Below are 72,089 nucleotides of genomic sequence, written 5' to 3' on the forward strand. Positions count from 1 at the left end.
ATTTTTTTCTCCCAACAAACCCATAAAAGAGAAAACTCAGACCAGAACCTAATTAAATCTCTTGACAGTTACTGGGAGTTATGACAGGGAACTCAAATTTATGGCTAGAGAACCCCCCACTCTGATGAACATACATGGTTAGTCTTCCCTCCACACTGGCAGTGTTGTGAGAATATTTTTCAAGTGAAACTGGAGTTGTTGATCCCCTCACTCAGGAGTAGCAGGAGCCCCATTCTGTCTACTCTAATCAGTGGCAACAGTGAAAAAACCTTCACGCACAAAATCTGGACATCTGGAGAATGTACAAATAGAAGTTTCCCACCTAATGATGATAAACTGCACTGTTAGGTTAATAATCAGCTTGCAAACCCTACTATTATATGAGGTAATAGAGGTTCAATAGATATGTTCTTTAAAAATCTTACATAAATCACTCTTCTATAATCACATCTCATTCTAAATGAACCAAAGCACTGTTTAAAGAAACGCTATGGTGAAATTTTTCATATACCCCCCCCCAAATCACTCTGGTATCTGTTATGGAACTTTTCTATAGTGGGTATTCCTAAAGCAGGGTATCCTTGGGGTTCTTCCCCTACAGAGCAGCATCTCTATAGGGTTGCATCCATGTCACAATGACAACAATAATGTTAAAACGCTTTACATCACTCTTTATTTCAAAAGTGCTTTACTAACAGAGACTAATCTTTACAACATTCAAGGGAGGTAGATAAGTATTACACCACTTTCACAGATGGAGAAACCGAGGCAGAGATTAGTAAGTTGTGTTAAAGGGCATAACATATGGCACAATTAAGAAAAGAATTTGTTGCAGTCATGAATCACCGGTGACCTTTCCCGTGACATCTGAGTTCCACCAACACAGAAGTAGCGGATGCCGCAAGGAAGCAGATGGTCGATATTATGGCTAGTGTAAGGCTACACACTTCACCTTATTGATACCACACGTTCAATATGCTGGGTGTTGGCAAGTGTCTCCCTCACACACATTCTCAGGTGACTCCAACTCTAAAACAGGGTCAGCGGAGACTGTCATGGGTGCAGAAGGAGGGGCTGCAGAAACAGGGCTGGGAAGGCAGAAGATAGAAAAGGGCAAAGAAGAACAAGAGGAGCAGCTGGGAAGCAGCCCAGCGGAAAGGAAAGTCGCAGCAGAAAAGAAGTGCTATGCCATCTGAACAGCTCGGACATCTAGAGATGCTATTAAGGGAGTAATTCTTTCCAATGACATTACAGAGTCACTCTTCATGGCTTTGCCAAATATAATTATCAGGTCCTTCTGACATTCCCAGGAGGCAGAACCATTCCTCTCCCCTGGTCCAGACCAAGTGCTGATGTAATTGACCTGACACTGCAGAAGCTGTTGACAACTCAAATACACTGCCCCACCATGCCTCTTTCCTTCTGTTGGCTCTTGTCTTAAAAAAAAATAAAAATAAAAACAATGTATTTTAAGATTCTCCCTGAAAAGTTCCTACAATATTTCCTAATTTTTAATGCATAATGTAGGATTCTATGTTTGATTATTGTAAAGTGGCTGTAACAGGCATACGTGGGAATTAGCCTCTCAATCAGTGCATCTTTACACAACAAGGGACACTTAAAAAATACCCTGAAATTTGTGGGTGCCAACTAGGAGAGAACTGAAGCCCAAGATAAAAGAAATCAGTTGACCCTTGAACAACACAGGTTTGAACTGTGCAGGTTCACTCATACTCAAATTGTTTTCAATAGCTGGGTACCATAATACGACACCATCTGCGGTTGGTTGAATCCCCAGATGCAGAATTGCAGATACAGAGAGCTGACTGTAAAGTTACAGGCGGATTTTCCACAGCTGGGTGTGTTGGTGCCCTTAGCCCCCCAGTTGTTAAGGGTCAATGACAGTCTTTCCTGACCTTTCAAGTGTGAAGCCTTTATAAGAGATGGTGACTGATAACACCACTAGCTGCAGTGGAGGTACTGATGGCAGAGACAGCACCAAATGAGTCGGGTGATGAGGACCCAGTGGGGAGGGGTTAAAATGTCAGCTGAACAGGTGCAAGGGGCAGCACGGGCAGCTGAAGTGGCAGAAGTCAGTGCAAAGAGGTGACAGCCAAATAGGAGATGATAGGAGGAGCTGGTGTTCCAGGCTGAGTGGCAGCAACCGCACTAGTTTGTGCCCAGGCTTCTCCTAGGACATTGCCAGCCAGATGCATCTTTCCTTTGTTTCAATCAACATCATTCTTTCAGGCATCGACTTCAAAACCTTAGTCATCTGCTTCAACAAAAGAAATCTGCTGCCAAGCCTGAGTGATTCCACTCCCGCCCTTCACATTGGTCTCCCTCGTTTTGCACTACAGCCTCCTCTAGGTCCTCCTATCATCTCATCCTAACTACAGCCAAGCCCTCCTACCTTGTCTTCTGGACTCGTCTTCTCTAAACTCAGTTCCATCTTCTAATCTTCCTCCTGGAGCACCGTTTTGATCATGTTACTGCCAAATTTGGAAATTGCCCCACATCCTCCCAATTACATGTCTCACTGCACGAATCTTCAACAGGATCTTACATCTAGTGAATTTGCTCTCCTTTCTGAATCTCCACCTACCAAAATACCAGCTCTAAAAATTTAGCTCAAATGCTACCTCCTCCAGGCGGCCTTCCTTCAAGCTTCTTCACTCTCTGCTGAGCTACAAATGCTCTAGATGTGCACTGATCAAATACATGACAGCTGTGTACAAGCTCTCCTACCGGGCTATGTCCATGATTTTGCAGGGCAGGGGATGTATTAGTATTCATCTATCAATTCTCTACAGCACCTGCCAAGAGATGTTTATTGCATTTCCACCTCAGGTAAAGAACTACTCAAAAGTGGAATGCATTGGGATATACCTGTTCATAAGTGGAGGCCTTACGAGTAAGCTGTAGATGTCATCTGGCTCTCAGGATAAAGCAATTCCATGACAGAGCTTTTGAGGGATGGGGTGGGAGCAGGCAGGTGGGGCTATTTAAGTCAAGAGACCTAGCACTGAGGTTCTGTTTTGCCATTCACTAGTTTCAGCCTGGTGCAAGTGTTTCTTCTGAGCATCATTTCCTCACTCCTGCTGGATTTCACAGGACTAAGGACCAAATGATACACATTTGTGAACTCGACACCAGTGGGTCTCAGTCTCAATTGGGCATCATCATCCTTTGCAAAGCTTCCCAAAATATAGAAGACCAGGCCTCAAACCAGGTAAACTGAATCTCCTGGGAATGGAACCCGTGGAGACAAATTTTTTTATAAAACACTGCTTCTAATGCAACTCAAGATTGAAAACTGTTATAAACTCTTAAATACCATTAACAGTAGAACACGTGCTTTAGCCTGCTGGTTTAATTATCCTTTATTTGTTCAGTTAGGAATTAGTTCAATCCTTTTACAATTCCATTATAAGTGTGAGCTCTTTTTGTGTTGTTCCACATTGTTATTTGTGTGATTAGGTGGCAAATTCTGAGAGAATAATAATATATGGCACAGTGCTGTATACAAAAATGTACCTAACCCAATGGTGGTGCTTTTTTTTTTTTTTTTAAGACCAGGGTCCTCTAAAACCTTGCTGCACAGAATCATGGTGATCAGACAAGCAAAACTGGCATAACCTGGAAGCTTGTAAGAAATGCACAGTCTCAAGCCCCATGCCAGAATCAGCATGTTAAGGAGATTTTCAGGTGGACCAATAGATAAAGCGAATCAAACTTTTGCCGGTTCACATCTGTGTTGAGGACCTGCCATTCTCTGGCCTAATTTGTCTCCCATAAATCCATGAAGCTTGAGACTTTTTCCAGATGCTGCTTCTCTAAAGGGTCCATTTGGTTAAAAAAAAAAAACAACTAAGAACACAAATCCTTACAAAAGCATCCTTCCTTTGAAAGAAGACGAGTCTTCATGGGTTCCCTTTAATAACTGGTTCCTCTAAGGTATTTAAAATATGCTCAGTGCATATAATAAATTGATATCCATTTACGTTTTATGCAGTGCATATGCATATATGAGTACATATGTACTTTACTGCATTTACAGACCCTGAGACCCAAATTCCAAAATGATGAAAGGAAGCTTAGCCACTGAGCTGAGCCCCGTTGACTCACGTCCTACGGACAATTATGATGTTAGCAGCCATTGTCCAAGACTGTGCAGACCACACCATAGTCAAGGAGTTGGTCTCATCGTTATCTAGACCAGCTCCCTTGTTTTAGAGACAGGAAACACCACGGCCAAAGACTAAATGGAGCTACCCGAGGTCACACAGCACCTGAGGCAGAGCCAAGCTCAGAATTCAAGCCCTGACTCCCAGTCCTTCACTACCTACACAGCCTCTGCCACACATACTCCTCCCTCCCCGACACACAGTCTTGAAGTTTCATTCTCAGACCCTGCTGACCTGCCGTGGCACTTGAGCGTCACTTTGCTTCTCCCACCTACTGCTATGCCCAGCTCCCAAGGCTGTTTTTCACACTAGGCTACAGGAGAAGTTATACCACAGCTCAGTCAAAATATCCATTTATCAATCCATATTTCCAAACCTATTGGTAATGGATTCTGAAAAAGCTCAATACCAACTGTGTAATGCTTATGGAGCATTACTATTAGCCAGCACCAGGAGTGCGGCGAGGGAAGGGTCTTTCCTTAGGTGGCTAAAGATTAAAACTAAGGGCGAGCATGAACTCAGTAGTACAAAGTTGGGAGGAACCTACAGCAGGAAGGCAAAAACTGGAGCACAGTGGGGGAAGCAGCACCTTTAAAAAACATACACAGTGTGACTATAAAATTGCAAGTCTTGTCTTTTAATAAAATAAGAAATAAGCATGACAGAATGTAGAACTCTAAACGAACATTTCTCTCTCAAAGTAATCACATCCTTAGTTCCAACAAAGCTACCATTGTTGGAGACATTATCTGGAACTCTTCTTTGAGGAAAGGGGGGAAAAAAAGGCAGTCTGTGAGCCACATTAGAAAATAACCTTCCATATGTCGGGCTGTTTAAAAACGGAAAATCCACACTCAGAAGATGACACAGAAAAACTGAAAAGTGTGCTGTAGCTCTTGCAGAGGTTCCCGAAAGACCTCTAGCAAACTCTGAGCAACAGCATCACCACTGGAGAAACATGTATCCTCCCAAGACAGCCGCTTTCAATGGGAGGGCATTCATTTGGATAGAAAAGGTCTGCTGTTTAATTAAAAAAAAAAAAAAAAGACCCACAAAACCCAGCCACACTCCCTTTATAGTCACACTTGCATTTGATTAAAAAATACAACAACAACACTCACACATGGTTCTTGTACAAATTCTAATTAAGAGACATTACATTCAGAATGATAGCACTCAAAGTGATAATTTTCAGAAAACTCTAACAGCTTCTTTACCACTGAAGGGGTACATAGGGTGCAGCTGTTTACCTGAATGTATTCTTAAGTGACTACTACCACTCTAATTTTCCTAGTTCGTAGCTCTGTTACAGGTTACTGACCGCAAGTTCGTGTTCCAGACTTTCTTTGCCAACACAGATTAATTACGAGGGGGCCGCCCCCACAGTCTTTTAGGGTGAATTGGGAAAGGGCCGGTTAAATGAGGAAACAGGCCACTCCTTGGTAAAAGTTTGCAGTTTTCTTTCCCAATACATCTTCTTTTTATTGAGAACTTCCATTTTTATCCTGTGTTCCTCCTCTGCCATCTCACACTCTCGCTCTATCTGCTGGATTTTGGCCACATGCACCTCATTCATTTGTATCAGCTGCAGTTGTAAGATGGACATTTGTTGATGGTGTTCTTCCTCATGCATCTTTTTTAAAGCACCTTCCTGAGAGGTTTTGCTCCTGTAGTTTTTATTGGCTGTTATTCTGACAGCTGAACACGAGGGTTCAGGTTGAGAGGTCCCCTCACATACTGGAAAATGTATGAACTCTTTCTCATCATCGCACAGTTCTCTATTTGAAACAGCAAATGATTCTGAAAAACAGTAGCAGAAAACATATGTTCAAAGATCTTACAGGCAGAGAGTAAATCAATCCTATTTCAAACGACAGGATCCCCCATGGCAGGATGACTTGAGACAGCATCTGCTCTGGTCTGCATGGCCACAGGTACCCCTGTCACTCCTGACTTAAAAAAAAAAAAAAATACATCGAAAGCAATTTTCCCTTAAGAAAGTAACGATAATAGGTTTCATCATGTCATTTCTGACACTGCGAACTATGAGAAAAGTGGTCCGAGACTGTGCTTATCAAGGACTGGAGACCTGGGTGTGTGGATGTAAGTTCTAAAATGAAATATGCACAACCCCCAGTGAGCACAAGACCACAGTACGAAGCCAGCGGTCGGTCTGCAGATTAAGAAGTTCTCCCTTGGTCTGATCTCCCTCTCTGATTCTCATTCAGCCACGAACACTGAAGTTCAGTCTCCACAAGGGCACCATTGTTGGGGGTTCTGTTCACAGGTCTTACCCCTTTCCCTGGAGAGGCATCTCACAAAGGTTCTTCCTGGAAAGATGAGGCTACATTCCCTGGCTTAACTTCCTCAGACTTCTCTTCAGTCCCCTACATTTGGCTGTTCCCTCTAGCTGCCATCTGGGGGTCAATATTCAGATCCTACAGACAATTTCTGACGTCCCTCTTATGAAACTTCTCCCTAGCATTTGACGATCCTTCTTGACTTTTTTCCCCCCCTATTAGCTTCTGAACCATTGGTTTATAAGTTTCCTCTCTGATTGCTCTTTCTTCTCTTTTCTGGCTCACACTTAAATGTTCCCCTGGGGTTCCTATCTCTGGCTCTGTTTTCAATCCCCCCTAAGTAACCCTCATAATCTAATTCCAACCTTCCTTTATCTTCTTTGACTTACTCTTCAAAATCCCAAGTATCCTCCAATTCTACCGCAATCCTTATTTTCTCCCATAATGCTCACTGCTCCTTCAGCCTACAGTTGGGCTCACTGATTGTCCCCAGCCCCTCACTCAAACACACATTCTTACTCCAGTTTCCCTTCCAACCTCCTCCCTAACCCCTACTTCATTCAGGGTCAATGCTACTTGCTCTGTGAAACCTCAGCCCTCTCCCTTTCTCTTGTTATTGAACTTAACACATCCTGGTATTGTTTGAGGACTGTGACTTATTCATTTCTTTTATCCTTGGGCACCAATTATTTTGCTTGGTATCTAGCGGATGCCTAGTAAATATTTACACGCTGAAGCTTTGAACAGAAGAGAACAGAGCTTATGGATACAAAAGGTTGCCATGTTTGGTGGTGCCATGTTTGCCCTAGTATTTTTATGGGGCAATGATACAAGTATCGGTTAGGGAGTTTCCATAAGGAAACCACTAACACCACTAACCCATGATTCCATGTGGTAGGACTGGATTCTAGCTTTGACTCCAATGCTTTCTTGGAGCGCTTTATATTTCCAATAATGAGACTCCTCTCCTTGGAGAAAAATAACATCAATTTATTAACAGAGTTGATTACATTAGTACGTCCACTCCATTATTCCAGAAGATGGGATGCCGGGAATGTTAATGGCTACTGGGGGAGACCTAACTCGTAACACTCTGTTAATAAAAAGAAAATGGCTGCTGTTTAGATGATTTCACTCCAAGGGGTTAGGTAACAACCATAACTAGTCCCTAATTAAGCTTAAAGAAAAGGTAAAAAAAAATCTTACTTTTGAAAGGGAAGGTTAAAAGGACTCCTGCGTCATCCAGAGATAATGAAAATGTCTCCCTAGGAGTCTTCCCAACTCCAGCGGCTACAGCCTCAATTAGATGTCCTTCCCTCGCGCTCCCACTGCCTCCGGAGCCTACCTCTGGCAGAGCACTTGTTAAAACTGGCGGTTTAACTACCTTCCCTTCAGGTCTCTGAGCACTTTGAAGACAGACACTGCCTCTGATTCATCCTCCTGGAGGACCCAGCTCAGGGCCTGACACACTGCTGGGCTTGTAAGAAATGTGTGCGGGATGATTGGCTGCAGAGGGTCACATCGCTCTCAACACGGCACAACTGTGAAGAAAGAATAGCATTCTGAGTGGAGAGCCGAGGCGCAGGACAAAGGACTGGAGACGGCTGGGCACCGAGAATGGGGTCCCTCAGATGGGACCAAATGCAAAGAGGATTGCCTCATCTGCTTCTTTCAAGTCTCAGATCTGAAATTGTCTTCAAAGAAGACTGGACACATTAGACGTTTTATGGTACCTTTAGCCTCTTCTCTCTTTGATTTCATTCCAGAGGACAGTTCTGGATACTCCTCTGAGCTTTTAAAAAGTCCATGCCCTGACAATACTACTCATCTCTCCCAATTTCTAAATGCTTATTTTTATCTCAATAAGTCTTGGCTTTAGGGGCCTTCTGATGATGACAATGATGACAGCAATACCATTTTCTGAGCAGCTAACCAGGCACTAGGCTAGTGCTTTGCAGCATTATCTCATTCAATCCTTACAACAACCCTCTGAGAGAGGTGTTTTTATTTTTTATTTCATTTTTGGTCACACCCCATGGCATGTGAGACCTTTGCTTCCCGACCATGGATCGAACCTGTGCCCCTGCACTGGAACATGGAGTCATAACCACTAGACCACCAGGGAAGTCCTTGAGGGAGGTACTATTATAGAAAACCAAACACAATAAGCTAAAGTCACTTGGCTAGTTGAAAGAACCAGGACTCCAATCCAGGTCTGTCTGACTCAAGCTCAACTATTACAACACCCAGCCTCTCATTATATCACCTGCTCAGCTGATTACTTACATATCTTGAAATGCAGTCTGCAGGTTGTATCCACTATAAAATCACTGATTATTAAGACTATGGGTGTATATTTCAAATTTTGACCTCCAAATTTCTCTCTAGACTTATGAACATGAACACAGTATGTTTATGTCTGGGAACAGATAAATGAGTCTACTCTAAAATTATTATTTTTTTTTAGTTTAAACGTGTGCACATTTTAAATTTAAAAAGCCAGATCTCTCAAGACTCTGCTAGAAGCTGGAGCTTAAAACCAGAGAAGCCCGATGGAGTAGTTAATTAACTTTCACACAAATATTAGCTCCAATGATTGGAAGCTAGTGTTCAGATAGGGAGAGTCTCCTCTTAATTGGAAAAAGACTCTCCTGGGAATGGCAACCTGCTGCAAACACACACCATGTAATCTCTCTCCCAGGTAAAACAAAGCCACCTGAAGTAGCAAACAACTCGATCGTGTGCAAAACAGGTGAGAAGGCCTAAAGTGTTTCCTGGAAGCAGAGAACACAGTCAAGGGAGGTTCTTCCACTTGGGCAATTTGAGCAAGTTTAATTTCATCAGGAAAACCAATGAAGGCAGTCAAAGGATGGAAAGGTAACTATGTTCAGGCTAAAACTCAGCCCTTCTCAGCAGAAAAAATGGAACCAGGACTGACAGGGAATATGGATAAATAAGATGCCGGGCATGTACACTACAGAATATTATACATCAACTAAAAGAAACAAGTTAGATATACTCACTGTGCTGGGGATAGATCTTTAAAACATTCTAAGAAAAGAGGTAAGAGAAAAAGGAATGGCATCTATAGCACGATTTTTAATCTATGTAAATTTTTAATACTTGCAAAAAATAAAATACATACATACAACACCAATGCATGCTTTCAAAAACACGTTGAGAGAATATACAACACATTAGAATGATTAGGGTTCAGGAGAAAAGAGTGAAAGTGGTGAATGGGGATTTAAAAAAAAAGGAAAAAAATAATGCTGATTTTTGTACAAGTAATACATACACAAAAAAGGACTTTTCCAGCCCTATATATATCTAGTGTGTCTTGACTAGAAATAAAAATCAGTCCCCTGTACTGGAGTTCCTACCCCAAAAGAACAGGATTAAACTAAAAAGACTAATAATGGGATTTATTAAGAAATGGTTGATAGGTTGGCATGCCTATGTCTGCATTACTGGAGTACAACTGTATAGCAGAGAACTAACCGCAGATGAATTAAATGTAAGTTCTCTCAAGATACTTGAGTCCTACCTGAAAGCTTAGTTTTCCTACGTGTATCTGACATTTGGCCATTCTATCCTCCTGATCACCCCCAGCAAATTTTGTCGACTCCCTTAATTTGTTCTGCAAACCTGTTCCCCAAAGATTATGGAAGATAAGTATCGAAGCCAAATTGTCACATATCATAAATCTACAGGGTATAAATTCCTTTAATATATTTAAGGGGAAAATACCCGTTTTTCACAAATTCGTTCCTAAGTGTTAAGACCAGTGCATTCAAATCCAGATATACATTTCATGAAAGTTATTGACAAACCTAAGAACACGCAAGGGACGGTGATCAAGATGACACAGTTGAAGACATCTCACATAAGAGATAGTTGGAGGGAGGCCTCTAGGGGAATGTGTTAGGCTCCTCTGCTTAACCTCCAACAAATCTTTGAGTACCTAATTCTGTCACAGGCACTGTGTAAGGTGTTAGGACAGTGCTGTCCGACAGAAATATGAGTTACATGTGCATTCAAATTTCTTCTCATAACCACATTAAAGAAGTAAAAAGAGGTGAAATTAATTTTAGTAACATATTTTTAATCCAATAGATCTAAAGTATTATCTTTTCAACATTCAATCAATATAAATGTTATGAGGAAGACTTTACATTCTGTTTTTTTGGTACTAAATCTCTGAGATATAGTGCGCACATTTACAGCACCTCTCAATTCAGTCTCCCTACATTTCAAGTGCTTGCCAGCCTCACGTGGCCTGTGGCTGCTACACTGGACAGCACAGTAGAGACAGAGAGACAGTGGAGACAAAGTCAGCAGAGATACTAACTAAACACACACACACACAGAGTCCGTGAGCCAAAAGGTACACGACAGTACGAGAGCCATAACTCTACAGCAGGTTCTCGACCTTTTCCCCAGCAAGACCCGGAAACAGTGATTAACAATTCCAGCCTCCTTTTTCTTACTTAAAAGTAAGTTGAAATGCAAAATGGGTGAGGTAACCTCAAAGCTGCTTTAATGTATGGAAAGAGTTCCAGTACCTTCGCTACTAGAGAATACAAATTATTTTGGACCCAGTTCCCAACTGACAAAGCAACATACTTCTCCACCACCCTCCAGATCTGACCTGGAAACAGGAACCAGACAGCATATGGCTGTACCTTAAGAACCATCAGCAAAAAGTCTCATGTGCCATATATGTACACACAGCCAATTTAAAGTAACTCTCTTTACAAGTGAATCTCTAGCAAACGTCACTACAGGAAGGACACTGAGAATCCACATTTATTTCCTTCTGGTTGAAAATTTAGAAATTGTGTTTATGAGTAAATAAGTTATATCCTTTCCTCTAAAAAGCAAGAGGAAAAAAAATCTGTAAGAATAGACTTTCTAGTTCCTACTCAAGAACTTGAAAATGGGAAAATAAGACTGTCAATACACAATCATCAATACACAATCATGCAGACAGCAGATCTGCAAAGTGAACTGCATGCAGTCCACACCAGCATCTTCCTCAGCAACATCTCTCAGGGAATATAAGCAACCTGAAAAGCAGCCCTGCTGATTCACCTCCCCCAGCACCATTCCTTTCACTGCCTCACAGACATAGAATCACCCAAGGCCAGCATAATGGAGAGGAACTGGCTGAAGCTGTAAACATCTCCAAGGCAAGGACACTGTCAATTAGCAGCGGACCCCACTTTAGCACAGAAGCAGCAGTGAGGATGGAGGAGAGAGAGCTGGCAGTGTTCATATTAACACTGGAAGCTTCCCCAGCTGGGGACCTCAAGAATCAACTTAAACACAGAGATCCTGCCCTGAGAAACAACACATGAGTTGCCTGACATTCAACTGGCTTCCTAGATTTAACCTTGGCCAAATGATCAGAAAACAAACATTTGATCATAATTAAGCTTCCCAGGATGATCTGCAGACATGAAAAAAAAAAGTGCTAACTGAAATATGTTATTATCTTTTCCACTCTACATGAATAACATTCTTGGTTTTAAACAGTTTCTTGTGACTTTTAATTAACCAGTCCCTCAGAGCTTCAGTTTACTCTCGGGACACTAATAAGTGAATTTCTCATCCTGCAAGCCAAGAGTTGGATTTTTCCAGGCAAATCCTGGCTGTCTGGGTCCTTGGAGGGCCTTTTGAGCAGCCTGCTGGCCTTCCCAGAAATCTTCCTCTGCATCAAGGTATATTTTCTGCAAACTGCCATGAATCTTTACATAAACTGATCTTTCCTATCTCAAAAGAGGCAAAAATTACCGATACTTTGTCTATATGCATTCTCACCCTCCCCTTGCCTAGAGACATTTCAACAGCCCCTTAATTTCAACTTTTTAAAGCCATGACCCGCTACTGTTACAGTCTTAATTATATGACATTCTTTTACTTCCCTAAGAATTATGTATGACATTTTCTCTTTTCAAAAAAGTATATTAAAACTAAAATGAATTTTTTCCAGAATTTCTCATGTTTCCTGGAGTACACAAAACAAAGCTATAGATCACAATATTATAATAGGTAGAAATGCTAGTTTTTAACTTGGGTGACTGCTAAATGGGTGTTTCGTATATTAGCCTCTGTACTTTTGGTAACTTTGAAATAGTTCACTTTCCTAACATGGCCTTTTGAGGAACTTAGTGTGGTGCTTTGCACGGAACAGTCCTTCAAAACTACTTTTGAAAGATGAAACATATGATTGACTGAAATGAGTATAAATCCTCAAAGTCTCTTTAATATATGACAGATTGAGATAAGCAACTAAGGTACTTCATTCATAACTCTACTGATGCAGCCCCTTATTTTTCCCTCTTAGGTGATAATAGTGATTACTGAGACCTCTCACAAGGAGAGAAGAGCTTCTGTTTTTATGGACAACATGACTTGAATGTCCTATCTAATCCAGAAATTCTGAATTAAGAAAGTCAAGTCTGATAGGAAAGTTATTTTTTTTTCCCTAAGCTCCGTGGAAATGAAGGACTTGAACAGTGCAATGTCAAACGGCTACCCGAGGGGAAGGTGCCAGCGGGCGGCACGCACGATACCTTGGGCAGCGGCCTCAGCGTGGTACTCGGGCTCCTCCTCGGGAGGGCTCTGCAGGAAGTACAGTTGCTCCGGCAGCATGCTGGCAATCTTCTCCTTCCCCAGGACGTGGGTGCTCAGAAGCGGGCTGACGCTGCGCTTCACTTTCTCTCTCCTCTCGTGGGCCATAATCTTTTTGGTCCGAGCCTTGATGTTCTCCCAGCACTTCTTCAGCTGTTTGAAATCCCGCAGCGACACGCTGGGCTGGGAGTTGTACTCGTGGGCAAGCGCCTGCCAGGTGCGCTGCTTGAGGGCAATAGTTCGCGCATCGCTTTTCTTACATTCCAGCACATACTTGTACTTTTCTACTAACGCCAGCAGGATGCTCTTTTCCAATTCTGAGAAGTATTTGGCAGGTTTTATGATTTCGTTGTTTTGCATTTTCCACTGTGTTTCTCCTGGCTGTTAGCTATCCTGGAACAGGAAGTTTGAAACAATCATTATCAACTCCAGCTATAAAGGCATCAGCTCAAGCTCCATCCCTGACTTGATTCCGATGTCTGAAGTAGGGCACTTCCCCCCCGCCCCTTTAATATTGAGTTGTGATATTCTCAAGAAAACATACAGAAGTTCACCAGGAATGGGATTTTTACTTAAGAACAGATTTTCAAGTGGGGGTTCCCTGGTGCCTCAGATGGTAAAGAATCTATCTGCAATGCAGGAGAAGCGGGTCAATCCCTAGGTCGGGGGAATCCCCTGGAGAAGGGAATGGCTACCCAACCAGTAGAATCTTTGCTGTACCTCTTGGCTATTTTGTGGTTAGCTGGTTATTGTGTTTAGTCGTGTTTGACTCTTTTCCATCCCACGGACTGTAGCCCACCAGGCTCCTCTGTCCTTGGATTCTCCAGGCAAGAATACTAGAGTGGATTGCCATTTCCTATCCAGGGGATTTTCCCTGCCCAGGGGTCAAACCCATATCTCCCGCTAGGAAGGCAGGTTCTTTACCTCTGAGCCACCAGTGGAGCCTGTTTACATGGTGCATGCCTGTGCGTTCAGTCGCTTCAGTCATGCCCGACTCTTTTCGACCCCATGGGCGTTAGCCCACCAGGCTCCTCTGTCCATGGGGTTTTCCAGACAAGAACACTGGAGTGGGCTGCCATGCCCTCCTCCGGGGATCTTCCCAACCCAGGGATCGAAGCTGCATCTCCTGTGTCTCCTGCATTGCAGGTGGATTTTTTTTTACCACTGGGCCACTGAGGAAGCCCCTATGTGGTACAGAACAGCCACAAAAAAGAAAAGCTGAACATCTATGCGGAACTCTATTGTGTTAATTTGTTTCTCTCATTCACCTAGAGCCAGACATCCTGGAATGTGAAATCAAGAGGGCCTTAGAAAGCATCACTATGAACAAAGCTAGTGGCGGTGATGGCATTCCAGTGGAGCTATTTCAAATCCTGAAAGATGATGCTGTGAAAGTGCTGCACTCAATATGCCAGCAAACTTGGAAAACTTAGCAGTGGCCACAGTACTGGAAAAGTTCAGTGTTCATTCTAATCCCAAAGAAAGGCAATGCCAAAGAATGCTCAAACTACCGCACAACTGCACTCATCTCACACACTAGTAAAGTAATGCTCAAAATTCTCCAAGCCAGGCTTCAGCAATACGTGAACCGCGAACTTCTAGATGTTCAACCTGGTTTTAGAAAAGGGAGAGGAACCAGAGATCAAATTGCCAACATCCTCTGGATCATCGAAAAAGCAAGAGAGTTTTAGAAAACATCTATTTCTGCATTATTGACTATGCCAAAGCCTTTGACTGTGTGTATCACAATAAACTGTGGAAAATTAAAGAGATGGGAATACCAGACCACGTGACCTGCCTCTTGAGAAACCTATATGCAGGTCAGAAAGCAACAGTTAGAACTAAACATGGAACAAGAGACTGGTTCCAAATAGGAAAAGGAGTCCATCAAGGCTATTTATTGTCACCCTGCTTGTTTAACTTCTATGCAGAGTACATCATGAGAAACGCTGGGCTGGAAGAAGCACAAGCTGGAATCAAGATTGCCAGGAGAAGTATCAATAACCTCAGATATGCAGATGACACCACCCTTGTGGCAGAAGGTGAAGAGGAACTAAAAAGCCTCTTGATGAAAGTGAAAGAGGAGAGTGAAAAAGTTGGCTTAAAGCTCAATATTCAGAAAACTAAGATCATGGCATCGGGTCCCATCACTTCATGGGAAATAGATGGGGAAACAGTGGAAACAGTGTCAGACTTTATTTTGGGGGGGCTCCAAAATCACTGCAGATGGTGACTGCAGCCATGAAATTAAAAGACGCTTACTCCTTGGAAGGAAAGTTATGACCAACTAGATAGCATATTCAAAAGCAGAGACATTAACTTGCCAGCAAAGGTCCACCTAGTCAAGGCTATGGTTTTTCCAGTGGTCATGTATGGATGCGAGAGTTGGACTATGAAGAAAGCTGAGTGCTGAAGAATTGATGCTTTTGAACTGTGGTGTTGGAGAAGACTCTTGAGAATCCCTTGGACTGCAAGAAGATCCAACCAGTCCATTCTAAAGGATATCAGTCCTGGGTGTTCATTGGAAGGACTGATGCTGAAGCTGAAACTCCAATACTTTGGCCACCTCATGCAAAGAGCTGACTCATTGGAGAAGACCCTGATGCTGGGAGGGACTGGGGGCAGGAGGAAAAGGGGACGTCAGAGGGTGAGATGGCTGGATGGCATCACTGACTCGATGGACGTGAGTTTGAGTGAACTCCGGGAGTTGGTGATGGACAGGGAGGCCTGGCGTGCTGCAGTTCATGGGGTTGCAGAGTCGGACACAACTGAGCAACTAACTGAACTGAACTGAAACATTAAGGAACAGATAATTCCTCAAATTCACGTTAGGCACCTTTTGAACTACACAGGTCTCTCAAAGTTTTGTTACAGCTGAAGATAAGAGAAAGCACTGAGTGGCGTAATATAACAGATAATACAAACACTACCAAGATTTTAGAACCATCCGAAATCACCCCAGAAGATCTGACATTTCCATCACTATGTTTGTGGCTGCAGATAGGTCCATGCTCTTAGAGGAACCTCAGTTTCTTTATCTTTAAAATGAGGACTTGGAGTCTGTGATCCTTAAGCTATAAGGGCCACTTTTAAAAGTGTACAGTTCCATGTAAATAATTAATATAATTTCAGAGGTGCAAGGGCCTGAACACTTTGAAGATTGAGTCCAATGCCCCTCTTTTTTTTTCCTGGACATTTCATACAAATGGAATAATCTGTGACTTCTTTCACTTTGCATAATGTTTTTAAGGTCTGTGTACACTGTGGTGCATATCGATACTTCATTCTTTGTTATTGCCAAAGGATAGTCCATTTTATAGATATAGCACAGTCTATATCCTTTACCAATTAATGAATTTTCATTTTATTTATTTTTGGCCATGCTGCATGACGTTGGTGCTAGTGGTAAAGAACCCACCTGCCAATGCAGGAGACGTAGAGATGCAAGTTCAGTTCCTCGGTTAGGAAGATCCTCTGGAGGAGGGCATGACAACCCACTCCAATAGTGTTGCCTGGAGAATCCCACAGACAGAGGAGCCTGGTAGGCTAAAGTCCATCAGGTCACAAAGAGTCGGACACAACTTAGCACACATGCCCTTATCATTATTAGAATCTATATACCATAGATTAGCATATTAAAAACCAGAGACATTACTTTGCCAACAAAGGTCCGTCTAGTCAAGGCTATGGTTTTTCCAGTGGTCATGTATGGATGTGAGAGTTGGACTATAAAGAAAGCTGAGTGCCAAAGAATTGATGCTTTTGAACTGTGATGTTGGAGAAGACTCTTGAGAGTCCCTTGGACTGCAAGGAGATCCAACCAGTCCATCCTAAAGGAGATCAGTCCTGGGTGTTCATTGGAAGGACTGATGCTGAAGCTGAAACTCCAATACTTTGGCCACCTCATGCGAAGAGCTGACTCATTGGAGAAGACCCTGATGCTGGGAGGGATTAGGGGCAGGAGGAAAAGGGGACGTCAGAGGATGAGATGGCTTGATGGCATCACCGACTTGATGGAGGTGAGTTTGAGAGAACTCCGGGAGTTGGTGGTGGACAGGGAGGCCTGGCGTGCTGCAGTTCATGGGGTCGCAAAGAGTCAGACACGACTGAGTAACTGAACTGAACCATAGATTTTTATATTTGTAATAAATGTAAAAATATGCTATACCTTTTAATATTTTTTTAAAAATTGTATATATGTAAAATACACAGCTTGATTACTACAATCAAGCTAAATAACATGTCTCCTCACAGTTACCTTCTATGCGTGTGATTTTACCTAAAATCTAGTCTCTCATCATGTTTCCAATATTCAATACAGCATTATTAGCTATAATCTCATTCCTGTACCTTAGATCCCTAGATTGACTCATCCCACATAACTGCACCTTGTACCCCCTTAACCAACCTCTCCCCATTTCCCCCACTCCCAACTCCAGTCCTTGGTATGCACTGTTCTACTCTCTGCCTCTGTGAGTTCGAGTCACCTGGTATTCTTAGTACCATTTCACAATTATCTCTTACTCAACTATGACTCCCTAGGTCATCCTGCCATCCTCCCCAGTGCTGAACCAGCATCTTTCACACAACAGATGCTTAATAAATGTCTTATTCCACTGAACCTATGTGTTTTATGACCACATACACTCCGACATCTTTTATTCACAGAAAACTTCCTACAAAATTAATCTCTCAGATTCATCGTGGCAAGAATGTCACTAAGCACCAGAGAGTGCAGCGATAAAGCAAGCGCTGCATTACCCTCTTTGTGGAAAGGGCTGATACGCCCCGTCCTCTTCATGTTCTTCAAGCCTCTGAGTTTTCAGAGTAACAGACAAGTATCAAGATACTGACAATTGCGGTCCATTTAAAACTGACCAGCCCGCTATGAAAAGAAATAGAAACTAACTTGAAAGGAGCCCCACTGACCAAAAAACGGGACATCTGAATAAGAGTGATGGGCACACTAAGATCCATCAAATTATCCTCTCGATCTTCATATTTGAAAAGTTGCACAGTTAGGGTGGAGGAGAAAGACTGTGGCTTTTAAGTTTTAAAACACTGACTTAAATTCACACGTGGGGAGGGGTTACTGTAGTTTTTTATTTTTCAATGTTTATTTGGCTGTGTCGGGTCTTAGTTGCGGTTCAGGGAACCCCCACTGCGTCACGCAGGATCTTTCGTTGCAGACTCTCTAGTTGTGGTATGTGGGCTTAGTTGCTCTGAGGCACATGGGATCTTAGTTCCCAGACTAGGGATTGAACCCGCATTCCCTGCATCACAAGACAGATTCTTAACACTGGACCCCCAGGGAAGTCCCAACTATAGCTGTAAATAACTGAAATCTGGGAGACCTGAGTGTGGAGGGGACCTGGCTAGATCAGAGAACCTTTAAATAGAAGCCAAGGAAATGTGGACTTAACATGAGGGCGATAGAACCTGGTCTGGTCTCCCACCATGTACCACTTCCTCCCAAAAGTTAAGGTCAGTGTGATCAGTGTCTCCAGATACAAGGTGCCTGCCCTCACATTCATTATGAACACATCCACGTTAAAATCAGTTCTGATGAGATGGATGAAACTGGAGCCGATTATACAGAGTGAAGTAAGCCAGAAAGAAAAACACCAATATAGTATACTAACACATATATATGGAATTTAGAAAGATGGCAATGACGACCTTGTATGCAAGACAGCAAAAAAGACACAGATGTGTATAACAGACTTTTGGACTCAGAGGGAGAGGGTGGGATGATTTGGGAGAATGGCATTCTAACATGTATACTATCATGTAAGAATCGAATCGCCAGTCTATGTCTGACGCAGGATACAGCATGCTTGGGGCTGGTGCATGGGGATGACCCAGAGAGATGTTATGGGGAGGGTGGTGGGAGGGGGGTTCATGTTTGGGAACGCATGTAAGAATTAAAGATTTTAAAATTAAAAAAAAATAAATAAAATGTTATAGTTTTCATGTCACAAATAAAAATTGCATGTAAAAAAAAAAAAGAAACATTCTACTCTATCAATTTCTCATTGAAAAAGTTGCTAGCTGTAAAGTTAATCTAGTTGAAAAGTTATTTATTCTTTCCAATTCCAAACTTAAATCGGTTGTAGAGGGATGAATCAGGGAGGGAGGAGGGAGGAGGGTTCAGGATGGGGAACATGTGTATACCTGTGGCAGATTCATGCTGATGTATGGCAAAACCAATACAATATTGTAAAATAATTAACCTCCAATTAAAATAAATAAATTTATATTTTAAAAAAATCTAGAGCTTTAGACAAGCCAGAGGTGGTTTGGCCTCAGGTCTTGGGCAAAGAGAAATGTTGTTTAGTTGCTAAGTCGTGTCCGACTCTTTGCAATCCCATGGACTGTAGCTTGCCAGGCTCCTCTGTCCATGGGAGGAGAATTTACCTTTGGAGACAAGTCCTGAACCGCTAAATTACCAGGCCTATGCTTCAGCCACGTGGCTCTAATATTCCTATGATGATCCATCCAATTCAGACCCCGTCTCTCCCAGAGGTCAAAAGTAATTTTCCCCTTCATCAATACTCTTATTTCCTATAAAGTAATGTTCCCAAACTGAAATTTATTAACACATGCTCCTTACAATATATCTCTTCCTATAGTATCTCTATCTACCAAGATGTCTATGTTCAATTTTATGGTTTATGTTTTATGTTCTATAGTTTTTATTATGAAATCAATAGGTATACCAAATGTTCTTAACCTACACACTACACTATATGAACCCCACCCCAACTCTTCTGCCCCCAGATGTCTACCTTCTCCCATGCCCCACTCTTTTTAAGAATCACTGCTATGAGGATTGGGAACCTGATTCCCAAATGAAAAAGGGATCGTTTGCTATTTTGTTCTATTAAAGGTAATAATATCTTATACACAATATACATTTTCTTTCTAAATAAGCCTCTTTCTCCTATCCTTGATTATTTCTTCAAGATAAATTCCCAGGAGAGGAACAGTTGCCAAAAAAGATAAAAAAACGCTCAAGACTTGTTCCATCACTGTCCTTCAGAAATGGTGTACCAACTGATATTCCCACTTGATTGACTTCTGCTGTTAACATATTTTAATAATCTGTGCCAACTGTGGAGGTGAAAAATATGTCCCTTCATTGTTTAGTGATATATGAATTGCAGCTCCCAAGCAAATAGGCCACACTCTTGCCTAACAAAGTCCCTGTGATACTTAGTGGAATTGAAACTACAGGGAATTAGTTCCAAGCGCTTTAATAATTCCCCCTCAAAAGGTGTGCAGTACCACTAACTGCCACCAGGTGGTGGTGGGCTGGTGGGGATCTAAATTCATCAACGATCTCAACCTAACTGCGGCCAGTTCGGTCTCTAATAAGAGCAGTAATAACAATAGCAGATAACCATTATTGAGGCTATACTGTAGGCATGACACTATACTAACCGCTTAATATGCACTATATCTCTTAATCCTCCCCAAAATAGCCCCTGAGAGCATCATTTGTTACACTGCTGAAACAAAAAAAACTAGGAAAGTACAAGAAGAAATTATACAACTCTCTCAAAAGCAGATATTCAGAATTACCAACACCTGGGGACCATTAATAGCCTATTAACTAAACTGTTATTTAATCACTAGCTAAGTAAATTGAAAGTTACCAGTTTACTTTGCCTAATTTTGTAGAACAGCAGGCCTCCCTTGGCCATGTGGTTGCATCTTGACAGGCTATAAAAGGATTTTGGTATGAGACAGCGTACCCCAAAGGTCCCCTATGGATTCCCCAACAGTCTTCTGACGTGGGCTATACATCTCCACTAACCAATTATCATTCGTGTTTCCCAGATCAGAAAAATGAGGCTCAGTAACTTGCCTGTGGTCACACAATAGTAAGTAGCAGAACTAGGATTTAAACCCAGGTCTGACTCCATGCCCAGGCTGCTCTCTGCTCTACTTAGCCCACTTCTTTCAGACCTAGCGACAGCCTCTAGTGCCCCTGCTCAAATTACTTGTCAATCAGCAATCTAACTGTCAGCAGGGAAAGGTCCTAGGGCAGAGCAGCCTAGGAGCTATGCCTGCTTCTGCCCTTCTCCATTTGTTGGCTCCCCCCTCCCCTTTCCTTCAAACCCAGGGTCTCCAGTCCCCCACCCCCACCCAGGTGCCTTGCTCTCACTCTAACCAGGGCACTGAAATAACGCCCACTGTTGATCTGCTAAGAATGTGTGTCTGAAAAGTAACTGTAGCAATAATATGGAGCTTTCACACCTCAGGGAGACTGGACGCTGATGTTGTGCTGGAGCACCTGACTGACAGTCCTAAGTAAACAAACACTTCCCAGAGAAGGAGATGTCCAGGCACAGCTTATTAGTAGAAACGCCGAGACTAGAAAGCACCTTCCAGCTTCAAACTGCTCAGGAATGTCCATAACTGGTTATATATGACAACATAACAAGCCTCTGCTGCATCAACTTTTATTAAAAACTGCCCCCAGCTCTACTCAGTATGGATCATCTTTTCCGTCCGTTGTTCTGCTAGACAGAGTGCAGATGCATCGCTGTAGGACAACAAGCAGACCAGGGACCCTCACCTTGTGGGCCCTCGGCAAAATTTAATGAATCCATGTCTTTTGATGTGGACATAAAACTGCCTACATGCACAGAAGAGTATCATATGTGATAAAATAATCAGTACACCAAAAGCTGCACGAAAGTAAAAATGGTCAAATAAAATAGCAAAGTCCAAATATGATGGAAATTCCTCGTGGGCTAAGCAAAGACCCATAGACAGAACTAAATAAAATAGCAGGATTTCAATACTATAAAAGAACAAAGAGGAAATAATCAGCACAATTCCCAAAACAATAACACTGACTAAACCACCGGAAGACTGTAATAAGTACATTTAATATCCACCTTAAAAATCCATCTGTTAGGGGACTAAATGTTTGTATTCAACCCATCCCCCTAAAAAAACATATTTGTTGCAACCGTAACCCTCACAGTAACTGTATTTGGAGATAAGCTTTTAAGGAAGCAATTAAGATTGAATGAGAAAACAGGCCGAGAAGCAACAGTTAGCACTGAGCATGGAACAACAAATGGACTGGTTCAAAATTGAGAAAGGAGTGCATCGAGGCTGTATATTGTCACCTTGTTTATTTAACTTATATGCAGAGTACATCATGAGAAATGCTGGGCTGGATGAAGAACCACAAGCTGGAATCAACATTGCCAGGAGAAATATCAATAACCTCAGATACGCAGATGGTTCCACCTTTATGGCAGAAATGAAAGAGGAACTAAAGAGCCTCTTATGAAGGTGAAGGAGGAAAGTGAAAAAGCTGACTTAAAACTCAACATTCAAAAAATGAAGATCATGGCATCCAGTCCATCACTTCATGGCATACAGATGGAGAAACAATGGAAACAGTGGCAGACTTTATTTTGGGGGGCCCCCAAATCACTGCAGATGGTGACTGCAGCCATGAAATTAAAAGATGCTTGCTCCTTGAAAGAAATCTATGATAAACCTAAACAGTGTATTAAAAAGCAGAGACACTACTTTGCCAACAAAGGTCCATCTACTCAAAGCTATGGTTTTTCCAGTACTCATGTATGCATGTGAGAGCTAGACCATAAAGAAGGCTGAGCGCTGAAGAATTGATGTTTTTGAACTGTGGTGTTGGGGAAGACTCTTGAGAGTCCCTGACTGCAAGGAGATCAAGCCACTCAATCCTAAAGAAAAAAGTCCTGAATATTCATTGGAAGGACTGATGCTGAAGCTGAAGCTCCAATGTTTTGGCCACCTGATGGAAGAATAGACTCATTAGAAAAGACCTTGATGGTGGGAAAGATAAAAGGCAGGAGGAAAAGGGGAAGACAGAGGATGAGATGACTGGATGGCATCACTGACTCAATAGACATGAGTTTTAGCAAGCTCCAGGAGATGGTAAAGGACAGGGAAGCCTGGCATGCTGTAGTCCATGGGGTCGCAAAGAGTTGGACTGCATGACTGAATAACAACAACAAGATGGAATGAGGTCATAAGGGTGGAGTCCTGGCTCAAGAAGATTAGTGACCTAATAAGAAAAGACAAGAGAGCTCTTGTTCCCTGCCTCCCCAACCACCACCAACCGCTGGTTACAAAGAGGTCGCGTGAGCACACAGAGATGGCAGCCACCTACAAGCCAAGAGAAGAGGCCTCAGAATGAAACCTACTTTACTGGCACCTTGATCTTGGACTTCCTAAGCTTCCAGAACTGAAAGAAATAAACTTCTGTTGTTTAAGCCTCCCCCCCGCCCGCAACCAGTCTGTGGTATTTTATTATGGCAGGCCAAGGTGACTAATACACCGTGCGATAATATTCTAAGTCCACTAAGGATGAAACGAAGTCCTAAAATTTGGGCAAAGACTAGAGAAAGTTGGCCAAATTTGATCTCTACTGCCCTTTGTAGGAACCATGACCAAAAATCATGACACTGGGACTTCAGACAGCTGTTAGGATATGAACTACTGCTCTTAAAGTGGAGACACTGGATGCAGAAAACCTGGGCTCAAATCTTAACTTTAGCACTCACTTAGCAGTGTGACTCTGGGCACGTCAATGAACCTCATGCTTCATCTGTAGTAAGATGAAGTCATACCCCCTACTCTGCCTTAGTCCCTCTATATGACTGTCCTGCAATAGGAGTCAAGAAGCACAGACTAGATCTTCAATAAATTTTAGTTATTTCCACCCCTATCACCCATACTGAACTGCTTCCAAAAGTCAAACAGTGGTCTAAATACCACATACACTCAAATACTTATTGGTTCTTCTATTAACTGGAAAAAAAAAAAAAAAAAAAAACCCCGTCAACAGATATGTAATGAATTCCTGCCAAAGGCTCAGTACTGTCCTAGAATATGTGGCAGATACAAAGACAGTCTGAACCACAGAGCCTGGAAAGAGCACTGGCATGCAGAAACTGACAACCGGAAGGACAGGCACACTGAGACCATCACACAGGACAAAGCACCCTGCTCATTCAGAAGGGGGAGGAGGTTAATTTGCACTCTTCATGAACAAGAGAGGACATCTGAGCTAGATCTTTTAAGAATGTATAGGATATGAACAGAGACCGCTGAAGGAGATCATGCAGATAAATAATTGATAAGGAAGGGCCTGGATTTTGAGTGGCGGCGAGTTAATGGAGAGGAGGCAGTGCGTGCCAGGGGCTGTTTCAAAGGGAGAAATGGCCAGGATGCGTGTGTGTGTACACTATGGTGGGGGATCAAGAGAAAGCAGAGGCAAAGAGAATGCACGAGGATTAAAGAAGGCACTGGACGGGGGAGCGGTATGTCTTAAGATTCAGCAGAAAACAAAACAAAACAAATTCAGGAGACCACGGTCCAGTGAAGACACAGTGCAGCACAGCCTACTGTGGATGGACCGGTGACAAGACAGTGTGATGCGCACAGAGAAAGAAATGTGCCCGGGGTGTGAGTCCAAGGTTGGGGAGGACCTAGAATAAGGACCTTAACTCCCATCAGCACAGACTGGAATCAGAACTGCCATTAGAGCAAAGCAGGGCAACTTTGGAGAGAAGGAAAGTATACAGAATTGTGAGCTGCAGGAAATGTGGCAGCCAATTCCCTGAAGGGGGTCCTGGCCACAGGTTATGGGTGGTGATCAGTTTGTTCTAAAGCGTAGAAAGGCTATTTCTTATCCTGGTCTATTGACTGTCTCCTCTCTCAGCATCCCCCCAAACCACCTTTTTTAGGGAACAACATTGATCCTAACATGTTAAACTCAGAAGGGACTTCAATCCAATCTTCTCACCTTACAGATGAGGAAACTGAGTCTCAGAGCAAGCTACAGGGGTTCCTAGAGACAGGGGAGGGGCTAAAAGTGAAGCTTCATTATTTGTTTTCAACCCCTCCCGCCATATCTCTTCTCTGGAACCCTCTCACCACCAAGATGCCCTTTGGCTAGGTACCCTCAAGCCTTCCCCATTACCCCTACTGAAAGCTTGAGGCCACTGCCCTCAACTCTGACAGTCACTCTGTGCCATTAGGCAAGTCCCCTTTCCTCCTGTTGATTCCTCATCTCTAAATTATAAAACTACCATGCATGTTCTCTAAAGCCCCATCCAGCGCTGTAGCCCACACTAACAACACTGTTACAATGGTTTTTCTGCAATCTAATTTCCATGGTCCTTTGCCAAAGACACATAGATGGCATTTTCTGATTACTTATGAGGCTAGTGGGGCTACTAGCCAAAGAAAGAGAGCACTGCAACAGAATAGAGCGAACTCAGCAGTTTAGGGGAGGTTAGCCCAGGTTTAACTCTGTAGGTTATTTCTAAGTGAAATGTCTAAAGCAAGTGATGGACCCCTCCCTCACTACTGTAGCCCAAGCTCCTTGAAGAGCACCTGGAATACGGCAGGGAAATAAATACAGGGGAAATATATGTTGAAACTAATCTGCTCGCCATTTGTACTTTCTTTAACTAATTATATCTAATGTTCCACTATCTTAAATTTCTCCTTTGATCAACGATTTATCCTAACAAAAATCATTTCATGGCTTCATCTTATAAATCCTGCTGTACTGTACACCAAACTTTTTAAATGTATTTATTTTTGGTTGCACGGGGTCTTGGTTGCTGCGTGAAGGCTTTCTCTAGCTGGAGTGAGCAGGTTGCAGTCCGTACGCTTCTCATTGCAGTGGCTTCTCTTGTTGCAGGCTCATGGGCTTCATTAGTTGCAGCACAGGGTCTCATCAGTCGTGGCTCTCAGGCCCTAGAGCACGCTAGGTTCCGTAGTTATGGCTCATTAGTTGCAGCTCACGGGCTCTAGAGCACAGACTCGGTAGTTGTGGGACACAGGCTTTAGTTGCTCGCAGCATATGGGATCTTCCTGGACCAGGGATCAAACCTGTGGTCCCTGCATTGGCAGGTGGATTCTTATCCACTGTACCACCAGGGAAGTCCCTGTATGTCAAAGTTTTAAGGGCCTAGCTAGAACTATGATGCCTTCCTGATTTCATCTGACACGGTGCATGCTCAGTCACTCAGTCATGTCTGACTCTCTGTGACCCCGTGGACTCCAAACTGCCAGACTCCGCTGCCCATGGGATTTCCTAGTCAAGAATACTGGAGTGGGTTGCCATTTCCTCCTCCATCTGTCACAGAGGTTAAGAATAATCAGACATTCCTGTTCCCGTGCACACCTTGCCATGTGCCTGCTCTCACGTGTTCAGACCTCTCTACTCAGGATGGCCACTCACCTGTGCCCTCTCCGCCTTCTTTCTTTCCTTTAGAAGGTTTTCCAGTCTATACCCAGCACTAAACTTGCTCCCTCTGGTGCTCTCCCTCCTCTTCTCCTTCACTGCCCACTCCAGGTGGCCAAGTAACCGGGAAGTGTTTACTTTTACCGTCTGTGTCTAAGTGTGACCGTGAGCAGAACCAGCCCTGTGTTTAAGGCGAGGGGCTCCTACCTCCTGTCCCTCACGCCCCTCATGGTTTCCTCTGCCAACCAGGGGAAGGTTCTTAAAGGTCCTGACCCCTCCGCTCCCCTCCCCCACAGCTCCATCCCAAACCATCTTCCCACACTATCTCAGTCTCCCTGAAATTCCCTTGGGATCATTATTCAAGTACCCTCCACAGAAAGTGCTTTTACAAAATGAAAGTCCCCTTACTTAGGTGTTCCCGCTCCGGCCTGCTTCTCATCTGAGGACAATCTCCTCTTCAGCAACACTCACCTCTTCAGCAACACCAGCTTTCAAGTCGCAGGGCCCAGGGTCCCACGTATTTACCTTTTCCTTCAGCCTCAGAATTAGTCTGTACTAGTCTATCCATAGCCTCAGGGGGTCCCCTATCCAAGTATGAGCTCCTGTGGCTTGCAACTATATTTTATTTGTATCTTGAGCACATAGCTGATTCTTGGCATTTGACTGCAAGAAAGTAGGGATGTCAGGAAGAACCTCTCTCCAGCCCCATCCTCTCGCCTCAACACCGCATACATTTCCAGTTGTCTCCTGGCCACCTCCATCTAGCTGTTTATTATGGGTACCTCAGCAGTCTCCCAAAGCAAATGAATTATTCATTCCCAAACCTCCAATTTCTGATGATTTCAGCCACATTAACTCGGCTGAAAGCAGAAACCTCAGTGTGCTCTTCAATCCCATGGAACCACTCATCAAGACCTACTTCACATTTTACCTGTGTATCTCTTCTCTCCGCTCCCATCCTCATTGCCTGTGTCAACAGTGAGCTCTAGTCTCCCAAAACGACCTCCCAAACTTCTGGCCCCTCAAGGAATCTTCCTAAAACACAGTGATGATGCCACAGTCCAGCATGGAGACCTCTGGTGATAAAGTCCAAACTGCTCACAAGGCATCCAAGGCTTTTCCAGATCTGGCCCCGGTTACAGTGCCCCCCTACCACCACATCCCACAACACCCTTTCCCTGTACGTTTCAACCCACCCAGGCCAAACTCACCTTCATGCCTTTGAACTTCTTGTGTTCTCATGTCTCTGGACATGGGGCTTCCTCTGGCTGGAATCCTTTACCCCAAAGTCCACCAAGGGCTTATCTTCATCCCTCAATGTCCAACTCTCATGAAATTTTTGTGAAGGCTTCCTTAACTAACACCCAGGCTATTGTGTTGATTTTATTTATAATAGCTTCCTCCTAAAATGAGTTTGAGGCAGCTTAACAACTATGTACACACTGCAACTAGGTTGTATTTTTTTTAAGAGAGAGAATAATAATAATAATAAAAGAGAGAGAATATCAGGGCAAAGACAAGACATAGGTAAAAAAAAGAAATTAAGAGTTGGTGTGGCATTCAAAACCTCTATGATAACACCTCATCTTGTTAAATCTTGTTAAAGAGGTAGTTAGCCTTGAGTCTTCTATCCAGAATGAATGAGTTACTCTCCTGTGAGCTCATTGCCAGCTGTAGATAATTGCACTTCCCTTATTTTCTTTAATTTGCTCATTGTGTCCATCTCCTTCACTAGGCTGGGAAATTCCTAAGGGAAATACATAGTTTCTGACTCATCTCTGGGTCCCCAGCATGAAGCACATGACTCAGCATAAGACTGGTGCTCCAGAGACAAGAGTTAAACAAATGTCACCGTGGACAGGGGAAAAGGTCCTAGTGCTTGTTGAGCTCCCTATCTGGCACTTGAAAAACCATTATTTAATCCTTGCAAAAAATTACATGGCTGAGAAATGGCAGACCTGGAACTCAAACCTCCCACTATCTGTCTCTCCAAAGCACCTGCTCTTTTCACTTGGCACAGGACTCCTACTTTCACCATCACTATGCATCCAAACACTCTGTCCTTCAAGACTGCTTTTCAAACAACCCTTCTCCAAGAAGCTTTTCCTGCTCACTCAGGAGAAAAGTCAGCCTGAGTCGAGCCCCGACCTTCCACAACACTCAAGGAAGATGCTGGGAGAAGAGGGGAACCTTCTGGGTACTCGAGCACTAGGGGGCTGGATAGGTATTCTGCACATGGTGTTCTGGGGGCCTCAGTGCTCCTTCTACCCCCTGCCCCCAGGGTACAGTGCCTGGGCCTTCCTGCCTTTCTCTTTTTTCTTCAGGGTCCGGAATCTTTCCAGTTCTCCTCATTCCAAACTGAACCCCCAAATAATATCCTCAGGCCCACTGCTTATCCAACCAAGGGAGCTGTATTCAAACACACTCCTTCATTACATCAATTAGGTCTTTGTATTTTAAGCATCTTACCAATCTTTAGGGTTGGTGAGCATCCCAATCTCCTCAAACATATTAAAAGAATGTAAAGAATCATGAGAAGGGACCATGGTGCTTTAGGAGGCCCTGTCATCCAGCTCTCAACCCAGCTGAATACTTCTGGGGTGGCCTAGGAGTAAGAAGAGACAATCCATTGATCTTGCCCCTGGATCCTTCCCCCACCCGTCCCCCTTCCCTCCTTCCAGATAGGATGCCTGGTCTCTAAGGGCAGGATGAAATCTTGGTCCAGAAAACTGCTGGGGTTGTGGTCACAGGTCCCTCTCTCCACTCAGGGCTTCAGAATCCTCCATTTCCTCCTAGTCCACCCCTTGTCTCTCTGGCCCCAAACTCCCAGAGCAGTCCTCAGTCCTAACTCTGGAACTATGTTTTTGAATTAATACTTGACAATTTCCTTGGTAACACAACTGACTTATATGATGCTGAAATGCACACCCCTGGCCCTGATATTATCCTACCTCCCGGGTTTAAATGTATAATAAATATATCCCACAACTGCTCTCCTGACATTGCAGGGACATCTGTAACCTTAAATGTGACCATGCCTAAGAAACACCCAATTTCCTTAATCAGAATAGGGAGGCTAAATTCTTTTCTATTTCCTACTCCTAAATAAAGATTACTAGTGCAATTTACAGTAGCTACATCACAGCGCCAGCATGATGATTTAATTAGATAACTCATGCCAACTGTTTGGTACCCAGGCCTGATATGTAGAAAGTGCTCAATATGTATGATCATTTGCGTACCTCATCTCTCACAATAGCACCTGCGGGTAGGCATTACACCACGCACTCTCAGCCACCATCCCTCTCCCCCACCCACTCTCATTTACAGGAGCTGCAGCCAGGGCTCGGAGTAAAGGCGCTTTCCCAAGGTCAGGCGGGCACCGCTGTGATGCTCCGCGCTCGGCCCCAGAATGAGGGACCCCCTCCCGTTACACCTCTGTAAGGGACACAAGGGCTCTTAAAGACAAGTATGCAAAAGCGCGAGCACAGTGCCTGGCATACTGTGAGGACACTGAGATGGGGAGACGCCGGCACTGAGGGTCATCAGGTTTCTCCCCCACCCCCGCAAGCCCTCCTCTGCCCTCGGAGTCCAGAGTCCCCAGACCCCGGGTACGTCGCTGAATCTCCCCGAGGTCCGCGCCCTGGGGCTTTGTACGCCACAGGCCGGCCCCACTCACCGAGTCCCATCGCAGCGCGCGGAGGTGGCCGTCGGGCCTGCGGGGCAGGGGTCGTGGCGCCTGGGCCGGAAGCGCGCCCTACCGGCCCCGCAGCCCCCGCACGCCTGGCCCGCGCCCCCGCCCCGCTGCGACCCGCCCGCCCGGGGAGCCTCCTACCTGCAGCGGCGGCGCAGCGGCCGCGGCGATCGGGGGAGGGGCCGGCGAGATGCGAGCGCGGGCGGCCTCGACTCCTCTCGCAGGCTGGGCGGCCGGGAGGGCCGCGGGCTCCGGAGCGCCGGGCGGCGGCGGCGCGCCCCCGGCCGGCCAGGCCCCGCCGCGCGCGCAGCGGCCACAAAGCCCGGGAGCCGCCGCCCCCTCGCGGGCCGCCCGCCGCCTGCGGGTCCGCAGGCGCCGAGGAGGGCGGGAGCGCGGCCCCGCGCAGTCCCCACCTCCCCGAGACGCGGTCGCCGACCTCCCCCGAGGTTTGGGGCGGGGCGCAGGGGGTCTCCCGCCTATCCACCCCTCTCCCTCCGGCCCGACATCCTTGTGCTGATTTGAGTCCCGTCTTCCCACCTTGGGGGACGAGCTCCTGAAGGGCCTCAAAAACTGTTTCATTTCCATGAACAACAAAAGAATGCATTTGTCGCCAGGGACTTGGCGGCCATGGACAGGAGTCGGCTCAGTCCATGACCCCTGTCTGACAAAGACCCCCTTTTCTTTCGGAACACCCTGCTACTTAAGTAGCCAACCCTCCTTTACCGGGTTCATCACGGAGTTTTGCTTTATTTTTTAATTTGCGGGATGTGTCTCCCCCTAGGCTGTGCGCTCCCGGGGCAGAGATGGTTCCCTCTGCAGCCCAAACCTGGTTCAGACGCTGTGTGCTGAGTAAGTGGGAAATTTTGCTCGAAGAAATGCGACTGTAGGACAAGGCACCTTTTATCCTGCCCCCGCAAGGATGGGGGCTAGCTGTTTCTTTTGCTTTGTATCCGCTGGGAAAATTCCAAGCTCGGAAGGGTGGAGAGGATTGAACTTTCTCTTGTTGTTCTTATTAGAGTGAAATACACATAAAAATAACTTTAAAGGCAACAATCCGGTGGCATTTATGACAGTGCAGTGTAAAGCAACCACACCATCTCTATCTAGTTCTGAAACAGATTCATCGCCCCAAAAGGGAACCCCGTCCCCACACATTAAGCAGTCACTCCCTATTCCTTGGTTTCCTCAAGTCAGAGTAACCACTAATTTATTTTTTCTCTCTGAATTTGGCTATTCTGGACATTCCATATCAATGGAATCATATAACAGGTAGTCTTCTGTGCCTGGCTTCTTTCACTCTGCACGATGATTTCAAGGTTCACCCTCCTTGTAGCGTGTGTCCTACTTCATTTCTTTTTATGGCTAAATAATATTCCATTGTATGTATACCACAATGTGTTCATACGTGTATCTGTTGAGGGATGTTTGTGTTATTTCCACCCTCTGTGAATACTGCTGCTCTGAATGTGCCTATATAAATGTATTTGTCTATGTTTTCAGTTCTTTGAAGTAGGATTGCTAGGTCATATGGTAATTCTGTTTAACTCTATGAGGAACTGCCAAAAAAATTTCCCATAGTGGCTAAATGAATGATTTTACCTTCCCACCAGCAATATATGCAAAGTATGAGGGTTCCAAATTTGCCATTACCTCTCCAACACTTGCTATTTTTTTTTTAATTGCTTGGATATATATGAGGCTATCCCCACCCCCCTAGCTCCCATGACCCACAGAGTCACCCTGCTCAGAAAGTGAGAGGCTGAGCCAGGTCTTTTGACTGCAAAGAAATACCCAAACACTTCTAGGGGTCAGAAGCACTAATAAAAATAAAGACCCTTTCTATACTGTAGAGGTATACTCCCTGTTCATTATTTTAATAATAATCTGTCAGGTGTCCAAGTAGATCTGAAATTGTCCAGAGAACTTAGAAACTAAGACCACCCCTAGGGAGATGCTATCTGGAAACAAACTGTGTGACATCTGCCTCACTGGAACTCAAGGCAGTAGAGTACAGTTCAGACACTGAAATCTCAGAACTTCTGAAGTATGTTGATAGCTAATGACAATAATGTACCAAGATTTTTTAAATTGAGACTTCCCTGGAAAAGTTTGTCATTGTTGAGTCACTAAGTCATGTCCGATTCTTTCAGACCCCATGGGTTGCAGCACCCATGGATAGGCTTCCCTGTCCCTCACCATCTCCCACAGTTTGCTCAAACTCACGTCTATCGAATCAGTGATGCCATCCAACCATCTCATCCTCTGTTACCTCTTCTCTACATACCCTCAATCTTTCCCAGCAACAGGGTCTTTTCCAATGAGTTGGCTCTTTGCATCAGGTGGCCAAAGTATGGGAGCTTCAGCTTCAGCATCAGTCCTTCCAATCAATATTCTGTGTTGATTTCCTTTAGGATTGACTGTTTCGATCTCCTTGTTGTCCAAGGGACTCTCAAGAGTCTTCTCCAGTACCACAATTTGAAAGCATTAATTCTTCAGTGCTCAGCCTTCTTTATGGTCCAATTCTCACATCTGTACATGACTCCAGGAAAAACCACAGCTTTGACTAAATGGACCTTTGTCGGTCAAGTGATGTCTCTGGTTTTCTAATACGTTGTCTAGGTTTGTCATAGCTTTTCTTCCAAGCAGCAAGCATCTGTTAATTTCATGGCTGCAGTCATCATCTGCAGTGATTTTGGAGCCCAAGAAAATAAAGTCTGCCACTGTTTCCACTTTTTCCCCATCTATTGGCTATGAAGTGATGGGACTAGATGCCATGATCTTTGTTTTTTTGATGTTGAGTTTTAAGCCACTCTCCTCTTTCACCTCCATCAAGAGGCGCTTTAGTTCCTCTTCGCTTTCTGCCATTAAAGTGGTATCATCTGCGCATCTGAGACTGTTGATATTTCTCCCAGCAATCTGGATTTCAGCTTGTGATTCATCCAGCCAGGTATTTCACATGAGGTACTCTGCAGCAGAATAAATTAAGAAGAGGTGGCAAGGATACACAGAACTAGACCAAAAAGGTCTTAATAACCTGGATTAACCACGATGGTGTGGTCACTCAAGTAAAGCCAGCCACCCTGGAATGTGAAGTCAAGTGGGCCTTAAGAGGTATTACTACAAACAAAACTAGTGCAGGTGATGGAATTCCAGCTGAACTATTTCAAATCCTAAAAGATGATGCTGTTAAAGTGCTCCACTCAATATGCCAACAAATTTGGAAAACTCAGCAGTGGCCACAGGACTGGAAAAGATCAGTTTTCATTCAAATCCCAAAGAAAGACAAGGCTAAAGAATGTTCAGACCAAGAACTTCCAGATGTACAAGCTGGATTTAGAAAAGGCAGAGGAACTAGAGATCCAACATTAGTTGGATCACAGAAAAAGGTAGAGAATTCCAGAAAAAAATCTATTTCTGCTTCACTGACTACAGGAAAGCTTTCGACTGTGTGGTTCACAACAAACTGTGGAAAATTCTTCAAGAGATGAGAACATCAGCTCACTTTACCTGTCTGCCTCCTGAGCAACGTGTATACAGGTCAAGAAGCATACAGTTAGAACCGGACATGGGACAACAGACTGGTTCAAAACTGGGCGAGGAGTATGTCAAGTCTGTATATTGTCATCCTGCTTATTTAACTTATATGCAGAGTACATCAGGTGACATGCCTGGTTGTATGAATCACAAGCTGAAATCCAGATTGCTGGGAGAAATATCAACAACCTCAGATATGCAGATGACACCACCCTAATGGCAGAAAGCGAAGAGGAACTAAAGAGCCTCTTAATGAAGGTGAAAGAGGAGAGTGGCTTAAAACTCAACATTAAAAAAACAAAGATCATGGCATCCAGTCCCATCACTTCATAGCCAATAGATGGAGAAAAACTGCTAACAGTGGCAGACTTTATTTTCTTGGGCTCCAAAATCACTGCAGATGATGACTGCAGCCATGAAATTAACAGATGCTTGCTGCTTGGAAGAAAAGCTATGACAAACCTAGACATCGTATTAGAAACCAGAGACATCACTTGACCGACAAAGGTCCATTTAGTCAAAGCTATGGTTTTTCCTGGAGTCATGTACAGAGGTAAGAATTGGACCATAAAGAAGGCTGAGCACTGAAGAATTAATGCTTTCAAATTGTGGTACTGGAGAAGACTCTTGAGAGTCCCTTGGACAACAAGGAGATCGAAACAGTCAATCCTAAAGGAAATCAACCCAGAATATCAATTGGAAGGACTGATGCTGAAGCTGAAGCTCCCATACTTTGGCCACCTGATGCAAAGAGCCAATTCACTGGAAGAGCCCCTGATGCTGGGAAAGATTGAGGGTATGAAGAGAAGGGGGCAACAGAGGATGGATGGCATTGCTGACTCAATGGACATGAGTTTGAGCAAACTGTGGGAGATAGTGAAGGACAGGAAAGCCTGGTGTGCTGCCGTCTATGGGGTCATGAATAGTTGGACATGACTGAGCACCTGAACAACAGTAGATTGGAGGGGCCAGCAGCTTTAGAATGTTTAAAAATGTGGTTCTAGGAATCAAGAGAAATACTATTTGCACATATGGAAAAGGAGGAATGAAAAAGTTTACTGAAGCACTACTGTAAAAAAAGTGAAAACTTAACATCTGTTGATACAAAAATGATTAAACTATGGAATAGCCACAGTGTAGAAAATCATATTTCACTGACTTCAGGACATCATGAATGATAAACACTATTATTTTATGTATCACTAAAAAAGAAAAAAGTGCTCCTAATTAAACCATGACAAAAAAGTTTTCTTAACACTCATCATTTTTATATTTATTCAAAAAGCCACATGAAACTTAAGACATGAAGTTTTAATTCCATGTCATCCTCATGCATACATTAAAATAAAAGTATTCATCAAATAAATTGATTAAAACATATATAAATCTTCTTCTTGGAGTTGGAACCTTCTGAGTCATATGCAGACTCAGAATCATTAATATTCCAGGCTGCTAACATCCATTCTGCAAGTTTTGAAGCATATCCAGCAGGCAATGACAATTACATCACTACTACTGCCTAGATGATGGCAAGCGTAAGATGCATACCAATTTTAGAGATAACATATGAATGAAAGAGTATGCCTTAGAATAATGAAAAAAGGGTATTATGCAGCAGCTAAAGGAGCCAAGGAAATTTCATACAGGCCACCTCGGAAAGTAGTAATTCATTCATACTGCCAAGGAAAATTAGCAAGTTACCAAAAATATATGGTGTGAGTTTATTTTCGGAAAAGCAAAACCAACCTCTATATTTCTGCAGCAGGCAATGAAAACTTGTTTAGCCCAAAGATATTCACCCCTCACTTTTACTATGTCGTTCTATACTTTGTTGTTGTTCAATCACTAAGTCGTGTCCGACTCTTTGCACCCCTTGGACTGTAGCACATCAGGCTTCCCTGTCCTTCACTATCTCCCAGAGTTTGCTCAAACTCAAATCCATTGAGTCGGTGATGCTGTCCAAGCATCTCATCCTCTGTTGTCCCCTTCTTCTCCTGCCCTCAATCTTTCCCAGCATCAGGGTCTTTTCCAGTGAGCTGGCTCTTTGCATCAGGAGGCCAAAGTGTTGGAGCTTCAGCATCAGTCCTTCCAATGAATATTCAGGGTTGATTTCCTTTAGGATTGACTGGTTTGATCTCCTTGCTGTCCAAACGACTCTCAGAAGTCTATATTTTACATGCTTAAAAAGTAAATTATTAGTATTTCCCGAGACTCCCTTGTCTTACTTTTTTTTCTTTTTTGGACACTCAGCATTCAGGGCTCTTAGTTTCCCCATGAGGGATGGAACTCCATGCTCCCTACAGTGGAAGCATGGAGTCTTAACCACATGACCACCAAAGGAAGTACCTCCAGAGTCCCTTGTTGATAGAGGGGTCATGTGGTACAGTCTGGCCAATGAGTTGTAGGCAGATGTTCCAGTCAGCTTCCTTTCCTGAATTAAAATATAAAACTTCACAAGATAGCTTTTGTCCTTTCTTGTCCAATATATGGACTCAGTTTTGGCGAAGCAGCGATCACCTTGTGACCATGAGGACAAAAGTGTGGATGGTGAAACCAAGACAGAAAGAGCCTGCTGGCTCTACACTACCTGCCCTTGGGTTTCCTTTTAAATGAGACTAAAACACTGCTTTCTTTTGCTGGTTATTCAGTTGGCAGAATAAAGTTCTAACTGCTACAAATCAGTGTAGAGATAGATTTTTAAGTATCAGAGCAAAAATGCACACTAAATTGATGAGTGGAGGTGGAAACAGAATTGGGAAGGGGACTTTCCCTTCATTTTCAGTTTTTGAATTTTTTACAGCATAAAGGTATTCACATATTACCCATTGAGCTAAAAAAATTATTTCTGTTCCTTTATGTCAGAAATGAAAGAGACTCTGACAAAAGACTCTTAAAATGGGGCAGCATCTCAGGCTGAGGTAAATGACAAGAAAGGGTCTTAAAATGGGGCAGCATCTCAGGCTGAGGTAAATGACTAAACCAAAGAAGGTTTTTCCACTGAGCTATCAGTTTACTCTTCGTTCAAAAAAGTTAATCTGGGTTGATTTATTTGTTCTTAAAGAATGCAGACTGCTTCATAGTGAGTTCCTTTTCTAAAGGCTCACAAACTTCTTTTTTAGGCAGTACTGCTTGGCTTGTGGGATCTTAGTTCCCCCGTAAGGAATCAAACCTACAGCCTCAGCAGTGGAAGTGTGGCGTCCTAACCACTGCATAGCCAGGAAATTCTCCTCACAAACTACCTTTGATATGATCCATCCTGAGTTTGTATTGGTATACAGTAAAATTCAAGATTATTAGAGTCCATTTTTCACGGTCTACTTTTTTCTCCCTTCTAAAATCAGAATATTTTCCAATCTCTAATTTCCTGTTACTTCTCACGTTCTCTGATATTTTCCAAAGATTACCAGCATAACAACTGCATACAAAAGATTCTGGCACACACAAAAAAACACATGATGATGATACTTAATGATTCTAACATTGATGATAGTGATAGCACTTACCACTTGCTGGCCGTTTCTGACAAACACTGTGCCAAGTACTTTACACGCACTGTCTGATGTCGTCTTCACAAAAGTCTTGTGAAGCCCACTACTACCAGGTCCACTTTACAGACAGAGGCAGACACTGAAGCTCGGGCAGGTAACTTACCCAAAGCCACATAGGCACGCGGTGTCAGAACACTGGGACCTTCAAAGCATCAGCTCTTGAACACCGAGCTTAGTTGGAAAAAAAGGCAATATCAGTAAAAATGTAAACTCACCAACAGATTGTCTTTGTGTACCCTGCAAATACCCACTAATCTGGCCCATCTCCTCTCTCCCGGCGGAGTCAGAGCGGACCGCCATCCGGATCCTTTCCGTATTTTCCTTATCACCTCAGTCTAAGCTACTCAGGCTCCGCCCCTACCCGGACTTTTGCACCTTCTGCGCAAGCGCACTGTAGCCCGGAACGTGCCCACTGCTCCGCGCGTCCCCGAGAGATACGGACCCGAGCCGAAGGAGCGCGCCGAGCGGGGCCGCGCCCAGAGGTGGGCGGGGCCTCCATGTAACTGGCGGAGACACGCGAGCCCAGGACTTGCGGAACGAATGGCGGGGATTATAAGGATTGTACTCTCTCGGGAGTTGCCACAAGAAGTTTCTATTGCACAAGAATTTCATCCACCCATCTATTTATTCCAGAAATATGTGTTAGTGGCTACTGAGTGCGGCTATCTACTTAGCATGAAGAATGTGCCCACAGGGCTCCCCAGCTTGAACAGATACTTGAGAACTGCAGGAGCGGGGTTCCTTGAGCCTCACCCCCCAACCCCCAACACAGGAGAATTCCTGTACTGCAGGAGGAAAAGCAGGCCCAGGTTAAGGGTTCAGATCTGCATCTACCTGGGAAATAGATCCCGCTTGTCTCTAGGCTTGCCATTCCGTGCTCTTCTCTTCTCCCAGTCACTTGTACTTACCCCATCCGCCCATATGTTAGGGTCCTGTTAATTCTGCTTTCTAGAAGCTTACACTGTTGCCGGGTTAGAACACTGCAGCATGATACAGAGGAGGAAAGGGGGCATTCAAAAGAGGAGTAAATAGCTAAAGATGGGTCTGTAGAAGGCAGACGATTAATCCTCATGCTGGTTAATCCTCACTGTGGTCCAAAGGAGCTAGATAATGATAGAACTAGTGTTCAAAATACTTGAGAAGTGTGGGCCCTTCCTCAGGGAGCTCACGATGTTTCAAGAAAGAAACAGAGGGGCAGAGAGTGGAATAAAAGAAATAAAGAGGTGGAAACAGAAGGCTGTGCTATTTACTAGGAGGAAACGAAATAAATAATGAATATAATTTTGTTCGATTGCTTATTTGTATTTTTGTGATAACTATTTTATTGCATTCCTATTTTCTCCAAAGTTGAGTCGTTTTTGAATCTGGAACAAACTGTGTTATTTTTGCATAAGCTCTTCTTTCCTCAAGGTTTGTCTCATGTCATTCCTCTGCCCTCCCTCTCAGGTTTTCCTTTCCCTGCCTTCCACCTTCCTCTAATAATTGTTTAACAAATGCTAAATTTTAGAAATGGTTTCTGCTTTAAAGCATCTTCTTTTATTTCTGGAGTCTACAGTCTTTAATTCACTAAAGAACAGTCAGCCCTTCTCTTTTTTCACTATTTGGTTAATTACTATTAATTATTTCGTAAGGTCCCAGTTCCAAAAAGCTTTTCTCCTAATTCCATTTTACAAGCAAGTGATCTAATACACTCCTTGACACTGCCATCACCTCCAAACTGCTATATCCCATATATATATCTCAATAAGTACTGTCAGTTTCACGTCCCTAAAATTTATCAAACTTTTCTTTGTCTCACTATGTCTGTCCACTACCTTAGTTTAAGCATTCATCTGAATTTCTGGTATAACCACATCCATTTCATTCTTCCCTTCCTGTTAATTCATTCTCCCCAGAGTAATTTTCTTGAGAAACAAAATCTGATCTGTCATTGGATGCCTAATACCTATCAATGGCTTACCTTTGCTTTAAGGATAAAAACCAAAATCCTTAGCAGGACTTACAATATCCTGCCAAAATCTGTACTCCCTTTGATTCTATTCTCTCCTTTGTCTATTTCACCCACTGCCTTCTTTCAGTTCTTTGAATGTGCTCTCACCTCAGGGGACTTTGCAAATGCTATTCTCTCTGCTTAGATTGTTCTTTTCCTTACTTGCAACATTAATTATTAGTCACATTTTTTCCAATATTACTGAGGAAAAAATGACAATATAGTTGTATATACTTAAAGGGTAAAATGAGATTTGATCTATTTATCAAATGATTAGAGTAATTACCAACGTGAAGATAATTAACTCATTCATCACCTCACACAACTCTTTTTTTCAGGTAAGAATGCTTGTGATGTACAGTCTCAGTAATTTTCAAGTATATAATACCAAATTATTAACTATAGTCAACATGCTTCCACATTCACACCAACAGTTGTTATCTCGTCTTTTTTAATAGCCATTTAAGGAAAGATATAAGCATCTGAATGCAGAGTTCCAAAGAATAGCAAGGAGAGATAAGAAAGCCTTCCTCAGCAATCAATGCAAAGAAATAGAGGAAAACACAGAATGGGGAAGACAAGAGATCTCGTCAAGAAAATTAGATACCAAGGGAACATTTCATGCAAAAATGGGCTCAATAAAGGACAGAAATGGTATGACCTCACAGAAGCAGAAGATATTAAGAAGAGGTGGCAAGAATACACGGAAGAACTGTACAAAAAAGATCTTCATGACCAAGATAATCACGATGGTGTGATCACTCACCTAGAGCCAGACATCCTGGAATGTGAAGTCAAGTGGGCCTTAGAAAGCATCACTATGAACAAAGCTAGTGGAGGTGATGGAATTCCAGTTGAGCTATTTCAAATCCTGAAAGATGATGCTGTGAAAGTGCTGCACTCAATATGCCAGCAAATTTGGAAAACTCAGCAGTGGCAACAGGACTGGAAAAGGTCAGTTTTCATTCCAATCCCAAAGAAAGGCAATGCCAAATAATGCTCAAACTACCGCACAATTGCACTCATCTCACATGCTAGTAAAGTAATGCTCAAAATTCTCCAAGCCAGGCTTCAGCAATACATGAACCGTGAACTTCCAGATGTTCAAGCTGGTTTTAGAAAAGGCAGAGGAACCAGAGATCAAATTGCTAACATCTGCTGGATCCTCGAAAAAGTAAGAGAGTTCCAGAAAAACATCTATTTCTGCTTTACTGACTATGCCAAAGCCTTTGACTGTGTGGATCACAATAAACTGTGGAAAATTCCTCAAGAGATGGGAATACCAGACCACCTGACCTGCCTCTTGAGAAACCTATATGCAGGTCAGGAAGCAACAGTTAGAACTAAACATGGAACAACAGACTGGTACCAAATAGGAAAAGGAGTATGTCAAGGCTGTATACTGTCACCCTGCTTATTTAACTTCTATGCAGAGTACATCATGAGAAACGCTGGGCTGGATGAAGCACAAGCTGGAATCAAGATTGCCGGGAGAAATATCACCTCAGATATGCAGATGACACCACCCTTACGGCAGAAAGTGAAGAGGAGCTAAAAGCCTCTTGATGAAAGTGAAAGAGGAGAGTGAAAAAGTCGGCTTAAAGCTCAACATTCAGAAAACGAAGATCATGGCATCTGGTCCCATCACTTCATGGGAAATAGATGGGGAAACAGTGGAAACAGTATCAGACTTTATTTTTGGGTGTTCCAAAATCACTGCAGATGTTGACTGCAGCCATGAAATTAAAAGACGCTTACTCCTTGGAAGGAAAGTTATGACCAACTAGATAGCATATTCAAAAGCAGAGACATTACTTTTCCAGCAAAGGTCCGTCTAGTCAAGGCTATGGTTTTTCCAGTGGTCATGTATGGATGTCAGAGTTGGACTGTGAAGAAAGCTGAGCACCGAAGAATTGATGCTTTTGAACTGTGGTGTTGGAGAAGACTCTTGAGAATCCCTTGGACTGTAAGGAGATCCAACCAGTCCATTCTGAAGGAGATCAACCCTGGTATTTCTTTGGAAGGAATGATGCTAAAGCTGAAACTCCAGTACTTTGGCCACCTCATGAGAAGAGTTGACTCATTGGAAAAGACTCTGATGCTGGGAGGGATTGGGGGCAGGAGGAGAAAGGACGACAGAGGATGAGATGGCTGGATGGCATCACCGACTCGATGGATGTGAGTCTGAGTGAACTCCGGGAATTGGTGATGGACAGGGAGGCCTGGCGTGCTGCGATTCATGAGGTCGCAAAGAGTCGGACATGACTGAGCGACTGAACTGAACTGAACTGAACTGAACTGAACCTGTGTGAGGTGATATCTCACTGTGATTTTGATTTTCATTTCCCTGATGCTTGGTGGTGTTGAGCCTCTTTTCACTTTGACCATTAGAATGTCTTCTTTGAACTGATCACATTCTAAACAACCGCACATCCTTTAGATTTCAGATTCAACATCACTTCTCAAGAGACACTTTCTCAGATTCCCAGCACAGGTCATCACAGAGATAAATTCTGGCAAGCAAGCAAGAAAGTGTATGTGCTTCGAATTCCATGTGCTCTTCTGGATGTACTCTTCGCTTTTCTTTGCTATGCATTGTACCCAAGGGAGCCAACATGTGCAGAACACACCAAGTCTCCTTGGCCCCGTGGCTTCTGACTGGGGAGAATAGTCTGAGTGCGGTGCATAGGCAGGAGCTCAGAATCAGGTAGGGTATCCCACCTGCTTTTATCCCCCTGCTTCCTCCTTTCGGGTCCCTGAAGACTCTTGAGAGTCCCTTGGACTGCAAGGAGATCCAACCAATCCATTCTGAAGGAGATCAGCCCTGGGATTTCCTTGGAAGGAATGATGCTAAAGCTGAAACTCCAGTACTTTGGCCACCTCATGCGAAGAGTTGACTCATTGGAAAAGACTCTGATGCTGATAGGGACTGGGGCAGGAGGAGAAGGGGACAACAGAGGATGAGATGGCTGGATGGCATCACGGACTCGACGGACATGAGTCTGAGTGAACTCCGGGAGTTGGTGATGGACAGGGAGGCCTGGCATGCTGCAATTCATCGGGTTGCAAAGAGTCGGACACGACTGAGTGACTGAACTGAACTGAAGACTAGCTGTTCCCTCAACAAAGTACTTTCTAAGCTTCTGTCAAGCAGGAGTTTCTGCCAGCTTTCTTGATTTCCAGGTTCCCAAAATTGCCTCTCCTTCCTCCTGTCACCACTTCAGGCCCATAGGTACCATCAGCAATGTGGTCACATATTCCGTTATTACTTTTGGCTTCTTTAATCTCTGTCCACTCTTTTGTAAACAGATCTTATGTTAAACACTCCTCAAATTACTGTCTCTAAGTGTGTCATCTGTTTCCCCTGGGGACCCTGATAGAGACATTGCCCCTGGGATTTTTCGGATAACTAAATTTTACATTGAAGTGAAGTCGCTCAGTCGTGTCCGACTCTTTGCGACCCCGTGGACTATAGCCTACCAGGCTCCTCTGTCCTTGGGATTTTCCAGGCAATAGTCCTGGAGTGGATTGCCATTTCCTTCTCCAGGGGATCTTCCCAACCCAGGGATCGAACCCTGGTCTCCCGCATGGTAGACAGATGCTTTACCGTCTGAGCCATAGTGTCAAAACCCTTCTTCTGGCCAAAAATAAGAGATTATCTAATCTATTGTATTTACAAAATGGAATGCTATTGGTTATTGAAAAATCATATTTTTGAAAAATGGAAACAGGATACAAAGGAATATACTGAATTTGATGTCAGTTTTATAAAACCAAAGAAAATAAACTAAAACAAATGTGTGTGTATAAAAGAGTCAACATATATGTTGCCAAAATGGTAATAGCTCCTTTCAGAATGACAGGGTTATTTTTTCTTTATGATTTTTCTATTTTTTCTCAGTTGTCTGCAATAATGCTACATTACCATGATGATGAAATATATATATGTTATTTTAAAATATTTTTTCTTGATCCAATACAAGTTATAAAAGTAATTAGTCAATTAAAGTGGAAGTTAAATAAGACAATGAAAGTATATTGCCTAGCATATGTGTCTATTAGTTGGCACAAAGGAGGCATTCACTATATCAAAATAGTTTCTTATTACAAATCATGTATTACATGCCTTATGAAACTAAATACATAGAATAGAAAATAGCTTTTTTTGAATGACTTGGGATATTAACCATTATACTGTACTTTAATATTATAGCATGATGCTCTGAGCTCAGTTCAATCCTATCATTTAGCATATAAAATGAAGTGAAGTCGCTCAGTCATGTCCAACTCTTTGCGAGCCCATGGACTATAGCCTACCAGGCTCCTCCCTCCATGGGATTCTCCAGGCAAGAGTACTGGAGTGGGTTGCCATTTCCTTTTCCAATTAAGGAAATGCATAATATGGAATCATCCTCAGAGGGCTCAAATGACTTCGCTGAGGCCATGTACTGCTAATTAGTGCTCTCAGCTCACCCTCTCCTCCAAAGACTTCCTCCAAGACATGCTTCCTTCCCTCCAGAGAAATACTTCTTTTCCTGTATTTGTCACTACCCGCAACTTACTTAATACCATTACAGGCTTTTTGTTAAGTGATTATGTCTATTTCTATCTTTATCATAGTACATCATGTACAATTTTTTCTCCTTTCCTCCTTGTCTCAGTTCTATTTTGGTTCTGGAAATGGAACTAATCTGGTAAAATGAGTGCTAGTGATGGAACACAGTAAAAGGACATCAGAAAGTTTCAGAAGAAAATTAACTTCAAAAAAGGAATGAACGCCATCAACTTTTAGAGACCATCAACACGCCTTGCACTCACCTTCAGAAATCACACAGATGGGACTTCCTGACAGTCCAGTGGTTAAGACTGTGCTTTCAATTCAGGGGCACAAGTTCAATCCCTGGTCAGGGCACTAAGATACCACGTGCCTTGTGGCCAAAAACATTTCCTTTTAAGATTAAAAAAATAATTATAAATGAAAAAAAAAGAAATCACACAAATGTGTATTGTCTCCTTTTTTCCAACTCTTTATCTTAACAGTATTTTGGTAATGTATACTTTATATGTGACAAAATGAACAGATTTAAGTGTAAAGCTTATTGAATTTTGACAGATATATTTGTGCCACCAATGTCTAGATCAATATAAAGAAAAGACCTGTAAAAGAAGAAAGACAGAGAGCACTGCATTTCACCCAGTTCTGCAAAGATTAACCTGCTGTAGTTGTTGACTGACAGTGCATTCTACTTCAGAGGAAATTAAGATGATAACAGGATGAAGCACTCTGTGCTTCAGACAGAAGAAATTAAAATGATAGCAGGATGCTCTATGCTTTGGACAAGCAGGGCCTCACGTGGTTAGATGTGTCTCAGGAAGAATTTTAGTGAATGAAGTTTCTTGCAACTTTCTGTGCATTGAAAAGCACCAAAATCATTAGCTCAATACATTCGTTCTTGATGACTAACAGTAATCTGTTACCAAGAAATATAATATACTTGACTGCATGTATTCCCCAGCCAAAAATCATATATAAATTAGTTTCCCCAGGTATCTCTTCAGAGCAGTTTCTCAGAGCTACTGAAAAGCTCTTACTCGGGTTATAGTCTTCAATAAGACCCTAAATGAAACTTAGCTCACAACTCTTATATTGTGCAATTTTCCATCAGTCTGTAGTCCTTCACCTTGGAAAATTCCATGTTTTTCTATGCCTTGAACCCTCGCTCCCCTGACTCCCTGCCATGGCGCAACACAACCACTATTCTGATTTCTTAACATGCTTTTGTCTGTTCTTGAACTTCCTATAAATGGAATCATACAGTGTATGCTGTTATGTATATCAATTGTCCCTTCCTTTATATAGCTGTAGGATACAACTGTATGAATATATCACAATTTCTTTGTCCATTATTCTGTCAATAGACAGTGGGGTTGTTTCCAGTTTGTGTTATTATGAAAAAGCTGCTGTTAATATTCCTGTACAAGAATATTCCTGTACAATAAAGTGACGAATATGGAAAGTGTAAGAAAGGTTTGTGGCAAGTGTAAAAAAGGTTTGTGTACATGGTAAAGGTTTCTTGAGACATTAAACTGCCTTTGAAATCTTTTTTTGTTACTTATTAAGTAGATAACTATTGTTTCACAGTGAATGTAAGCTGGTATCAAACTGGAATTTGGTTTTCACTCGCTGATGAAAAGAACAAAGTTTTCTTGGAATATGGCTTTTGATAACAGACTATGTAGATTTCTTTGCCTTTAAATGATTCGTATTTGTCTTTTAAATTTTTTGTTACTTTGATAAAATGAACGAATATTATTTCACAAAGCTCTATGAAGACTATGGCACACATAGACAAAGCTCATTCTGCTTCTACAAAATTAACCCTTCATCAGGGAATTTAAAATGGATAAACAATGGCTGTAAACCAAACAGCTGGGGCTATGGGAAATCCAATATGGCTGCTTGGCTTTTCCTGGCTCCCTGATAAACCTCACTTTTATTTGATAGGATAAGGCTTTTCCTGGCTGCAGGGTTAGTGTCTCACAGTGGAGAAAAAAATGGTTAAAATATGTTTTCTACAATCTCCAGTGATCAAGGCACCCACTTTATTGGACAAACCATACAAGCATTACAGTTTTCATGACTTTTTGTCTGACATACTGCTGGCTTCTAATTTTTGTTTTCAGATATAAAGAGGCTCTTCTCCTCAAGTTACTGATGCTTTAAAGCAACTTAGTAATTTACAACTGTAGGTAAAATTATAACTTTTTTCTCTCTGTCTTGTCCTTCCAGAAATTGGAGACAATGGGTTCTGAACAGATTTATCAGGTAAATAAAAATACTGTCTCCCAACATATACAGAAATCTCAAAGTATACTGCTGCTGCTGCTAAGTCGCTTCAGTCGTGTCCAACTCTGTGTGACCCCATAGACGGCAGCCCATCAGGCTCCCCTGTCCCTGGGATTCTCCAGGCAAGAACATTGGAGTGGGTTGCCATTTCCTTCTCCAATACATGAAAGTGAAAAGTGAGAGTGAAGTCGCTCGGTCGTGAGCAACTCAGTGACTGCATGGACTGCAGCACACCAGGCTCCTCCGTCCATGGGATTTTCCAGGCAAGAGTACTGGAGTGGGGTGCCATTGCCTTCTCCACCCAAAGTATACTGGCGACCTCTAAAAGAAAAATCCACCTCAGTAAAAACTGATGTCAGTCCTATGACATCTATAGTCAATGGACCAAACTTATTTTAGAAAGGAAATTAGGTTTGACGATATTTAATAAAAATGGGGATAATTGTAGAAAAATATTATGTTTCACTGAATACTAAGTTCTAGATTTGTTAATTAAGATCTGTATTTACTAAGACTCATTTCTGAGATAGTTCCTTGTGGCTATGCTATATTGCTAAGTGGTTTAATTAAGTTATTGAAAAGGACACTCTGAGTTTGTTTCTAAATCTTATCTCTCAGTTCAGTTCAGTTCGGTCGCTCAGTCGTGTCTGACTCTTTGCGACCCCATGAATCGCAGCACGCCAGGCCTCCCTGTCCATCACCATCTCCCGGAGTTCACTCAGACTCAATTCCATCGAGTCAGTGATGCCATCCAGCCCTCTCATTCTCTGTCGTCCCCTTCTCCTCCTGCCCCCAATCCCTCCCAGCATCAGAGTCTTTTCCAATGAGTCAACTCTTCTCATGAGGTGGCCAAAGTACTGGAGTTTCAACTTTAGCATCATTCCTTCCAAAGAAATCCCAGGGCTGATCTCCTTCAGAATGGACTGGTTGGATCTCCTTGCAGTCCAAGGGACTCTCAAGAGTCTTCTCCAACACCACAGTTCAAAAGCATCAATTCTTCAGCGCTCAGCTTTCTTCACACTCCAACTCTCACATCCATGCATGACCACAGGAAAAACCATAGCCTTGACTAGACGGACCTTAGTCAGCAAAGTAATGTCTCTGCTTTTGAATATACTATCTAGTTTGGTCATAACTTTCCTTCCAAGGAGTAAGCGTCTTTTAATTTCATGGCTGCAGTCCAACATCTGCAGTGATTTTGGAGCCCCCAAAAATAAAGTCTGACACTGTTTCCACTGTTTCCCCATCTATTTCCCATGAAGTGATGGGACCAGATGCCATGATCTTCGTTTTCTGAATGTTGAGCTTTAAGCCAACTTTTTCACTCTCTTCTTTCACTTTCATCAAGAGGCTTTTTAGCTCCTCTTCACTTTCTGCCGTAAGGGTGGTGTCATCTGCATATCTGAGGTGATTGATATTTCTCCCAGCAATCTTGATTCCAGCTTGTGTTTCTTCCATCCCAGGTTTCTCATGATGTACTCTGCATATAAGTTAAATAAGCAGGGTGACAATATACAGCCTTGACTTACTTCTTTTCCTATTTGGAACCAGTCTGTTGTTCCATGTCCAGTTCTAACTGTTGCTGCGTACAGATTTCTCAAGAGGCAGGTTAGGTAGTCTAGTATTCCCATCTCTTTCAGAATTTTCCACAGTTTATTGTGAGCCACACAGTCAAAGGCTTTGGCATAGTCAATAAAGCAGAAATAGATGTTTTTCTGGAACTCTCTTGCTTTTTCCATGATCCAGCGGATGTTGGCAATTTGATCTCTGGTTCCTCTGCCTTTTCTAAAACCAGCTTGAACATCAGGGAGTTCACGGTTCATGCATTACTGAAGCCTGGCTTGGAGACTTTTGAGCATTACTTTACTAGCATGTGAGATGAGTGCAATTGTGCAGTAGTTTGAGCATTCTTTGGCATTGCCTTTCTTTGGAATTGGAACGAAAACTCACCTTTTCCAGTCCTGTGGCCACTGCTGAGTTTTCCAAATTTGCTGGCATATTGAGTGCAGCACTTTCACAGCATCATCTTTCAGGATTTGAATCAGCTCCACTGGAATTCCATCACCTCCACTAGCTTTGTTTGTAGTGATGCCTTCTAAGGCCCACTTGACTTCACATTCCAGGATGTCTGGCTCTAGGTAAGTGATCACACCATCGTGATTATCTGGGTTGTGAAGATCTTTTTGTACAGTTCTTCCATGTATTCTTGCCACCTCTTCTTAATATCTTCTGCTTCTGTTAGGTCCAGACCATTTCTGTCCTTTATTGAGCCCATTTTTGCATGAAATGTTCCCTCGGTATCTCTAATTTTCTTGAAGAGATTTCTAGTCTTTCCCATTCTGTTGTTTTCCTCTATTTCTTTGCATTGATCGCTGAAGAGGGCATTCTTATCTCTTCTTGCTATTCTTTGGAACTCTGCATTCAGATGCTTGTATCTTTTCACTTCTCTTCTTTTCACAGCTATTTGTAAGGCCTCCCCAGACAGCCATTTTGATTTTTTGCATTTCTTTTCCATGGGGATGATCTTGATCCCTGTCTCCTATACAATGTCATGAACCTCCATCCATAGTTCATCAGGCACTCTAGCTGTCAGATCTAGACCCTTAAATCTATTTCTCACTTCCACTGTATAATCATAAGGGATTTGATTTAGGTCATACATGAATGGTCTAGCAGTTTTCCCTACTTTCTTCAATTTAAGTCTGAATTTGGCAATAAGGAGCTCATGATCTGAGCCACAGTCAGGTCCCGGTCTTGTTTTTGTTGACTGTATAGAGCTTCTCCATCTTTGGCTGCAAAGACTATAATCAATCTGATTTTGCTGTTGACCGTCTGGTTATGTCCATGTGTAGAGTCTTCTCTTGTGTTGTTGGAAGAGGGTGTTTGCTATGACCAGTGCATTCTCTTGGCAAAACTCTATTAGCCTTTGCCCTGCTTCATTCCATATTCCAAGGCCAAATTTGCCTGTTACTCCAGGTGTTTCTTGACTTCCTACTTTTGCATTCCAGTCCCCTATAATGAAAAGGACATCTTTTTTGGGTGTTAGTTCTAAAAGGTCTTGTAGGTCTTCATAAAACCATTCAACTTCAGTTTCTTCAGTGTTACTGGTTGGGGCATAGTCTTGGATAACTGTGATATTGAATGGTTTGCCTCTTAAATGAACAGAAATCATTCTGTCGTTTTTGAGATTATCTCTAAAGCCTATCTTATCTCTAAACCAATCTTTGAATAAAGATCAGATCCTTCAAGATCTACAAGCAGGAGATTAACAGCAGGCTATAGTCATGTATGATTATACATCACTCTATATTAGAAGAAGCAACAAGAGGAAGTATTTCCCTGGACCAAGAGGTAAGTAAGACAGGTGTGATCCTGAGACTTCTGCTATTCACAGGGCCTAGTCCAGTAACAGCACACAGAGTGGCCAATCTGTGAAATCTTTGGCAGAGCTGGGAATGAGCCTTCCCAGCACCGTGGACAAGATGGTCATGAAATTCCCCAAAGGATGCTCAAACTCATGGCCACAGTGGGGTCCTGCTGACTGGAAACTGGCACTTGCCAACTTCCTCTACAAATATGAAATCATGGACATTATAGCTGCTGACCTTAACATCCCCTGAAAGGAGTTCAGGATGGAAATCAGAAATTAGGCACTCTGTGCTTTGGCAAAATGGACAAAACAGGCCTTCAGATAGTTAGATATTTTCATGTAAAAATTTTCTTGAGCCCAAATTCTTGCATCTTCTCATACATAGAAAAACACTAAAATTGTCAACAGTGGCTTATCTATTAATACCACAGTAAGAGGCTAAAGTCTACTTGGACAAACATAGACAACTGGCTGCCTGGCTATAAGTCTACATAAAGCACCTGTCTACATTGGGTTAGAGACACATTCTCCTAAAAAGAAATGATGAGATTTATTTTGTCTGTTAAAGTGCAAGTTGCCACTCTTTCAACTACTTCTGAGAACTGGGTTTGCTATACCTACCTTTAAAACGTATATGACCACACCAAATGGCTCCATTCTTACAGACAGGGCAGCCCAAGGGTTGACTATGTCTAGACCAGGATCAAATTTCCTGCCAAATGTAACCTGATTCTTATTCTTGCTTTGACTGCTGATTATAATTCTTTTACTGATTTTTGGTTTCTGCCTTTTAAATCTACTTGTCTAGTTTGTTCTTCCTAAATGATACAATGGCTTCCCAGACAAAGTAACAGTGATGTAGAGATTCTGGTCACTCTTCAAGATGGACTCCCCTGATATTCCACTCTGGTCATAGATCCAGTCTTGATTTGGGAATTTTAGTTTCCCCAAATTCACAGACTATTGGGAATCTGTAGTCTGTGGGCCTAACCTGGTGGAAAACTACTTTGGTAGTTATTCTTACTATTTGCACCCTTCATCTTTAATTGTCTAATGAATTTTGTATCTAAGCAGCTTGAGGCATTTAAGTTGCAAATAATTGTTCATGCTCCTACAATTTCTACTGCCTCCTCTAGCCATTACTTGGGGCCCCTGGATCAGAAACACTAAATAAAAGGGTAAGAAGAATATGTTGCTTCAGCAACTTAGGGCCAGCGCCCCTCACCAACACAGAGCAGTTAAAGACAGATTTCTTCACCCCTTTCCCATCAGCAACAATATTTTCCTAAAAGAAAAAGGGGAGAATGAGAGAGTTGAAGCATAGGCAGGTAGCCCAAGGGTCTTAAAGGAGGAGGCAGCAAACATTCCTTTACCCATTCTTTTGCCTTAGTCAGGTAGGACATGTTTCTTTTAAGCCCTGTATTGGTATTGCAACAATATATCTGGCTTGAGACCTGGCCTTCTTTAGGTCCAGAACTAATGATTACAAAGCACAATATATCTTACTCATGGGTATGCTTTTCTTAGACTCTATGTTAATGATTATAATTGTAACAAATCTTGCCTGGGAGCCTGTTTCTCAACAACAATATATCTCGCCCAGAAACATGGTGCTCCGGAACTCTCCGGAACTCCTTCCTTCTGGCTATTCTTGAACTGAAGTTATCTCAGGATGTGTGACTTGGGAAAGGGTTTGGTGGAACTCTTACAACCTCGAGATATTCTTTTTATCTATTTTCAGCAGCCAGTTGAGAAGTATATAGTTCAGTTCAGTCACTCAGTTGTGTCCGACTCTGCAACTCCATGGACTGCAGCACGCCAGGCTTCCCTGTCCATAACCAACTCCTGGAGCTTACTCAAACTCATGTCCATCTAGTCAGTGATGCCATCCAACCATTTCATCCTCTGTCGTCCCATTCTCCTCCCACCTTCAATCTTTCCTAGCATCAGGATCTTTTCCAGTGAGTCAGTTCTTTGCATCTGGTGGCCAAAGTATTGGAGTTTCAGCTTCAGCATCAGTCCTTCCATTGAATATTCAGGACTGATTTCCTTTATGATGGACTGGTTGGATCTCCTTGCAGTCCAAGGAACTCTCAAGAGTCTTAACCAACACCAGAGTTTTTTTTTTTTTTTTAAATCAGGGCATTATGTATTCTTATATATAACAACCTGCTTAAAAACTAGTGATGGTGGGTACTCTCCTTCCCCCTTTTGCTGGAGGCTTTCTCTAAACTTTTCACTCTAATAAAACTTTGTTACACAAAGCGCTAAGTGACTGAGACTGTGTTTCAGTCAAAACTGAAATTTTTGTGAAATTTTAGTTTTGAAATTTTCGCCGTTAGAGACCAGGAATACCAGCACGATTCACCATAAGCTTTCAGTTTTGGGTGAGGTGCAGGTGGGACCTATTTCTTAAAGTCCTCAAGTTCATACTTCACTCTAAGTTAACAAGGGCTCACCCCGTACCCCTTCCAGGATCTACCTTGAAGGCCACCTGTGACTCTGGGGACCACTCAAAAACCCAGTTAACCTAGGGCTTGGGAAAACCTCCTCAGCGCCATCTGGGAGAGAAAGTGATAACAAAGACAGATCTCCCTCTGGAGAGGCCCCTCCCTGCTTGCTCACAGGCAAGTGAGGAAACCAAGGGAGTGCTGGAAGGACCCCCATATGGGGGCATCCATAAAGCCCTCAGAGGTTCCTCTGACTGGACAGGAAGACAAGCCACCTCTCAGGCTCCCACAGACAATTTTGTTGGCAGAATTGGCACAGTGAGCCTGTGGTGGGAGTGGACAAATGCAACCTAGAACCTAGTCAAAGTCCAGAAATGGCCAGGAATGAGCCGCAGAGGGAAGCTGGGGGGCAGGCCTCCCCAGCATCTTGCCCTAGCATGAAAGCCATGGACCTCAACGAATGCCCCCAATCTGCCAGGACCCGAAGAATCTGGGGAGGAGGCCCTGCGTGGTAAGGTAGTTTTGAACCTAGAGCACTTATAAATCCCAAATCATTAACATTGATATGAGGAGATCACAGTCTCCAAGGTCCAATAAAAATCCCTCCTCAAACACAAAGTTAGAATCAGGAAGATCTACACACCGATGAATAGTTTCATAAGCTTGAGTTCCAAGAGTTCACAGTTCCAAGGGCACACTGTGAAGCTGGTGTGCTCCTTCAAGACTGTGCCACTGACACGCTTCTCAAGGACTGTCACTCAGATATCTTCTTTGCGGCAAACATCTTGACTTCTCAGGAATCTCTTTGCTATTCCCAGAACTTGCCCAGTGGAGGTGTGTCCAATTACCAGACATTCTGTAACATTACCTCCAGTGGAGGGAGCACCCAGGGGGCACCAGGAGATCCTGAGACAGCAACCCCAATATAAGAATCTGAGCAATAAGTTTGTCCCCACTGATACAACAGAGACTTACCGGAGGCCCAAACTAGGACAGCGTAAAAAGGGTTGGCAGAATAGAGGGCCTACGAGACCTAAGGGATGAGTACCCTGGGCCAGCAAAAGATATCAACAGAGTCCCAAAGAAGCAAATTGCGACAGTTAAACCTGAAGAAGGGATAGGTTCCTTCAGAAAGCCACTTCAGAACACAGATTAAGCAGGTTCTGCAATGGATTTTCTCCAGTAAATGCAAAGGATAAGAATAGCCCCTGCAAAAAGGCAAGCTTGCTGCTTCCGCCGCCCAGGGCCAGGAACCAGTCAAAAGCAGATTGATTACCGACAGCAGGGCTGTTGAGGATCAGACTCTCATGACAGCTGTTGGACAGATTCTAAAGAAAAGATGGAGCTTCACCATCGACTTCATGCCTCGGAGTTAAATCGGTGCAAAGCAGAACTCTGGGCCCCATTGCTGCTGCTACTGCTGCTAAGCCGCTTCAGTCGTGTCCAACTCTGTGCAACCCCACAGATGGCAGCCCACCAGGCTCCACCATCCTGGGATTCTCCAGGCAAGAACACTGGAGTGGGTTGCCATGTCCTTCTCCAAAGCATGAAAGTGAAAAGTGAAAGTGAAGTCACTCAGTAAGGGTCCGACTCTTGGTGACCCCATGGACTATAGCCTACCAGGCTCCTCCGTCCATGGGATTTTCCAGGCAAGAGTACTGGAGTGGGGTGCCATTGCCTTCTCCGGGCCCCATTAGGTTCACATTACTGCTACACTAGGTTTCTCTCCTACCCAGAGGAAAGGAGAGTGAGGAGAAACATAGCCTGCAATCACCAAGTTACCCCCACGGGCCGCATCTGTCCAAAAACAAGTAAGCAGACCAGTCCCAGGGACAGCAAGTGGACTGTCCCACCCAGGGAGCCAGGTCCCCCTCCAGGCAGAGCCTGCCAGCATGGATCAGAGTGACATGTCCCAGGCTGTTCCTCTCCACTGTCCAAGGCACTGTCTTAGGAAATACACCTCTTCTGGTCAATCAGAACATGCTTTACACAGCATTCCTGGTAGGAAAACTCTTCTCCAAGAAAAAAATTCATATTCTGTAGAGAAAAAAGTTTTTCTCTCATGTTAGCACATCCTCTATGTGCTAATGGTTTCTTCCAACCACGTATTATTTTGTTTCCTGAAATAAATGTGATTTTTCCCCCCCATGAAAGGTGGTGGCCTCTGTGCCCTGCTGAGGGATAGTGAGGGGATCAGGGGCCATTCTTCCCAGGTGCCTGCTGTGACTTCCAAATGTGCCCCTAGTGTGGGAGGTAGAGGAAGGAGGCAGGTGGCAGAGGTGCCCAATAGATGGTGCAGTGACTAAGGAGCCCCTGGTGTCCCACCACCATCTACAGCCCAGAGGAAAGAAGTTAGGGGCCCACGGCTCACGGTGGCCCCACCCGAGTCTCCCCTTACTCCAACTCCCAGAGCCCAGGCAGAGGGAGAATGCCTAGAGCTCCTCCACAGAGGGCCAGGCTCCCAGAGACAGCAGAGCGGAGCCTCTGAGCAGGGAAGCTTCACTTCTCCACAGTGTAATTAATCAGCTTTCACAGGACTGGGAGCTTGGGACAGACTCATGATCTGATTCATGGTCATGATCCAAGGAGGCTCCTAGGGAACATGTGGACTCAACAGGCCCAGGGACTATGTTGGCGTCACAGCAAGTGTCAACTACTATCAGCATGTCAGAACCCCAACACGTAGGACCAGGATCTGGGACGGGAGGGCAGAGGCACGGGCCTGCTTGTGCTGTGGTTCCTCCCTGGAGCCACATCCTGCCCCTGGGCCCCATCCTCCAGGGTGGGCCCAGCATTAGGGGGCTCAGCCAGGGTCTGAGGGGAGGATCTGGAGCCTAGGTTACAGAGTGACCTCCAGAGCTCCGGCGAGGTGGGCACAGAGCAGGGACCTTGAGCCTGGTCATTCTGTTCCTGTGTGGGGTTAGTGGGATCCCTATGGGAGATCAGTGTGGATCTGTCAGAGGTCTGTTTACAGTGGATAAATGGATAAAGAAAGGTGATACACACAAGTGCATATACATAGCATATACGATGAGATATTATTCAGCCTTAATCAAGTAAACCCTGACATTTTCAAGAACATTGAATGAACCTGGAGAACACTATGCTAAATAAAATAAGCCTGACAGTATCACTTATGTGTAGAATCTAAAAGAAAAAAAAAAGCAATCACAGAACAGAGAGTCGAAATTATTGTCTGCAGCTAGTTGTGAGGAAATGAGAACGGGTTGGCAAATGGATAAATATTTTCCATTATAAAATGAGAACCAAAATGAAGGAATAAGGTCTGAGGAGCTAATGGACAGCATGATGTCTCCTGCATTGGCAGGCAGGTTCTTTACTGCTAGTACCGCCTGAGAAGTCCTTGAATGTGCAAGCTGAGTTGCTATCACAGAGCTGAAATTCCATCAGCTGCACTAGCTTTGTTCATAGTGATGCTTCTTTTGCTTCACTTTGTATTCCGAGATGTCTGGCTCTAGGTGAGTGACTGCACCATTGAGGTTATCTAGGTCATGAAGATCTCTTTTGTACAGTTCTTTTGTGTGTTCTTGCCACCTCTTCTTAATATCTTCTGCTTCTGTTAGGTCCATACCATTTCTATTCTTTACTGTGCCCATCTTTGCATGAAATATTCCCTTGGTATCTCTAATTTTCTTGAAGAGATAGCTAGTCTTTCCCATTCTATGGTTTTCCTCTATTTCTTTGCATTGTTCTTATCTCTCCTCACTATTCTTTGGAACTATGCATTCAGATGGGTGTATCTTTCCTTTTCTCCTTTGCCTTTTGGTTCTCTTCTTTTCTCAGCTATTTGTAAGGCCTCCTCAGACAGCCATGTTGCCATTTTGCCTTTTCTTGGGATGGTTTTGAACACTACCACAGCTCCGCTATCTGGGGCCAAGCCTGTTTCCTTGCTCACCTTGCTTCTTGCATTCCCCCAGCTCCTCAGCAATCACCATGGGGTGGGGGGTGGAGGTGGCAGCATCACTGGACCCCAGTTTTGGGAGCTCTCATTCACATTTGGAGGTTAGAAATGGCTATGATGGCCATTACTGATGGCTATGACAATTCTTGTTGATTAATATGGCAGGAGATATTTTCATTTCACAGTGGTTTTCTCTGTCCCCTTTAGCTCAAAGTGACAGGAAAGTCTCTGCTGGTTTATCCTTCTCTATTCTTGGCCTCAGAGGAGGCAATGGCACTCCACTCCAGTACTCTTGCCTGGAAAACCCCATGGATGGAGGAGCCTGGAAGAGTCAGACACGACTGAGCGACTTCACCTTCACTTTTCACTTTCATGCATTGGAGAAGGAAATGGCAACCCACTCCAGTGTTCTTGCCTGGAGAATCCCAGAAACGGGGGAGCCTGGTGGGCTGCCGTCTATGGGGTCGCACAGAGTTGGACACGACTGAAGCGACTTAGCAGCAGCAGTCTTGGCCTCTGTTGAGAAGACTGGTTAAATTAATGAGCCACATCCATGACCTCTTCTTCAGATGACTGCTCAGCTATACCCTTAGAGTTTTCTTCATAACAAGCTTGCTCATTTTGAAATACAGATAAGCTGATAATTTTCCAAATCTCTAAATTCTGATTTTTTCCTATATAAATTTATTTATGTATTTCTAGATGAAACAAAGATGAATATTTTTAATGATTAAAGGTACAACTCACAAAGAAGATAGACATCATAAACCATTCAGCACCTAGCAATAAAGACACAAAGATACATAAGGCAAAAATTAGAAGAAATATATGGGAAAAAAATAAATATAATCATAGTGAGACGTACTCACATTTCTCTGAGAATATTTTATTAAGTGCATAAAAACAAGAATAGAAGCATCTTGAATGATGTCATTTATAATTTAAATATAATAGATTTCTATTTATATTAATTTATATTACTCGTCTATCCTATATTATATTAATTTATATTACTCTTATATCCTATATAAACATACTTAAAATTTTGTATTTCACACATTGTTATTAGATGTTCATAAGATGGTTAGAAAAACTGGATAAAAGATAAACATTACTAGATTTCAAAAAGTAGAATTCTTTTTTGTGTGTGATTCAGTTATACCTATACATATATATTATTTTTTAAATTATTTTCCATTATAGGTTGTTATAAGATATTGACTATAATTCCCTGTGCTATATAGTAAACCTTTGCTACTTGTTATATATCTATTTTTTAAATTGGAAAACTGGCATTCTATTTATACTAAGTCAAACAAGTAGAATCAAAATGTAAATTTTTTAGTTAGGCAAAAATTAAGAAGTTTTCTAAAATACACATATTATACATATTATTTATGTATATGTACACAAGAGCTTTTCTACTACACTTGATACAGGCTTGAGGAAGAACACCAAGAAAAAAGAAGAGATGGAAAAATTAGAAAACGTAGACTAAATGAAATGGGAGCCCTGAATACGAAATGGAAAAAGTTAAACAAACTAGACAAAAGAGCCTTATATAGTCCAGATATGTTCCAACACCTGTTGGATCATCAGAAAAGCAAGAGAGTTCCAGAAAAACATCTACTTCTGCTTTATTGACTATGCCAAAGCCTTTGACTGTGTGGATCACAACAAACTGTGGAAAATTCTTCAAGAGAGGGGAATACCAGATCACCTGACCTGCCTCTTGAAAAATCTGTATGCAGGTCAAGATGCTACAGTTGGACATGGAACAATAGATTGGTTCCAAATAGAGAAAGGAGTACGTCAAGGCTGTATATTGTCACCCTGTTTATTTAACTTCTATGCAGAGTATATCATGAGAAATGCTGGGCAGGAAGAAGCACAAGCTGGAATCAAGATTGCTGGGAGAAATATCAATAACCTCAGATATGCAGATGACACCACCCTTATGGCAGAAAGTAAAGAAGTACTAAAGAACCTCTTGATGAAAGTGAAAGAGGAGAGTGAAAAAGTTGGCCTAAAGCTCAACATTCAGAAAACTAAGATCATGGCATCTGGTCCCATCACTTCATGGGAAATAGATGGGGAAACAGTGGCAGACTTTATTTTGGGGGGCTCCAAAATCACTGCAGATGGTGACTGCAACCTTGAAATTAAAAGACACTTGCTCCTTGAAAGAAAAATTATGACCAACCTAGACAGCATATTAAAAAACAGAGACATTACTTTGCCAACAAAGTCCATCCAGTCAAAGGTATGGTTTTTCCAGCAGTCATGTATGAATGTGAGAGTTGGACTATAAAAAAAGCTGACCACTGAAAAATTGATGCTTTTGATCTGTCGTGTTAGAGAAGACTCTTGAGAGTCCCTTGGACTGCAAGGAGATCCAACTAGTCCATCCTAAAGGAAATCAGTCCTGAATATTCATTGGAAGGATGGATACAGAAGCTGAAACTCCAATACTCTGGCCACCTGACTCAAAGAACAGAATCATTTGAAAACACCCTGATGCTAGGAAATATTGAAGGTGGGAGAAGAAGGGGACAACAGAGGATGAGATGGTTGGATGGCATCACTGACTCGATGGACATGAGTTTGAGTAAGCTCCGGGAGTTAGTGATGGACAGGGAGGCCTGGTGTGCTGCAGTCCATGAAGTCTTAAAGAGTCAGACATGACTGAATGACTGAACTGAATTGAACTGAATGTTCATTAGAAACATATCTGAAGCTCTGGCAAAACATTTAAAAAAGCAAAGCTTGAGTATTTGTATATTTCAAAAATTTCCAAGATAATTCTGATATGCATCTGGATTATAAAAAGTCATTACAGGTTTTTCTATTAAATGGTGGTTTTGATGATATAGAATTCCATTATTTTTCTTTTGACCAATGATGATACAATGGTGGAGTGCCTACCACCCATGTCTCCGCAGGAGACTCTCCAACAATAGCAGGTAGTTTTTCTTCAGTCTCCTGTGGAGTCATTGTTCCTTTCCTCTGGGTCTTGGTACGTGCAAGATTTTGTTTATGTCTTCCAAGACTGGAGTGTCTGTTGCCCCAGGCCTGTGAAAGTCCTATAATCAAATTCCACTGGCCTTCAAGGCCAGATTTCCTGGGCCATATGTTGTCAGGAGGAACTGTCTCATGTGTGAATACAGATCAGTGTCGATCCCAATACACACACGTGTCCAGCCATGGGTGGGAAGGGAAGGGACAGTAGTTGTGGGATGTCTTTGAAGAACCCTGGACCCTAAGGTTAGTCCCCATAGCTACAGCAAGATGAGTCCCCTCCCTCCCTTGAACAAGAGACTCCTGCACAAAATTCCCATAAATTCCAGAAAGGGGCCCAACTGTCATTTTCTTTATACACACATTTAATGGGCACCCCATGATTCCCTGGGTATTCCCAGTCCCTTTGTTAGATTCCCAAGCTGGGAAGCCTGACATGGGGTTCAGAACCTTCACAGCATTGGGAGAACTTCTTTGGTGTTCTTGTTCTCCCATTTGTAAGTCACCTACCCAACAGGGTATGGGATTTGATTTTATCTTGATGCACCCCTCTTTCCATCTCACTGAGGCTTCTTCGTCTTGTCATGGGGTATCTTTTTTTTGGTAGGTTCCAGCATCCTGCTGTCAATGATTGTTCAACAGCTAGCTGCAGTTTTGGTGATCTCTCATGAGATGAGTGCCCATTCTTCTGCTCCGCCATCTTGAACCAGAACTCTCATGTGTGGATGCTTATGGTAGGCGTTCTTGTGGCTTTCTCCTAGTAGGGTAAATTATGGTTCCCCAAAGATGTACATGTCTAATCCCTCATATGACAATATATAAATGTTACCTTGTATGGCTAAAGGCACTATGCAGGTGTGACTAATTTAAAAATGTTGAGATGAAGAGGTTATCATAAATTTTCTGAGTGGACTAGATATAAACACAAAAGCCCTATTGGAGGGACGCAGAGTCAGAGATGGAGAGACCATGTGATGAGGGAAGCAGAGTAAAGTGATGCACTTTGAAGATGAAAAAAGGAACTGATTTCAAGGAATGCAGGTAGCCTCCAGAAGCCAGAAAGGGAAAGGAAACAGATTCTTCTGTAGGATCTCAAAAGGACGAAGCCTTGCAGACCCCTCTTACAGGTCAACTGCACCCTCCAAACTCTAGGAAACTCCACCCAGACTCCTGTACTCCAGACTCTCCTGCTATTTTTCCTGTGGCCCCAGATACTCCTGAAATGTTTTCTTGGACTTGTATAGCCCCAGACATTCCTGTGACTATAGCCAAGTCTCTTAAATCTCCAGACACGCTTTAAGCCTTCCACACTTTACTCCTTCTTAGGAGTCTCAAGAGTCCTTCCAAAAGTTCTGTGGTCCAGACACTTCTGTGACTATACCCAAGCTCAGGGAGTCTCTGCCGTCACCACCTGGTCAAGGGAAGGAACCCCAGAACACAGAACCTGGAGAAGAGGCATTGGCCAGGACGGAAGTAGGGGTGAGGCCCAGAGTGGAGAGCTGGGCCAGCACAACCTATGACAGGGACTAAGCAAGTTGGAAGGGGGATGAAGCAGTTCTGGGGTACAGCAGGGGTCTGCTCCCTGCTCAGCGCCTGCCCTTCATTGTCTGCTCATCTCACCCTTAGAGAGGGACAGTTCCTCTGGCCTGACCAGTGAGGTCTCTGCCAGCACCCACAGAGGGTAATGGAAGCCTCCACACTCCTCAGCATGGATCCCAGCTCCTACCCAGGTTGAGAACACAGACACATCTCTCTCTGCTGTCCCTGCTAGGTGAGCTGCTCTTGTGAAACTTGCTCATTTATTGTTAGGAGGAACTGTATTATGTGTGAATACGGATCAGCGTCGACCCCAGTACACACACATGTCCAGCCATGGGTGGGAAGGGAAGGGACAGTAGTTGTGGGATGTCTTTGCAGAACCCTGGGCCCCCAAGGTCAGTCCCCATAGCCACAGCAAGATGGGTCCCCTCCCTCCCTTGAACAAGAGACTCCTGCACAAAATTCCCATAAATTCCAGAAAGGGGCCCAACTGTCATTTTCCTTATACACACCTTCAATGGGCACCCCATGAATTTCCTCTCACCCATTTCCCCTGTTTCATCCTCACTGGGACTAAGAGGTAGCTGCCTCCACCACTCTCCACACTGCAGTAATCCCTCTGAGACTAGAGGGTGCTCACCCTCCAGCCAGGCAGACAGGCAGACAATCCAGACCCTATGGCCGAGATTCTTCCTCTCTGGTCAGGCCACCACACAGGAAACCCTGTATGAGCAGAGGATCAGCCCAACCCCTTCATCTGGCTGCTTCAGGAAGCAGAGAGAAGCTCCCTAAAGACAAAAGTTGTCTTCAGGCTCCATCCTGGAAACTGCTTAATGTCCAGAGGGCTGAGGGCAGGACAGCAGCTCTCCATCCCTAGATGGTCCAGGGATGCAGATGACAGTACAGATGTCCCTAAGGTCTCGAGCCAAGCTGGCTTTAGAGAAGGGGATGACGAGGGGGTCCCTGTGGAGGATGAGAGCTGAGAGCTCCCAGGAGGCACCTGAGGAGTCCTTGTCTGTGTGGAGGCCAGACTTGCCCACCTGGAGGCCCACAGCACCTGTGACCTCCCTCGTCCTTCCTTCCTGTCGGGACCCCTCTCTGTGGAGCAGAGCAGACACGAATAAGGTGACAGTGACCCAAGAGCATTTCCCAACGAAACTACGTTTATTCACATTTTACATACATCTCTCCAAAGATCCTGCTGCCACCCACGCCCACCCAGATCCACCTCCCCCACCTCTCGAACCTCCCACAAGCCCAGTCCCCTCCCTGCCCTGGAATCCCTTCCTCCAACAGCAGCCAGGATCACCCATGAGCTGAGGAGCCCCAGGCTCCGCTTGGGGCTGGCCCGCTGTCCCCTACTGGCTGCAGAGCCGCTTCCTCTTCCTCCCTGTGACAAACGGGTCACACTTTCTCTTTCTCAGCTGTGAGGGGCAAACCAGTCCCAGAGCCAAGGCTGGCCTCTCCGAGACCCCGAGACCAGCCCCCGGGCCGGGCAGCATCTCAACAGCAGCTGGGCCTCCGCACAGAGCCCGCTTCCTAGACTTGGCAGCGGCCAGAGGAGCTGGGCTGAGGCCTATTCTCTGAGAGGAGGGGGCCTGGCCTGAGGCGGGAACAGGACTCTGGGACAGCCTCCAGGGCAGCAGGCTGTGCTGCGAGGCCAAGAGGAAGGCCAGGCTGGGGAGCTCTTCCTCGTCCTCGCTGGACCCGTCCCTGGGCCCTCGGGCCCCCAGAATTGGAGAGGCCGTTCTGAGAACAGAGGTATCCCTGGGTCCTGGCTGAGGGCCAGTGCACCTCTGACCCTGGGGAGGGGAGGGTTGTCCTGGCTGGAATGGCGGCAACTCCTGCCGTCCTGGAGAGGAAACAAGGTCTTTGGCCCTGGACAGGCCAGTGTTTGCTTGGCTGAACCTGTGAACAGCCTCGGAATCAACCTCTGGTGGGCAGGCTTCATGACTGACCCCTAGCTGGGGGCCTTGATCATGTCTCTGGGCATCTTTGCTGGCGTCGGACTCAGAAGGACTTGAGTCCACTCGGGGTACACTTTGACTGCTGGGTGTCTGCACTCCCTGGTCTTCCTTCAAGGCCAGGAGTCGTTTCTGCACCAGCTGGTAGGAGAGAGGAGGGCAGTGACTGCTCTGCACACCCACATGTGAGAGGAGGAACCCTGGTCAGTGGGACATGGCTCTGGGTGGGGTGGAAAGGAGGGGCGACCCTGAGACTCAAATCCAAATATAGACACTGTGGTGATCCTGCTGGCCTCCTGCACCTTGTTCCCAGCTTTGTGTCCTTTCCTCCCCCATCACCTGCCCCAACTCCCTATCCTTTTCCTCCTACCACCCAGCACTGCACCTACCCCAGAGCGGGCTCTCCTCCAGGCCAGATGTCCCAGGCAGGGGAGGGATGGACAGAGCCATGGAAACCTCCTGCTCTGGGGCTCTATGTCTCCCTTGCTCACCAGGGTCCCCCATGCCCTGGTTTACCTGGGAGACCCTTGTCTCCCCTGTTCTACCTGGGGTCCCTCCCTCCCCTGGCTCCCCTGGGTCACATGGGGTCCCCACCCACAGGCTCCATAAGTATCCCTCCTTCTCCTGCTCACCTCCTCAGGGGTGAGGCCTTCCTCCTGTTCCAGCTCCTCAGCTAGTGCCAAGGGATCCAGCTGTGGTTCTGGGGAAAGCAAGTCTGCCAGGAATCGAGGGTGAATGACTGCTTCTACCTGGAACAGAAAGAAAAGGCTGTGAGCATCCCTGGCCAGGAATGGCCTGGGAGCCAAGAAGACCTAGAGGAAAGTGAAAAGTAGAGACCCACTCCTGTTCTTGCCATGGTCCTCACACACACACACACACACACACACACACACACAAATATGTTCATACACATACAGGCACAAAAAAATACATATACAGAGTATATGCCCAGTAGTGGGGTTCCTGGGTCATATGGTAGTTCTATACTTAGTTTTTAAGGGAACTGCCATACTGTTCTCCACAAGACGCAGATGCCCCAGTGTTCACTACAGCACTATTTACAATAGCCAGGAAGGCAAGCAACTTAGACGTTCATCAACAGATAAATGGATGAAGAAAATGCAGTACATATTTACAGTGAAATATTTCTTAGCCATAAAAAGGAATCAATGTGAGTCAGTTGTAGAAGTGCAGATGAAACTATAGCCTCTTGTACAGTGTGAAGTAAGTAGAAAGAGAAAAAAATGTCATATATATTTGTGGAATCTAGGAAAATGGTCCTGATGAACCTATTAGCAGGGCAGGAACAGAGGTGCAGATGTAGAGAATGGACTTGTAGACATACAAGTGGGAAGGGGAAGGGGAAAAAGGGAAAAGGAAAAAGGAAAGGGAAGGGAGTGGGTGGGATGAACTGAGAAAGGAGCCTTGACACAAACGCACATTATGTGTAAAATAGGTACCTAATGGGAAGCTGGTGTGTAACGCAGGAAGCTCTCAGCTTGGTGCTCTGTGATGACCCAGAAGGGTGGAAAGTGGGGGTAGGGTGAATGCTCAAGAGTGAGGGGTGGGGGATATATGTATATATATGGATGATTCACGTGTTGTACAGCAGAAGCTGACAGAACATTGTGAAGCAATTATACTCCAATAAAAAAGCACATATACACATACTTACACAGACATATGAAGGCATACACACACACAGACACAGACATGAACACTTATACATGTGCCTACACACACTCCACACACATATGGACACACACACAAAGCACATGAACAGAGCTTCAGTCCCATTGGCCTGGGCAGAACCCAGATCTTGGGTGCTGAGAGTTCCATGCCTTGGAATCTTGTAGACCCCAGGCTCCATGCCCAGCCCACCTTGGTGATGAAGTCTTCCTGGGAACACAGCTTGTCAATGTAGCTCAGGAGATCTGGGTCTTCATAGGTCCCATCCTCTTCCTGCTTTAGCTCATTTCCATCCTTTCCACATTCTGCATCTGACTTGCCCATGGCCAAGTGGGCAGGTCCCATCAGCACCTCCATGATGTCCACATACTCTCTCACTGCCTCAGGGGGAATCTCCTTGGGTGCCTTGGTCCCTGGGTGCCGCTGGGCTCTATGTGGCTGCGAGCGGGTGGGGTGGGCCCGAGCCCCGGCCTTCCGGGGAGCATTGGCTGAGGCAGAGCAGGAAAGAGGGAAGGAAGGTGAGGGGCTTCTGCGTCCACCTCCTGAGCACGCGCTGGTGAGGGCAGTGTTTGGGGGTCAGTGACTTAGGTGTGGGCAGGGTTAGCACCACCTGAAGCCTCATGCACAGTGGGAGGGGGAGAGGGCCATCTAAGAAAGTCCTGTGAGGAATGTGGAACCTTGATTCTTCAGGGTATCCCCAACAAGCCCACTTCTTCGGCAGACTTGGTATGGGGTCTTTTGACAGGGAGGTAGAAGAGGAGTTATTAAACTGATGGAGATAATACCCTGTAGTGACAAAGAACAACTGAGACCCTGTCTCACTGGCTGTTCTGGTTGAAAGATCAATGACCCTGTTGAAGGTAAAGGATCCATATGGGGCCAGTAGTCATCCCTTGGCCCATGTTACCTTTGCTTTGAACTCCGGTGGGAACATGGGTGCCTGGCTGAAGGCACACTTTCGGGGCTGAGGACCCCTGAGGATCCAGCTTCGGTGGGACTGGAGGAGGTAGGCCTTGCACCCCCTGGATCCACTGTAACTTCTGAATCTGCATCACCTCTTCTGCCTCAAATTCCATGAACCTGGGAGTGATGGAGGCACACGGCACACTGAGAAAAAGGCCTGGGCTTTGGAGCCAGGAACAAAGGCAACAGAGAATGAGGGGCTGGGAGAGGGTGTGTCTTTGGGTGGACAAGAAGGCCCTGGGAGGTGCTATTCCCAGCAGAGGGCTCTCCTGGAACTGACTCGACATCTGGGACTCTTCCTGCCCCACCAGCACTTGGAGGACACTCAAGAGCATAGACCAAGGCTGCTGAATTGAACCAGGCCCTCAGGACACAGGCAGACCCACAGGGGACCCTCTTCATGCCCTTGTTCCCATCCAGAACTATATGAAGGGCTGATGGCCAGAGGCTGAACCAGGCACATGTCCCCAAAGCAGTCCTTGCTGAATCCAGGACCCTGGACAGGGGCTGACAGTCCTGGAACATAAGCCTGGAGACAGGGCCCAGGAAAGGTTGCAGGATTTGGCCGTTAAGCTTAGAGGAGAGGCTTTCCTTTCCTCTGAGAGATGTTTGGTTGGTTGGTTCTATTTTTTAAACTAAAAGGCTTGCCATGGAGAAAATACTGGAACAGCCAGAGATGCTTGGGCTGATGTCCTGCTGGCTTTCCCAGCTTCTTCAGGGAGGTCAAGGTACCCACTCCAGCCACTTGTCATGAGAAGAGGGGGTCCCAAATTCTATGTCAGTGGCTGCCAGCCACCCACTACTAAGGAAGCAGCAGGCTGGCGGATGGAGAGCATGCCCCTGCACAGCCCCTATGGCTGGGGTTGGACCCCCTCCTGGGCTCAAAGCCCCACCCATCCTGAGACCTTCATGTCAAGCCAAAGGTAGGTCACCATCAGGGGAGATCAGAGGTCCTGGTGGAGGAAGTACTAAAGGCCCATGCTCTCAAGGTGAGGGAGGGGAGGAGGGCATCTGGGCTGTGGGGGCCCTGTGCTGAGTGACAGCCCTCCTCCTTTATCCTGCTTGATGAGGACGCCCACAGCCAGACCCTGACCTGGGGTCTAACCCTCACCCACCCCTCTTACCCACCACACAGCTCTAGGGCCCAGACGCTGACTCACTTTCTGGCCATCTCGTAGTAGATCATCCGGTCAAAGTTGCTTCTCTGCTGCCATTCCTGCACAGCCCTCCACAGTCCCTCCTCCAGCGTCATGGTGGGCTTCAGGCGAGCCAGGGACCGAAGCACTGGGCTGTAAGCCATCAGGATCTGTTTCAGAGTCCAGCCCAGTCTCCACCCATCTGATTCCACCCAGCAACTTGGACCACATAACCTAAGATAGCATGACTGAGCATGAGGAGGGTGACAGGCAGCCTGGGAGAGCAAGGACAAGCCTTCCTGCTACTGCCATCACCACCTCACTCACTGGAGGATGACCATCCATTCCCAGGCTAAGGCTGGGACAGGGAGCCTTGTGAGGGCTCCTTCCTTTGCAAGATTGCCTTCTCACTATAAAAATCCCTATCCTCAGTGAGGCATGGCACGTGCCAGGCAGTCTGCTAGCACTTCATAGATTAGCCTAAAGATTCTTCTGCACAGTTCTCTGTGTTAAGTGCAATTGTACCCCCACCCTTTTTTTTTAACAAGGGAACTGAGGTTTAGGAGGGTAATGCCTGCCAGGCTCCCAGCTCTAGGAAGAGAGAGCCCATGCCCTGTGAGCTCAACCACCACCCAGTTCTAAGAATTCTCCAGAACAAGGAGGTTCTTATTCTTGAGGCATGCACAGAGCTCTATCCTGGACCTTGCACTCCCTCTCCTTTCTGAAGGGACATCCCCTGACCATGGACACTCAAGTCCTGTGTGAAAGCAGATGCCACCACAAAGGAGTGCAGCACCCCATCTGTGGCTCCCCACCTCACACCACAACCCTCTCTGGCTACAAGTTTCATCAATATCACCATAAGCATCATGGAAGGTCAAGTTGGCTGTACTCACAAAGCAGTGAGGTAACTGAGATAAGGTACTGAAAGGATGTCAGGAACTTGTATGGTGATGTGTGGGACCAAAATGTGCCTGCTCAGAGCAGGGACATCACCCTCAGACTTTCTTCCCAGTATCCCTAGAAACCTAATCTGAGCATCCACCCCCAGTTCCTTTTGATCTAAAAGCTCTGATAACCTCATGACCCCCTGGCTGTTCACTCACATGAGAAAGCAGGAAAGAGCTTCAGCATCAGGACTCTGGGGAAGGTGTCTCCGGGCCAGAGACTTGAAGCGCTGCCAACGTCGGAAGTTCTCATACACGCTCTTGGGGTTACAGGAGTCATCCTGCGAAGCCTTGGACTGGTTGGTGGCCAGGCTGCCCTCCCTGGAAGTGCCATGTGACTGTGGCCCCAAGTTCACTTGGGGAATGATGGGGGCCAGCTGGGCAGCTGGTAGTGGAGCTCGAGGTGGAAATCCTGGGGTCCAGCTTCCCTTGCCAGACTGAGCTACTCCGACAGCTGGGGCAGTCACAATGGTCTCCATTGCAGGGGTTGTTAAGAATAGGGGAACAGGATGTGCAGTACTCCTGCTGAGGGGCCCTGGAGTGCTCCAGTTGAGGGGAGCCTGAGTAAGGACAAAGGTCTGAGCCTGTGGGTGCTCCACTGGCCTTCCTTCTGACCTGACTTGGACAATGATGTTGCAAGCCCCAGGGGCACTGGGGCCATGGCCAGCATTGGGCACCAAAGGGGTCCTGGGGAAAGCTGGCAGCAGCTGGGTGCCACCAGGAGGGAATGATGGGGTCATGGAAGGTGGCAGGGGTTGCTCCCAGGGTGGCCGGTGTGGGGGGCCAGGAATGGGTGGAGGAAAGGGCATTGTCATGAAAGGAGGCAAGGAGGCACCAGGGGTCAAGGTCACATCCGTTCCCAGCTCTGGAGATGCTGTTGAGACAAAGGAGAGATTTGAATGGAGGAGGAGAATGGGAAACAGATGAAAGGTTGCTGCTGAACCATGAAAAGACACTAGGATTCTTGGCCTCCAGAGGAGAAGAATTCAATCCGGGGCCAGAGATGAGGCTTGATCGCTCAGAGCTTTTGTGTAATAAAGTTTTATTAAAATATAAAGGAGATAGAGAAAGCTTCTGACATAGGCATCAGAAGGGGGCAGAAAGAGTACACCATTGCTAGTGTTACAGTGGAGTTATATAACTCTCCAATGAATCAACAGAATGTCTGGAGGTTGTAAAGACCTACTCTTATAATTTACACTTTAAATAACAGGATTAGCCAGAAGGTTTAATCCAGATTCTGTCCTCAGGCAGGATACATTCAGTTCAGTTCAGTTCAGTTCAGTCCAGTTCAGTCACTCAGTCATGTCTGACTCTTTGAGACTCCATGAATTGCAGCACACCAGGCCTCCCTGTCCATCATCAACTCCTGGAGTTCATCCAAACTCATGTCCATCGAGTTGGTGATACCATCCAGCCATCTCATTCTCTGTCATTCCCTTTTCCTCCTGCCTCCAGTCCGTCCCAGCATCAGAGTCTTTTCCAATGAGTCAACTCTTTGTATCAGGTGGCCAAAACACTGGAGTTTCAGCTTTAGCATCATTCCTTCCAAAGAAATCCCAGGGCTGATCTCCTTCAGAATGGACTGGTTGGATCTCCTTGCAGTCCAAGGGACTCTCAAGAGTCTTCTCCAACACCACAGTTCAAAAGCATCAATTCTTCGGCACTCAGCTTTCTTCACAGTCCAACTCTCACATCCATACATGACCACTGGAAAACCATAGCCTTGACTAGAAGGACATTTGTTGGCAAAGTAATGTCTCTGCTTTTGAATATGCTATCTAGGTTGGTCATAACTTTCCTTCCAAGGAGTAAGCATCTTTAAATTTCATGGCTGCAGTCACCATCTGCAGTGATTTTGGAGCCCCCAAACATAAAGTCTGACACTTTTCCCCATCTATTTCCTGTGAAGTGATGGGACCAGCTGCCATGGTCTTAGTTTTTCGAATGTTGAGCTTTAAGCCAACTTTTTGACTCTCCTCTTTCTTTCATCAGAGGCTTTTTAGTTCCTCTTCACTTTCTGCCATAAGGGTGGTGTCATCTGCATATCTGAGGTTATTGATATTTCTCCCAGCAATCTTGATTCCAGCTTGTGCTTCTTCCTGCCCAGCATTTCTCATGATGTACTCTGCATAGAAGTTAAATAAGCAGGGTGACAATATATAGCCTTGATGGACTCCTTTTCCTATTTGGAACCAGTCTGTTGTTCCATGTTGAGTTCTAACTGTTGCTTCCTGATCTGCATATAGGTTTCTCAAGAGGCAGGTCAGGTGGTCTGGTATTCTCATCTCTTTCAGAATTTTCCACAATTTATTGTAATCCACACAGTCAAAGGCTTTGGCTTAGTCAATAAAGCAGAAATTGATGTTTTTCTGGAACTCTCTTGCTTTTTCCATGATCCAGTGGATGTTGACAATTTGATCTCTGGTTCCTCTGCCTTTTCTAAAACCAGCTTGAACATCAGAAAGTTTAAGGTTCATGTATTGCTGAAGCCTGGCTTGGAGAATTTTGAGCATTACTTTACTAGCATGTGAGATGAGTGCAATTGTGTGGTAGTTTGAGCATTCTTTGGCATTGTTTTTCTTTGGAATTGGGATGAAAACTGACCCTTTTCAGTCCTGTGGCCACTGCTGAGTTTTCCAAATTTGCTGGCATATTGAGTGCAGCACTATTGTCTTCCAGGATTTGAAACAGCTCAACTGGAATTCCATCACCTCCACTAGCTTTGTTTATAGTGATGCTTTCTAAGGCCCACTTGACTTCACATTCCAGAATGTCTGGCTCTAGGTAAGTGATCACACCATCGTGATTATCTGGGTTGTGAAGATCTTTTTTGTACAGTTCTTCTGTGTATTCTTGCCACCTCTTCTTAATATCTTCTGCTTCTGTTAGGTCCATACCATTTCTGTCCTTTTTTGAGCCCATCTTTGCATGAAATGTTTCCTTGGTATCTCTAATTTTCTTGAAGAGATCTCTTGTCTTTCCCATTCTGTTGTTTTCCTCTATTTCTTTGCATTGATCACTGAGGAAGACTTTCTTATGTCTCCTTGCTATTCTTTGGAACTCTGCATTCAGATGCTTGTATCTTTTCACTTCTCTTCTTTTCACAGCTATTTGTAAGGCCTCCCCAGATAGCCATTTTGCTTTTTTGCATTTCTTTTCCATGGGGATGGTCTTGATCCCTATCTCCTATACAATGTCATGAACCTCCATCCATAGTTCATCAGGCACTCTATCTATCAGATCTAGACCCTTAAATCTATTTCTCACTTCCACTGTATAATCATAAGGGATTTGATTTAGGTCATACCTGAATGGTCCAGTGGTTCTCCCTACTTTCTTCAATTTATGTATGAATTTGCCAATAAGAAGCTCATGGTCTGAGCCACAGTCAGGTCCTGGTCTTGTTTTGCTGACTATATAGAGCTTCTCCATCTTTGGCTGCAAAGAATATAATCAATCTGATTTTGGTGTTGACCATCTGGTGATGTCCATGTGTAGAGTCTTCTCTTGTGTTGTTGGAAGAGGGTGTTTGCTATGACCAGTGCATTCTCTTGGCAAAACTCTATTAGCCTTTGCCCAGCTTCATTGCATATTCCAAGGCCAAATTTGCCTGTTACTCCAGGTGTTTCTTGACTTCCTATTTTTGCATTCCATCCCCTACAATGAAAAGGACATCTTTTTTGGGTGTTTGTTCTAAAAGGTCTTGTAGGTCTTCATAGAACCGTTCAACTTCAGCTTCTTCAGTATTACTGGTTGGGGCATAGACTTGGATTACTGTGATATTGAATGGTTTGCCTCTTAGACAAACAGAGATCATTCTGTCATTTTTGAGATTGCATCCGAGTACTGCATTTCAGACTCTTTTGTTGACCATGATGACTACTCCATTTCTTCTAAGGGAATCCTGCCTGCAGTAGTAGATATAATGGTCATCTGAGTTAAATTCACCCATTCCAGTCCATTTTAGTTTGCTGATTCCTAGAATGTCGACATTCACCCTTGCCATCTCCTGTTTGACCACTTCCAATTTGCCTTGATTCACGGACCTGACATTCCAGGTTTCTATGCAATGTTGCTCTTACAGCATCGGACCTTGCTTCTATCATCAGTCACATCCACAACTGGGTATTGTTTTTACTTTGGCTCATCCTTTCATTCTTTCTGGAGTTATTTCTCCACTGATCTCCAGTAGCATATTGGGCACCTACCAATCTGGGGAGTTCCTCTTTCAGTATCCTATCATTTTGCCTTTTCATACTGTTCATGGGGTTCTCAAGGCAAGAAACCTGAAGTGGTTTGCCATTCCCTTCTCCAGTGGACCACATTCTGTCAGGATACATTATTGTTATGTAATCCTGTAATTTATATATATATATATATATATATATATATAAAATCCTTGTAAAGACCTCACCAGATCTACTCCCATAATTTAAGATAATAGGATTAGCCAGAAAGTTTAATCCAGAAACTGTCCTCAGGCAGGATACATTATTGTTATATAATCCTAAAGAATGTAGAGGGGAAAAATAAAGTTTGTTCTTTCTTCCTCCTTGAGAATTCCAGACCCCTCTCTCCTTGGGAACCCCTAGACTTCTTATCAACCTGCCTAGGAAATGACTCTCTCACTGGGGCTGAGGTTCTCTGGAGAGAATCAGAGTGTAAATCTCCACAGATGAGGACACCTGGACAGCATGTGCAGCCTGGACAGGTCTTCTAATGATTTTCACGATCTGACCTCTGGGTGAGAATTATTCCACTGGTGACCTCACTCCTAGCCACCAAGGTCCCTGAGCCCTGTCTGCCAAGAAGAAATCTCCTCAGCAAGTGCTGACTCAGAGAGCCTCCCTCAGGCACTCCCTGGCACCCAAACCTCACAGGCTGTCTCCCAGACCCAGAACTGGGTGGACTTCTGCTCTGTGAGAAACGCCCCTCAGCAGGTACACTAGCAGGTGGGGCCCTTCTCCAAGGTAAGTTCTAGCCACCCAAAGACCCTTTGTGGACAGTCATTGTTTAAAATATTAGGGCCCCACCTCCACCTCAGTCTTCCTTTTCCTTGTGCTCAGTATAAATCCTCTCACT

At 44.3% G+C, this 72,089-nt stretch overlaps 2 protein-coding genes across 5 annotated transcripts; both read right to left on the reverse strand.

Moving 5' to 3' along the window:
• Positions 1–650: 650 nt before the first annotated feature.
• MSANTD3 (Myb/SANT DNA binding domain containing 3) lies at positions 651–37,514 on the reverse strand. Of its 4 annotated transcripts, none has more exons than XM_042242957.2 (5): positions 30,073–30,178; positions 28,863–28,998; positions 27,605–27,796; positions 13,066–13,516; positions 651–5,987 (listed from the first exon to the last, which is right to left on the reverse strand). In XM_042242957.2, the coding sequence occupies exons 4-5, from the start codon at positions 13,481–13,483 to the stop codon at positions 5,578–5,580; spliced, it is 828 nt and encodes a 275-aa protein (XP_042098891.1). In that variant the 5' UTR covers positions 13,484–13,516; positions 27,605–27,796; positions 28,863–28,998; positions 30,073–30,178; the 3' UTR covers positions 651–5,577. The 4 variants fall into 4 exon arrangements, with proteins under 4 accessions (XP_042098891.1, XP_060264995.1, XP_060264997.1 ...); XM_060409012.1 differs by adding an exon at positions 16,542–16,669 and having other exon boundaries at positions 28,863–30,178; XM_060409014.1 differs by lacking the exons at positions 27,605–27,796; positions 28,863–28,998; positions 30,073–30,178 and adding an exon at positions 37,385–37,514.
• Positions 37,515–61,663: 24,149 nt separating this feature from the next.
• LOC101106665 (NUT family member 2G) lies at positions 61,664–67,813 on the reverse strand. Its single transcript, XM_027964014.1, has 6 exons — positions 67,164–67,813; positions 66,082–66,210; positions 64,866–65,038; positions 64,151–64,446; positions 62,902–63,018; positions 61,664–62,410 (listed from the first exon to the last, which is right to left on the reverse strand). Exons 1-6 carry the CDS (start codon positions 67,811–67,813, stop codon positions 61,664–61,666), a joined length of 2,112 nt encoding a protein of 703 aa, XP_027819815.1.
• Between the last annotated feature and the right edge of the window lie 4,276 nt (positions 67,814–72,089).

This window comes from Ovis aries, chromosome 2, assembly GCF_016772045.2.
Source record: "Ovis aries strain OAR_USU_Benz2616 breed Rambouillet chromosome 2, ARS-UI_Ramb_v3.0, whole genome shotgun sequence".
In the NCBI taxonomy this organism is placed as follows: Eukaryota; Metazoa; Chordata; class Mammalia; order Artiodactyla; family Bovidae; genus Ovis; species Ovis aries.

Bases quoted from the DNA above. Each gene is read 5' to 3' on its own strand.
- MSANTD3 (XM_060409014.1), bottom strand. From the start codon at position 13,483: ATGCAAAACAACGAAATCATAAAACCTGCCAAATACTTCTCAGAATTG. The intron at 5,988-13,065 runs GTATCGTGCGTG...ACTGTTTTTCAG, and splicing joins CGCTGAGGCCGCTGCCCAAG to AATCATTTGCTGTTTCAAAT.
- LOC101106665 (XM_027964014.1), bottom strand. From the start codon at position 67,813: ATGCCCTTTCCTCCACCCATTCCTGGCCCCCCACACCGGCCACCCTGG. The intron at 65,039-66,081 runs GTGAGTCAGCGT...CATCACTCCCAG, and splicing joins TACTACGAGATGGCCAGAAA to GTTCATGGAATTTGAGGCAG. The intron at 63,019-64,150 runs GTGGGCTGGGCA...TTTCTGTTCCAG, and splicing joins AGGAAGACTTCATCACCAAG to GTAGAAGCAGTCATTCACCC.